The 70,607-nt window shown below is 49.2% G+C and overlaps 3 protein-coding genes across 3 annotated transcripts; 2 read left to right on the forward strand and 1 right to left on the reverse strand.

Moving 5' to 3' along the window:
• Nucleotides 1-25,902: 25,902 nt before the first annotated feature.
• Nucleotides 25,903-42,030, forward strand: LOC137815724 (uncharacterized). Its single transcript, XM_068618836.1, has 4 exons — nt 25,903-25,987; nt 26,126-26,523; nt 40,247-41,275; nt 41,473-42,030. The coding sequence occupies exons 1-4, from the start codon at nt 25,903-25,905 to the stop codon at nt 42,028-42,030; spliced, it is 2,070 nt and encodes a 689-aa protein (XP_068474937.1).
• A 7,235-nt stretch (nt 42,031-49,265) lies between these two features.
• LOC137815725 (uncharacterized) lies at nt 49,266-49,823 on the forward strand. The gene has a single exon (XM_068618837.1). The coding sequence runs from the start codon at nt 49,266-49,268 to the stop codon at nt 49,821-49,823; it is 558 nt and encodes a 185-aa protein (XP_068474938.1).
• Nucleotides 49,824-54,381: 4,558 nt separating this feature from the next.
• On the reverse strand, nt 54,382-54,984 carry LOC137815726 (uncharacterized). The gene has a single exon (XM_068618838.1). The coding sequence runs from the start codon at nt 54,982-54,984 to the stop codon at nt 54,382-54,384; it is 603 nt and encodes a 200-aa protein (XP_068474939.1).
• Nucleotides 54,985-70,607: the final 15,623 nt, after the last annotated feature.

Below are 70,607 nucleotides of genomic sequence, written 5' to 3' on the forward strand. Positions count from 1 at the left end.
ACCCTGCTGATATTTTGGTTGGCGACGCCCGCGTCGTCTCACGCTGGCGTCACCCTTTGCGTCCTTACAGGCGACACCTCGGGCGTTATCTTTACCTTGACATTGACTTTGGCCTTGGCCTTGGTCGACGCTTGAGGACAACGAAGAGCTCAAGGTTTTGCCCGTGCCATCCACGTGGCGCTTCTTGTATGGTTGATGGGACGTTCAGTCATTCGACTTGATCCACGTGGCGCTCCTTGTATGGCTGATGGGACGTTCAGTCATTCGATTTGATCCTGACTTCTACTGTGCCCCTGGTCCACTTTCGACGGCGCATCGTACCACTGGGTATTTTGTTGATACGACATTTTCTGAGTTTAACCAGCGGTGCCAGGGCCATCCTTTCATCTTCTGCCACGTGGCTCGATCGTGCGGTGCATCCATTCGCGTCGTTTGGCGCTCTAACCGCTTTATTTAACCCTTCAAACTCTGAAACCGTTCTCATCATTTCTGCACTCTTCGTTACCTACTTACACTCTCTCTTCTTGCACCCTTTCTTCGCTCACGAAGGGTTCTTCCAGCATTCACTCCCCTAGCTCGACTCTAGCATTTCTGGCGGGCCATACGCCCTTGACAATCCCTGATCTTGTTAAAGAATGTCTTCTCATGCTGCTTCCCCCAGGGTCAATCCCAAGGACTTGTACCCTTGGGCTTCGAGTGAACTTCTTGACGAATGTTCATGCTTACTCGCTACCAAGGCCATAAGGGAACACAAACGGGATTCATGTTCCTATGATCACCGGGCCTTCGCGAGGAGGCATGACGACGACATTGCTGTGCTCCCTTGCACTCTAGGGGAGCCAGTATGTGGAGACGAACGGGCCAACGAAGGGGTCCCCTTCTTTTACCTGTACCAGGTGGTTTTCAAGACCATCGGCGTGCGCCTACCATTCTCTCGGTTCGAGAAGGAACTGCTGACGGAGATCAATGTCGCTCCGGCACAGTTATACCCCAACAGCTGGGCCTTTGTCAAAGCCTTCGACATCCTCTTCGGGTTTTTGGGTTGTGCGCCCTCGGTTGACCTCTTTCTTCACTTCTTTGAGGTGAAGAGGCAGAGGCACAACCTCTGGGTAACTCTCAGTAACGTTCCTGGGAGAGTTCTCCTCACACCCTTCCAAAACTCGTTCACCGGGTGGAAAGGCCGGTTCTTCAAGATCTGCTGCACTGACCTTGTTCCCGACGCTCTGGATGGGTTTCCGTTGTACTGGGTGAGAGAGGCGAGGGCCCTCAAAACCAAACCCTTCAAGAAGCTGGCTCCAAGTGATCAAATAGCTTGCCGGATTCTTGCTGAGGCGGGAGGTTTTGACTCTGCCACTTTGATCAGCGTGGAGTTCAACGCTGGAACTCTCGAAAAAGTACATATGTAAGAGTCACTGCCCTAGAAACTTCGGCCTTTATTGCTTTCTAACTGTGCATGTCTTGCTTCATGGTGTCTCTGACACATTGATCTCCCTTGGTGCAGGTTCGAAAATAAACCAAGAGAGGAGGACACGACTTACTCGAGCTCTGCGGGCTGGGATTAGGGCTTCGTCTTCCTCCAGTGCTGACTCCGATGGCCCCTGCTGCAGCCCCCTCATTATCTCCAAGACCTGTTGCATGGATAGTTCTACTGGGGCTGCGCGTGCTGTGCCTCGTCTGGTGGGGCCATTGTCACTCCAACCTCCTCCAACGTTACTGTAACTTCGTAGATTTTCTCGAACTTGTGATGGGACTGATGTTTTATATCGGCCCCACGGTGGGCGCCAAATGTTCCGTCCAGTTGACCGGGACGTCTTCGTGCGCGACCTCAACCGTCAGCTAGGGAGTCCTTCCCACTGGTTACCTGTGGATTCCTGCAAAAAAGAGGACAAAGAGGCGCCCTAGCGGCCGTTTGCACTACGACGCTCAAGTCAACCAGCAAGAAACACCAAAACTGTGCACCTCCGTCTCTGAGCACCGCGTATGGTATTCTGAAGGTGGTAAAAAGAACTGTGTATTGTGTGTATGTTTTCTCCCTCAGGCAAAGATCTTTCCCCCAGTCCCTTGTACGTAACCTCAAGGCACCAGCAAGCAACTAGAGAGTTCTGGTAAATTTGCCAAAAGTTCGAACCCTGTTTCCAACATTCTCAGCGCTATTTAAACTACCCAAGCATTTAAAGCGCCTTAACACGCCTTGAATTACAAATGTAACGCACTCAATCAGCGTATCTAATTAGAAAACGTAGCGCATTTAAGACGTTGAAATGCTTGGGAGCCATTATAGTACCTGAATGTTCGAAATGGAAACTGTATTGAATGACTTTAATTACCTGGCACCTGACTAGAGGGTGTTTCTATTCTGACATGGCTGTCGTACACGTGGAGGGCCTCACGATGCCGTGACCCCATCTGCGGGCGTTTCTGCCCATCTGGGGACGTTTCTACGTGTGAGTCCTCCTGCTTGGGAGTGCTACTGGGCTAGGGGTGACTTTTTGGGTGCCAACTCATGCCCCCAATTATCTAGTCACTTACTTTGAGAGCGTATCTGCCTTCCTCTCGTTCCCTGCACCCGGCTACCCTGGGCGTGACCTTCCTCTTGAGTCGTATCTGTCCCAAAAGCGTCTCTGGGGCGGCAAGGGTACGAGTCAAGCTGCCCTACACTGGTGCTATCACTATGGCCTTGAAGCCACATTTTCCTTCTCTTTATCGCTGCCCCGGGTTATCGGGACCTGAGGCCTTCCCACGGTGTCGCTCCCTCCATGGTCTTTCCTACCCATGGGTATCGGGGAACCACACTGTGATTGCCTTGCTTTAGTACTGTTTGATCTGGCGACGCCCTGGTTGGGCGACGCCTTCACCTAGGCGACGCCTTGCCTTGGCGACGCCTCTTCTTGGCGACGCTGGCACTTAGCGTCTCTTCACCTAGGCAACGCCTTGTGTTGACCTTGACCCCTGGTGTTGACTTTGACCTTGACTTAGTCAACACCCGGGTACGGGACGGTACAACTACATTCTGAAACCTTGAGCAGTTCATTAGAATCAAGTGCAGATACAATGATGTTCATAGCTACACAATCAAGATGTTCTCTTTCAGAAGAGACATTTTCAGATATAGTCATGAGATAGCTATTTGTAATAACATTCCAGATTTTTCTATCTATAGATTCAATAAAGAATTTCATTCTTATGCACCACAATTCATATTTCATACCACAGAACAAAGGTGGTTTGCTTAAACATGCACCTTCCCCAAAAGAAAACTTTTCAGCCATTTAAAAAAGATTTAGGATCAAAACTTGAATAACTTTCAAGAACCAAGCTCTTGATGCCAATTGTTAGAATATATGGCCTTAAACGAGAGGGGGGGTGAATTGTTTAAGAGGGATTTTCGCAAACTTTGAAGGTTTAATGAAAATCAATGCTGAATTACAGAGAAAGAAATCAAAGAAACAAATAACCAAAACTGTTTCAAGATGATATCATAAAAACAATCGGTTGTTTCTTCGAAACAATCGGTTGTTTTTATCAGCAGTTTATAAAAACAACTTAAAAACAGAATTTAAAGAGTTAACGGTAAGAGATAAGCACGCAAGCAATTTATACTGGTTCACTCTTACACCAAGAGTTACATCCAGTCCCCAGAAACCACTAGGTGTTCCACTATGCAATCAAAACCAGATTACAAACACCACACACCAAAGTAGTGACCTTGAACCCCTCAAGAAACACACTACCTTTGGCAAACCACACCAAGAGTGTTGATCTTGAACCCCTCAAGAACACACAACACTCCTTGGCAACACAATTACAGAAATACAGTAATCAAGGAAGAAGGGAATAGAATACACCTGGGTATTACAAAGCTTAAAGATCAGAATTACAACCCAATCCTATTCCACACACTTAAGAATGATCCAAAGCTCTTTCAAATCTTGGAAAGACTGTTTTGATAAAATCTTTCTGTTACTCCTAGATTAGGAGCGTAAAACTACCTTTATATAGACCAACCAAGTGGTCAAAAGCATTTAATAAAGGAGCCAAGTTAGTTAGGATCATTTAAAACATATTAAAACCGCTTAACAGAATTCTGTTAAGGTTTTCAGGAAAACAATCAGTTGTTTTGTCGAAACAATCGATTGTTTTGGTTTGACAGCAAAGTCAACCAAGTTTTTCAAAAACAGCTAAGGTAAAACAACCTGTTGAATTTTTTACAGCTTTTTAGAAAACACATCTTTTCAAAAGGTTAAAGATTCAAATGAACTTGGATCATCTTAAGGAGTGAATTAACAAGTTTCAAACAACTAGACAACACACACACACCCAACAACAAGGTCTTCAAGATTTTCTCTTGGATTTGGAGACATCAAAGCATCTTGTTCAACAACGTCATGCTGTGCAGTTCTTCTGGTTTTCGATGGTGGAGTGGGCCGAACTCTTGGCATTTCTTGACATAGTCAGCGCTATCTCCATGGACGGTTGGCCAATAGTACCCCGCACGGATAACCTTGGCCGCCATCGTTCGGGCCCCGGAGTGGCTCCCGCACGCTCCCTCGTGGATTTCTTGTAGCACGTATTGGGATTGTTCTTTGGTGAGGCACTTTAGGAGTGGTGTCGAGTACCCTCTACGGTATAGGTCTTGGCCTATCATGGTGTATCGTGCGCACAGCCGTCGGATGCTTTTTTCTTCCCCCGGTTGGCATGTTCCTTTTTCTAGGTACTGGGTAATCGGGGTCATCCATGTGTGAGTCTCGGTGACCGTCATGCATTCGGCGTCACCTACGCTCGGTTGTGTTAGTCACATTTGGACAACCGATCGGTGATGGCCTTGATTTTTAGAGGATGCCAGGCGTGAAACTGCATCGGCACGCTCGTTTTCCTGCCGTGGTATGTGCTCGACTGCGACCGTGTCGAACTTGGCTATGACATTGCAAACCGTGTGATAGTATCGCTGGAGGAGGGGCTCCTTGACTTCGAATTCCCCTTTAATTTGGCCGACGACCAGCTGGGAGTCGCTCTTACATGTGACCTCTCGCGCGCCTAGGTCGTTCCCTAAGTTGAGGCCGGCCAGTATGGCCTCGTACTCTGCTTGATTGTTCGTTGCTTTGAAGGAGAACTGGAGGGCTTGCTCAATCAACAAGTCCCCAGGTCCCTCGAGGACGACCCCGGCGCCACAAGCTGTTTTGTTGGATGAGCCGTCCACGTAGAGGACCCACTTGGCCGAGGTTTTTGGGTTTTTGGGGAGCTCGGCGGCAAAATCCGCCAAGCATTGGGATTTGATGGCGCCTCTTGGTTCGTATCGGATGTCGAATTCTGAGAGTTCGACCGACTACCCTATCATCCGTCCTGCAAGATCGGGTTTATATAAAATTTTGTATATAGGATAGTTGGTCCTTACCCTGATTTCATGGTTCTGGAAGTTTGGGCACATCCTCCTTGCGGTCAGCACGAGGGCTAGTGCCACTTTCTCTATCATTTGGTCCCTGGTTTCGGCTGCATGGAGCGTCCGGCTGACGAAATATACCGGGTGTTCTTTGTGGTCCACTTCCTGGACAAGGGCTGCACTGACCGCTTCCTCTGATACGGCCAAGTAAACTACGATGGGTAGGTCCAGACGTGGCTTTTTGATGACGGCCGGCAATGATAGGAATGTTTTGAGCTGACTGAAGATTTGTTCGCATTCCTCGTTCCAACTGAATTTCGAAGTTTTGCGGAGCATTGTGGCTATCGGCCTGATCCGTTCAGCGAGGCGAGGAACGAATCTGGACAGCGCTGTCAGCCCGCCGAGCAGCTCCTGAATTTCTTTCAAGTTATTCGAGCTTCTCATTTCCGTTATGGCCTTGTATTTGTCAGGGTTTGCCTCGATCCCTCTGTGGGTGAGCATGAACCCGAGGAATTTGCTACCCTCTACGTCGAACGCACACTTCTCGGGGTTGAGACGCATGTTGACCCTTCTCAGGGTGTCGAAGACTTCTTGTAGGCCTTTTATGTGTTGGCCGCATGAGTCGGATTTTACCACGATGTCGTCCACGTACACCTCCACGCTTCTGCCGATCATCCCTTTGAAGATCTTGCTCATGAGCCTCTAGTAGGTGGCTCCGGCGTTCTTTAAGCCGAACGGCATTACCTTGTAGAAGTAGTTGGCGCCGTCCGTCGTAAAAGCCGTTTTGCCTCTGTCACTATGGTGCATGCTTATCTGGTTGTAGCCGGAGTAGGCGTCAAGAAAGCTCAGTACTTTGTGACCGGCCGCTCCATCCACCAGCCGGTCGATGTTGGGAACGGGGTAGGAGTCTTTGGGGCACGCTTTGTTGAGGTCTTTATAATATACACACATCCGCCATTTGCCGCTTGACTTTTTGACCATCACCACATTGGCCAGCCAGGTGGAGTATCGTGCTTCGGCGATGAAGCCGGCTTTTAGGAGTTTCTCGGCCTCGTTTCTGGCTGCCAGTCACTTGTCCTCTCCGTAGTTTCTTTTCTTTTGGGCTACCGGGCGCGCTTCTTTGTATACAGAGAGGCGATGAGTGATGATGTCCGGGTGGACACCCGGTACGTCGGCCGTTGTCCAGTCAAAGAGGTCTACGTTCTTCTTGACGGTTCGGTGAACGAAATCCGCATCAGCGGCGACCATTGCCGTGCCGATGCTCGTGTACCGGTCCTCCCCATCAAGTTCGGCTCGGCGCAGCTCGTCCTTGGCTTCAAGTCTCGGCTCGATTTCTCTTGGGTCCAGATCTGCCATGATGATGGCGTTCCTTGGTTGCGGTGAGTACCTCTGGGGGCTTCTTCCCCGGCCGGCGATCTTTCGTCTGGGTGAGCGGCTGCCGCTGGGCTTCTGTCGTGTAGGTTCAACTCGTAGGCTTTCGGCGTAGCGTTCTCGGGCGACTTTTTGGTCTACGTGGATCGTCAAGATGTCGCCAGAGAGGGAAGGGAATTTCATTGCTAAGTGGGGTGTGGAGACGATCGCTCCGAGCTTGTTGAGGGACGACCTGCCGAGGAGGATGTTATAGGACGTGTTGGCGTTTATGACCAGGTATCTGATCTTAAGGGTTTTGCTTGCCCCTTCAAGACCGAATGTTGTGTATAGTTCTATGTAACCTGATCCTGCCTGTTGACCGGAACGCTGGAAACTGCCTCGTCAAAGGATCGACGTGCGCACCGCTTCTCACCTCCGTTCCTCTTCGGGATCTACCTCAAGAACCTGCAAAGAAACAGCACGGCGCCGCTGCGGCCGATCGCACTCCAACGCTCAAGTCAGTGACGGTATCACCAAATACTAAGAGAACAAGAACCGTGCAAATCCTCTCTCACAGTTAGCTCTATCACTCGCAAGCGTAAAGTGTATAAACTGAACGTGCGTACCTCAGAAAGTTTGTTAAGAACTCTTATATACCTGGTAGCTTTCTCTCTCCTGGCAGTTACAGACTTGGACACGTGGCTCGCATCCAACTGTACACGTGCCATCATCTGGAGGCTCCCTGACTTGGCGCTGCTTCTACTTTCATTTTGGCTAAGTTACGTATGCATGGTACTGTCCAGTGCATAGCGAACTTGGGAGTGCGATCTCTACTGGAACTGGCGAGTTAGGGGCCTTCATACACCTTCCCTGTGGTCTCGCCGGCCGCCTTCATAATCCGCTTCTCCTTCATCTTTGGCGATGTGCTCACTTCGGCAATCTCCTTCATCTGGCGACTTCATCTTCAACCTGGCGATCGCCGATCCTGGTAAGCTGGAACTCGGAACACGCCAATATAACAACTGGCGACTACACGAGCCTCCCGGCTTCCTTCCCTCTTGCCAACCTGGCGCCTTGCAACACGCCCATACTGTAGCAGGGTGCCACGTCATCACACCCGACCACCAGGGCGGTACACAAGCCCCCCAGTCTTAAGCGAAGACTTGTCTAGCGAAAAGACTGAAAGAGCCTACGTCTACACCGACCTACGTGGTATTGACGCAGAATTCCAAGCGGTTGTACCTTCTGCTGCTCTGACGCTCCACCAAACCCCTCACTCATCGCTCGACACGTGGCTTCATCAACGGCTCTCTTCATTTGTCGTTTGCGCTTCCTAAACCCATTTCCAAAAACCCTTAAACCCATTTCGCTCCACTGTTCCATCACTTTCTTCGTGCTTGCAAACGCTCTAACTTCCTTCTGCGAAAACTCTCAACGCTCTTCAACGCTCTAGATCACCATCTTCCTCCATCGTCTTCCCGATCATCGAAAGGTAACTACTTTCCTTCATCTGCTGGTTTTCCTTGCATTTTCACCGATTTGCATCATCCTGTAACTGCTTGGTGCATACGCTGTGGGTTGTTTTTCCATTTCTCCTTCTGCGTAACTTAGGGCTTTGTCGATCGTCGCAACGAACCTACATTCGTTCGTTTTTTCACCTTCCTTCTATGATCGAGTCAGCCTCTGTAACCCCCTGATCATTTTTCCTTTCTTCTTCCTTTGCAGTTGCTATCATGACTCGCACAAAGATTACCCCGAACCCCCCTCCTTCAGCACGAAACCTCCCTTCACGAGCACACGACCCAACACAAGTTCGTGGCGCTTCATCTTCGCAGGCTGAGAGGCCTGCGTCTTCCCAACCTGTCCTGGCCCAGGCGACTCCATCTAACGCTGAAGGAGCCCCCGTTCCTCCGCCAGACTTCAAAACTTTATACCCCTGGGCTAACTCAACCCTTCTGAAAGAAACATCCTCTGTGAACACTGCGGGAGCGGTCCTGCGGCTGACTAAGGGGGACGAGATCTATCAGTCGTTTCACAAGGAGCACGACGAGAAGATGATGGTGCTGCCTTGCCCCGCCGACCTGCCCGTGTGCGCTGATGACAAAGTAAGCGCCGACGGGCCCTTCTGCTTTGTCTATACGACTTTGTTCAAGAAGGTCAGGCTCAGGTTCCCTTTCACCCGATTCGAGAGGGAACTTCTTACCGAGCTCAACATTGCTGCCGCCCAGCTCCACCCCAACAGCTGGGCGTTTGTTCGAGCTTTTCAAGTAATGTGCGCCCACCTGGGGTTGCCCGCGTCGGTGGACGTGTTTTTGTTCCTTTTCGAAGCCAAGCACCCAGGAGACCGCCTGTGGATCAGCTTGAACGCGATTGCTGGAAGGTCCATCTTTACCATCTTCCAGCAATCGTACAAAGACTGGAAGGGGAAGTTCGTCCAAGTACGTGCAAACGACAAGGACACCTCCCTTCTCGATGGCTTCCCCTTGTACTGGGTGGACAAGGGGAAGAAGGAATCCAAGAGTTGCTTCAGGAGGCCCAGAAGTCCTGATAGCATGGGAGCATTGGACAGAGACCTCTGTCTCTTCTGGAAGAAGGTGGCGGATGCCAATATATCATTCCTCACCACCACCTTGATATGCTTCGAATTCTATGAAGATCAGCTAGAAATTCGAATAGGTTAGGACATTAAACTCTTGTCTTGATACTGCTTCTGTTTAGCTGTTTCTGGGCGTCTTGTGCGTTATGCGCAAGACTTTGGTTTTACCTTTCCTGCATATATCATCTGCTTTGCTGTTTTATTACCTTATGCACTTATTCGTTTTCCTTGAGTTAACCCATGCATCTTTGTTCCCTGCAGACGACATGTTGCCCAGAAACATGCTCGCTGAGCTGAAGGCGCTCGCCCGAAACCACGGGTTGGCGACCGGTTCCCAAACGGTGCCCAACTCGGTGGTAGAGGCCGCCATTGTCCAAGGGCGATCACCACCGAAGGAACCCGCCCAACGCAAAAAATTGGTCCTTAAGAGACCTAAAAGGAAAGCCCCTCAAGTCATCCATGAGGAGGAAGAAGAGGACGACGAGGTCACCGAGGATGGCCTCGTTACGAAGAGGAAGAGGGTGGCACCCTCTTCACCACCTGCTCCACCCCCTCTTCCAACCTCAACACCACCCTCGACGCCTGCTCCTCCTCCATCATCGCCAACACCACAGGCTCCTTCCTCGCCAGTCCAAGCGGTTCCACTGGCCACTGCGCCACCTGCAGCTGAGGCCCAAGAGCCAAATTTCCTGGAGGACCCCCCAAGCGCCTCTACGCCATACGTGTCAGCCGGAGGGGGAACCCCTTCAAACACTTCAGCTGCAGAAAACGTTCCAATCAGGGATGAGGTTGCTCATACCTCTCCGATTTTGATTACCGAATCCCCGATTGCGTCGCCACGCCAGGAAGCAACCACTGAAGAACCTGCTAAGGAAGGTGGCGACGAGAACCCACAACAAGCCCACCTGGCGCCTCTCCAAGCAGCAAACCTTCCCCTTGAGGTCACAAGGATGTGGGAACCTCTAACTGCCAAACTGAAAACCATAGCAGAGGATATCCCGGCGATCATAACCAGGGCTGTGGAAGGCTCAACCAGGAGGCTCCAGGACGACCTCTTCAACCTCAAAACCGAAAACAGCACCATGAGGATCGAGGTGGAGAAGTTGTCCTTCAGCCTGACGCTCGCAGAAATCGAACACTCCCGAGTGGAGGATGCAATGAATACCGAGCTCAGGCTGGCGCGCAAGGAGGCTACTGACCTCCGCCGCAAAGTTCACGAACTTGCCCAAGAGAAGGTCGAGCTGGAAAGCAAGATCGTGCCTCTTCGCGCCAAGGCGATCGACCTGGAGGCTCTCATGAAAGCTGACGCCACTAAGGTGCAAAAGCTGGAGCAGAGGTCGACCGACCGAGAGAAACTACTTGGGCAAGTAGAAAAGGCGAGGGACGACGCCATGGCTGATCTCGTCGAGGCCAACAAAGAGAAGGGAAAGATGGCTGCTGAGTTGGCCCAAGCACAATCGGAATCCAAGAAGGTTACTGAAGACCTTCTCCAGGCTCGAGAGACCAACGAACAACTTAAAAAACAGGTTGAAGAGCTGGAACAGCAGAATAAAGAGCTGAAAGAGCAAACTGGAGACCTCAAGAAGCGGATTGAGGAACTTCAGGGGCAAATCGAAGAACTTAAGCTAAACTCTGCTCAGATTTTGGCTGCTGGATTCGAAGCTGCGCGGGAACAATTTGCTTGCCTATTCCCCGATCTGGATCTCAGCCTGGTGTCGCTGAACAACGAAGTAGTAGATGGAAAGGTCGTTCCTGCCGAAGACTAATCAACTCCATTTCATCTGCTACTTTTATGATTTCCCTTGTATATATCTTGTAATAAACTCATGCATATGTGCTTCTAACAGATACTTATCTCAATGACAAAGTTTGGATATTCCCTCTCCTGACCTCTTTAAGCGCTTTAACCTTCTTTGCATGTTTAACTTTGTCGGATTTATCTTAACGATTTTGCAAATACGACCTTTGACTTAACTGCTTCGAACCGCTTCAAACTTAAGCAATAATCACTTTAAACAACTTGTACTCTTAAGGCAACTAACCTTATTGTAAGAATACCTTTCGAGCAACGAACTGTAACTCAGTTATTGGCTCAAACACCGTTCCACTCGACCTGCCTCATCGAACAGGTCTTTTAACCTTCTCGCCGTTGTTTGAACTTTTCCCAATCGCCAAGAACTTTTGGTAACATCAGCTTTTCCTAGCCTCATGCTTTGGCAATTGTTTCTTTATCTGGGAGCAGAGACGCCTTTTGGGGATCTCTCTTTACCCTCCTGGACTTCAGAACAAAGACCGGCTGACTAGGCGTTCTCTTCGAACCTACCTTAGCCACCTTCCAAACTTCTTCCACCCTCTGCGCCATACCTGAACTCGTTCGAGACGAGAAGGATTTTATCTTGCCTAAACTCGCATGTAAGCGAGAAGGTCTTTAACTCGCCTGAACTCGCTCAACGGCGAGAAGGACTTTATCTGGTGCCTCAACTTGCCCAGGGTGTACATCTCCTCCCCCCTGGATGCACTGAGGACCTTTTCTCTTTCTCGCTTGCACTCGCTCGATGGCGAGGAGGTCTTTAACTTGCCTGAACTCGCTCAACGGCGAGAAGGACTTTATCTGGTGCCCCAACTTGCCCAGGGTGTACATCTCCTCCCCCCTGGATGCACTGAGGACCTTTTCTCTTTCTCGCCTGCACTCGCTCGACGGCGAGGAGGTCTTTAACTTGCCTCTACATTGCCCCAGGGGTTACATCTTCTCACCCCCAGAAACACGGAGGACTTTTTCTCTTTCTCGCCTGCACTCGCTCGACGACGAGGAGGTCTTTAACTTGCCTCTACATTGCCCCAGGGATTACATCTTCTCGCCCCCAGAAACACGGAGGACTTTTTCTCTTTCTCGCCTCCACTCGCTCAACGGCGGGGAGGTCTTTTACTTGCCTCTACATTGCCCCAAGGGTTACATCTTCTCGCCCCCAGGAACATGGAGGACTTTTTACTCTTTCTCGCCTCCACTCGCTCAACGGCGGGGAGGTCTTTTACTTGCCTCAGGACGCGCGAGGGCGTTGAGGTCTTTCATCTGGTGCCTCCGATCGCCGAAAGACGATGAGGACTTTAAAACTTAACTGGTGCCTCCAATCGCCGAAAAACGATGAGGACTTAAAACTTTTTAGAAAGCATGCGATGTATCTTTTCTTGCCTTAAATCACGTACAAGCGACAAGGTCTTTCTTCAAAACTCTTGGAAAAAAGCAAACATGCAATCTGAAAACGCCTTATACTTCAAAAACTCTTCTTTATTGGGTGGCCTCATTAAAAACCCTCCTTAGGGAAAAAAGAGTGTCCCCTTGAAACTGTTTTAACAGAGACATTGTAATATAACATTTGTGTTTGTCTTTACTTACAAAGCTCTTAACTATAGTACAACTTCAGGTGTGTGGCGTTCCAGGTGCGAGGAATCGCCCCTCCTTCCAGCGTCTCTAAGCAGTAGGCCCCGTTCCCGAGCGCCTCGGTTATTCTGAACGGTCCAGTCCACTTGGGTGACAGTTTATTCTCCATCTCGTACTGGTGGGCCTTCCTCATTACCAAGTCGCCCTCTCTAAACTGCCTTGGCATCACCTTCGAAATCTTCATCTGTGAACGTAATCGGTGGCATCCTCGGCCGGGCAGAGACGAGGTTTACCTGGTGGACGGTCCGCAGATGCTTCTTGCGTGCGTTGTTGGAACTGCCTCCGCCAGCGAACCCTCCGGCTATGGTGTTGATTACCTCTCGGCCCCTACGAGCGTCGGGATGGGGGGTCGTCTCTTCGTCACCGTCGGTCTCCGCGCCTATCACCCTCTCGTGGACCTGGGGGTGTTCGGTCTCTTCTCCTAGGCGTTTGCTCTTTGCATGGGGAGCGACGCGTTTCCCGGGTACCACTCACAAAGCGTCTGAGGTGTCCGGCCTGAATGAGCTCTTCTATTTTGTCTTTCAGAGCTTGGCATTCCTCGGTGGAGTGGCTGGTATTCTTGTGGTACCGACACCTTTTTCTCCGGTCGGCGTTTTCTAGACTCAAGGCCCTTCGGGGTGGTGGTATCAACTCGGCACTTAGGGCCTCTTGCAAAATTTTGCTCCTATCCGCGTTCAGAGGCGTGTAGCGGGAGAAGCGGGGTCCTCGGTTGTCCCTTTTTTGGTCCCGGGCAGTTCGTGGCCTTCCTTGTCATTCCCTGTCCTCCTTCTTTTCTCGACTTGCCTCGGCCCGGGTGTTGTTCCTGAATTCGCGAAGTTCTTCTAGTTGCATGAATTTCACCGCTAGGTGTCTAAGGTCATCAAGGTTAGTGGCGGGCTGCATACACAGGCTATCGGCAAACGGACCGGGTATAAGGGCGGTCAGCATGTGGTGCATTGCCACCTCAGGGCTGAGTTTGCGAATGCTCATAACGGTCTTGCTTAATCGATCGATGAACGTTCTGAGAGATTCTCCCTTCTCTTGGCGAATGCCGACTAGCGCTATGGATGTTAGATGGTGGGGGCGGCTTGTTGCGAACTGGACATCAAATTTTGCTATTAGGGTCTCAAAACAATCTATCGAGTTTGCGGGGAGTTTGGTGAACCAGCTTAGAGCGCCTCCCTTTAGGGAGGTGGGGAAGACTCGGCAAAAGACCGCGTCGTCCGTGGTGTACAGGCTCATGTGTGTTGTTATGCGTCCACGTGCTCGTCTGGGTCGGTCGTCCTATCGTACCAATCCCTGTTGATGCCTTTCCATCTGTCCGGCAGGGGGGTATCCATGACGCGGTCAGTAAAGGGATGATGACGATCCGGGCCCGCCGTGCCGGTAGTGTTGGCCGTTTTGCTAGGATGGGACTCCGCATCCATCTCCAGAGTGAAGTCATTTTTCGTCTCTTTCTCGGCCTAGAGGCCGGCACCGGTGGCATAGGACTTGCCGGCCTGGTTGGTCATGGCGAGGGACGGCACCCCTTCGACCAGCTTCTTCATTCGTTTATTTTCTTCTTGGAGGTTTTTGATTTCCTCCTCGTTCTTCTTAGCGGCCTCCTCGTGCGCCTTCTTCATCTCTGCTAACTCCTTCTGAAGGGCCATCATCATTGCCGTTTGGTCTGCCTCGGTCATGCTTACCATGCCATGGGTTGATACCATCTACTGTTGTGGTTTCTTCTGGCTCTCCTCGGCCCCACGGTGGGCGCCAATTGTTCTCGAACTGGTTTGGGGACCGGGAGAACTATTGTCTTCAGGTGTCACTCGGTCGGTCGTGTCTCACGTTCCTCCTTCTTTCTTCTTCGCCGAACGGCTCCTCAGACTGGTGAGGTACCTGCACATGGCACTCCGACGCTCAAGTCAGTGGGGTATCGTATTCGGCTGGTTAGGATACTGTAGATAATGACGTACCTTTTCCCTTGGAATGCGTGATATTTATATTACCTTGATGGGCTTTTGCTGTTGGGCCGGATTAGGGGGTTGTTTAGCGATTAGGGTTGGATTAGGTTGTTTCCTAACCAAGGGTTAGCCTTTGCTAACCGGGTCAACCTTTGACTTGAGCGCCTTATATCGGTCGGCCACATATGTCACGTGGTCGACCTCGTACCTTAAAGTAAGGTCTTGTTGCGTGGGTTGACCGGGTCCATAGACCGGTCGGTCATCCCAGTACACTAACCAATAATTTGAAGATACTGTAGAACATTATTAATTATGTGGTGTTAGTGAAAGTAAAGTAGCACACACAAAAATTGTCTGAATAGTTGAAGTGTACATTAAAATTGTAATTGTAGTAATTTATTAAATGCATGCTTGGTTGGAGCTAATTTCTTATCCTATCAAAAGTATTCTCAGAAAACTAAGATAATAATGGTTTTTTCTCCCCAAATGCTAATTCAAAACTGTACGTGAAACAGTACTAATTGCAGCAGTGGTAAAGCTTTTTTTTGTTATTGTTGTGTGAAGGTAAAACATATAGAGAGGGACATTACAGTTACCAATCCACACATCCTCCCAGAACCTAATTTTATCTCCACATCCTAATTTCCATCCAATTTCTTTATGAAACCACCCTTCACCTTCACCCTCCCTACATACTTTGTGTAAGTCTCTCCACCACCATGATTGAAGTTTGACCGGAATCTGCACTTCCGAGCCATACTTCGAATCTAGCAGTTCCTTCCATCTCCCCTTCTCCTCCGAAATGTATCTCCACCTCCATTTAGCCAGAAGAGCTGCATTGAACTTTCGAATCTCTCTCGCACCCAGACCACCCTCCTCTCTATTTTTGCACACAACTTCCCAGCTTACCCAAGAGATAGACGTCTTCTCCTTCCCCCAACCCCAGAGAAACCTCCTTTGGATTCTGGTGATACTCTTGCAAATCGACGCCGGTGCTTTATACATAGATAGGTAGTAAAGCGGGACAGAGGTGAGAACCGATTTGATTAAGCACACCCTCCCTGCCATGGATAGGAATCTACCCTTCCACACATTGAGTCGGTCTTTTAACTTGTTTAGCATAGGCTCCCAAAACTTGCTTGTCCTAGGATTCCCTCCTACTTCAAGGCCCAAATATTTGAAAGGTATCCCCATTTGAGCACAGTTGAGGGTCTTGGCATAGCAATCTAAGTTGTTTCTTTGGACATTGATGCCTGCTACTTGGGAGAGGTATGTGTGTGGGAAGAGTCGGGTTGGTGCTGGCGGTTAAAGTGGAGACGGGAAAGATTTGAGTGGGAATCCTCTCTAGTACAAGAACTTGAAGTGCTCATAACCACGACAACCATTCTTAAAGAAGAGAAGGACGTCCAGGTATGGGGGAACGAGGAGAAAGGGTGCTTCTAAGTCAATAATGCTTACGTGTGTCTATCAAAACAAGGAAGAGGGCCTCAACATGATGTCTTTAAGTCGCTGTGGGAAGCTAAGGCGTTCCCAAGTGCGGTGACTGTAGCGTGGAGGATTATGATGGATAGACTCCCTACTAGAATATGTTTGAGAAGGAGAGGGGTGTTGATGGAAACAACCTTATGTGCTCTTTGCCAGACGAAGGATGAATCGTGTCAACATCTATTTTTGGATTGTAAATATGCTAATCAAGTTTGGTCCATGTGCTTTAAGTGGATTGGAATGTTGTTTGTTCAACATAATGATATAATGACGCACTTCGAGAGTTTCAACCTGTTTCAGGTTAGTCATAATCAAAACCTGGTTTGGAAAGGGGTTTGGGCAGCGGTAGTCAGGTGTATTTGGAATCAGAGGAACTTGGTAGTGTTCCAACAAGGCGTTGTAGATGCAGAAGAAATTTTTCAGCAAGCACAAATTAAATCTTGGCAATGGCTGAAACATAAGACAAGTTCCTTTAACTACTCCTTAGTGGATTGGGTCCTGAATCCAATGTGCTGCATAAAAAGCTACAAATAACCAGATCTTGGTGACATGCTCAGTGGAGGAAAGGAGGAGATGTTGCTAGTGTGGGAATAAGGCATTGGTAGTGTGCTGGTTGCAGGGTTTAGAGGCTGCTGACTAAAGGTTTTTTAGTTTCTATTGGCTTTGTCCTGTTCTGTAGGTACCGGCTGAATTGGCCAGCTTAGTTTCTCAGACAGATCGGTGGTGAATTGCCCCTGTCATGCTCATTGGATTTGGAAGCTGTTGTCACGGCCATACTTGCGGGATGGTGCTTTTAATTCACCTATGGTAGGTTGCAATGCAGGTGAGGTGTCCAAGCCAATTGGGAGGAGGAGAATTGGCTGGTGTGGAGGCTCTACTGAGTTTCAAGTGGATGCTTCCCTTTTCACAGTTGGCTACAGTGGGCGAACCTGAGCAAAGGAGTACCTCAGTTTTCTCCTTGGAAGGGTGAGGTCTATTGTTGGTGTAAGTAGTGGAAGGTAAGGGTTCTGGCTCTGGAGCATCTGAAGGACTGTTATGTGGAAGGAGTTAAGGAGGTGTAAGTTGTACCCTAAGAAGCCATGGTTAAGTGCAAGAATCAAATTGTCTAAAGTGTAAAGTGGTATGGTGAAATCAACATGGTTGCGTGGTAGGCATGATTTGGCACGGTCAAAGGGAGCCTTATAGCAGAAAGATTAAATGGTTTTTACTGGTTTGGGGACTTTAGGCCAACCGTCCAATTGGGACGATCTTCCATCAACTGCATTACCAAAGGACTTGGACCTGGAGCAACAGTTTAGACCTATTTACATTAAAGGTGAGCAGGTGCATCTGTGACCTAGGGGTTGCAGCTGTGGTTACATGAGCTATAGAATGGGTTGGAGGTGTGTAGTTGGGCTTATACACGGTTGACATATAGTGCTCTAGGTGCATTATGGCTCTGCAGGAGCAATTCTTAATCAGGATTTATCAAGCCTAGATGGTTGGTCTTGTGGAAACCTGATACTTGTATCTGTATTTTAAGCTTGTTAAGGGTTGGGGTACTCCTTAAGTATCCCAATTTAATTTTCATTAATTCATTGCTGATAAAAAAAAAAATATAGAGAGGGACATCAATCCTTCATCTGTGAAGAAAATTTATTTTACTGGTGATAACCTTGGAAAAGGTTTCAAAATTGGCATCGTGGCAGTTATTATAGCATTGACTGTACGCAAACTTTAAACTATTATCCTCACATGCAGAATATTTTTCTATTTACTTTTGTGTTTTTTGTGTTGTTATTAACTCTTTCATTTTGGTTATCATGAAGCCACAGCAATCGGAAGAACATTTGCTTCCATGAAGGACTATCAACTGGATGGAAACAAAGAAATCATGGCATTAGGTGCTATGAATGTTGTTGGTTCATTCACTTCCTATTATGTGGCAACCGGTAAGTTCAAATACATGTCTTATAAATAAACCTAGCTACTTACTTCCATTAGGTGCTGTAACAAGCATACATGTGGTCACAGCTAATGTCAGAAATTATAATATTTCTCTTTTAGCTGCTATAATTCATAGTAAAATGAAGAAAAAGGGAGAAGATAAGTTAAATGTGAAGACCTGGATGGTCACAGCTAAACCATCTGTTTCACTAACTCACGGATCTCACCCGCTAAAATAAAATAAACTTTTTTAGAAAATCAACCACTTAGTTATTAGTTGACATTTTTCCCTTGTCTTATCACGCACCGAGTTAAGTGGAAGGACAATCACAAATTCATCCTAAGGAGTGGAAATACAAATATGACTCAATTGCTAACCACTGAAACTTCATCTATTAAGAAAACGTAGAAACACAACAGACTCAAGACTTAAGACACAACCAATTAATTGCCCTTGTACTTTTATTTAAAGAGAAGTACAAAATAATTAAAAAACTAAAGTCCCATTTAAAGAACCGTGCAGGATTTTATTCATAAAAGAATAAATTAAACCACTCCGCTACACTAAAAACTCAAAAAAAGTCATAACAATAAAATACTGATGTAAACGGGACCAACCTCAAACAAAAACACTACCTAAAAAAAGAGAAGAACAAAAATGCATAAAGTTCAATTAGACAGCGGAAAAAGAGAAGAGAAGGGAGAAAATGAATCAACTAGGCACCGACCAAATCGTGCGCGCATAGGGACAAAAGAATGCGTATATAACGAAAGATGGGTAAAGAAACAAAGGCTTGGGCAAAAGTAGAACAACACTAAATAATACATACCAACAAAACTACAAAAGAGATAAAATAAAAAAACAAGAAGATTGAAAATCGGAATTTGGTACCTCCGTAAAATTCGCTCCTATCACGATTTACTTTGATCATTAGATTTTTGGCAAGTGAAGGATCAGCCATTAACATAGGACAAGTTACCAACCAGCACAGGAGAAAGACAATAACACAATCAGCATAGTCCGACACAATAGGTCTTCACAAATTAAGAACCAAATAGATTTGACAAATTAGGAAAAATCCAACAGTAGATTTCGAACCTGAACAAACGATGGTAGAGGGGGTGGTGGTGGCAGACAGTGGCGAAGAGTGTAACGCGTGAACGCGTTACAGTTTGTGTTTCATGAGGATGAGAGTGAAGAACTAGCGCGAGAGTGAAAAGAGGTAAGGTTTCGCGAGTGTGTAGTGAATAGAGGTTCAGAGGTTCAGAGTGAAGAGAGGTTTCGTGTGAGTGTTTATGAAAAGTGTGAAGAGTTAAGAGTGTATTCAGTTTCTAAGAGTCAAAACAAGTTTTCAAAAAAAATTGGGAATAATGAGGAATGGTGTATAGAGGGAAGGAAAATGCAGGATTTCTATTCTGAAGGATAATTGTGACAGTTCAAAATGACACATTCTAAAGGATAATTGTGGCAGTTACTAAGACATCATATTATACAGAAACTTGTGGCGGTTATTAATAACAACCATATTAAAACCGCCACTTTATACAAGATTTTTTGTTGTGAATGTTGTTGTAATATGCTTCTAAGATAGAGTTTCTTGAAGTATAGGATTGTTGAAATAGTGTTTTTCAGTTTGTATCTTTGGTTCTTGAAGGGTTCAAGACCTGGTTTTATGTAATCTTGTGTAAAGGGATATTGTGAATTAGTGAAATCCAACTTAGTGTGAGATGGGACTGAATGTAGCTCAGTTTTGAGTGTATCAGTATAAATTCGTGAGTGTTTTTCTTTCCTCATAATCACTGCTCTTCAATATGAAAATCTATAATATTGGTTTAAAAAATGAATATGTTGTTTTAAGATTAAATTTGTTGTTTTACTTCAGCTCTTGACCTTTTTTTTTCTGTTAACAAAATCTTTAAATGCTTAACTGGTTTTAAAACTTCAAAATATTTTGATATTTGAATCTTTCATATTGTGAATCAAATAACTAGTAAGGCATCAAAGGTTAAAGAAAGATTCCTAATAATTTTGTCTTAAATCTGAAATTAAAAGAACTTGATCAAAATTGATTTCTGTCTTAGATTTCAAATATTGTTGGGCATTGTATCTTAAAAATGATCAAGATCTTTTTGAAAAAAAAATGTTTACAATTCTTAAATCGTGTAGCTTTCTGGAAACTGCATGTGAATCTGTTATGAATCATCTTCTAAATTTCTAGAGTTTTAAAACTGATTCTATGTAAAGCTGTTGTGAAAATTACAATCAGTTGTTCTAAATTCCAATTTGTTGTTTTTGAACTCTGATTGGGAAATTCAATTTGTTTTTCTTCAAACAAATATGTTCTTTTACTATCAGGATTTCTTAAAGATTGCATTTGCAAAAATTATCATAAGTACAATTCATTTCCTCTTAAACTTAGACTCTCATAAACTCAACAGTTGGTATCTAGAGCTAGAACTTGTATTTTAATCAATTTTTTTCAATATGGTTGAGTTTAAGTTGCCTTTTTTTAGGGTGCGTCTATTAATAGACCTCCTATGTTTGGTGGTGTGAATTATGCTTTTTCGAAAATAAGAATGAAAATCTTTATGGAATCAAATGATATGGGAATTTGGGATGCTATTGTGATTGGACCATTTATACCTATGTATGTTGTTAAGGAAGAAACTATTAAAAAACCTTGGTCTGAATGGAATGATAATGAAAAGAAAAAAGCCCAATATGATTCTTTGGCAAAAATCATCATCACCTCTGCTTTAAATATGGATGAGTTTTTCAGGGTATTGCAATGCAACTTTGCCAAAGAAATGTGGGAGATTCTAGAAGTAACCCATGAAGGCACAAATGATGTAAAAAGGGCAAGAAAGCATGATCTCATTCAAGAATATGAGCTCTCTAGAATGCAGCCAAAAGATACAGTATTATTGTTGATGTACAAAAAAGATTTACACACATTGTAAATCATCTAACAGATCTTGGAAAGTTATTTGATAAAGAAGAATTAAATATCAGGATTTTAAAGTGTCTTGGTAGAAGTTGGCAGCCCAATGTGACTGCAATTTCTGAGTCTAGAGACCTATCAAAACTCTCCACTACTGCACTTTTTGGGAAACTCAAAGAGCATGAGTTGGAGCTCAACAGATTGAAGGAGCAAGAATCATTGGAAAGGAAAGCATTGTTCTAAAGACTAGTGTGCAGAAAGAACTGAATGAAGAAGAAAACAATTCAGACCAAGATGAAACTTTAAATCTTCTCACCAAGAAGTTCAACAGGTTCTTAAAGAAAAAGAATCAAGAAAGATCACAACCAAAGAGAATGCATTCTAAACGAAATGAATCAAATTCTATTAATCACACTTATTTTAGTTGTGGTAAGCTAGGGCACATAAAAGTTGATTGTTCGAACAATCAAATTAAAGAGAAATATGTGAGCAAGAAAAATGAAAGAAATAAAGGCAAGGAAACCTATATCTCTTGGGAGGATAATGATATGTCTTCATCAAGTGACACATCAATCAAGAATAAAAGCAAACTTACCCTTTACGGTCAATAACGAAGAACCAGGCTATGATTCGGTAAGTAGTCGGTCAACTAATTCTGAAAGTTGTGATCAATTGTTATTTGCTTTTAAATAAATGCATGATGAAACACATACTAGTTGTTATATGTAATAAGATAATAAGTGTTGTTACTAGACACCGTGTACAATAGCAATCTTACTGGAGATGTTGTGCACACTGTAAAAGAATGAGAACAATGAGAAAAAAGATGGAAACTGAAGATTAAAAGATGGAAATTCCCTTTTCGAAAAAAAAAATAAAATCCATTTAGTGATATAAAGTCACTCGGTCGCTGAAAAATAAATATATTTTTATCGTTAATTCGAAGGCAAAACTTAGTAATATTATTTATCGAGCAAAAGTCAATCGGTCATTGAAAAATAAACATGTTTCGGTTGTTAATTCGGTGACAAAACTTAACAATTTCATTCAGCAACCAAAAGTCAAACGATTGCTAAACAATAAACATATTTTGGTCGCTAATTCGGTGGTATTACTTAGCAATTTCATTTAGCGATTGAACGAAAATCGGTTGCTAACAATTAAACAATTCTGGTCACTAATTCGGTCACATACATAATTATGTTTTAATTTATTGAAAACAACCACCACTTTAGTGACCGATTCTTTTGCTACTTTAGTTTTCGGTCGTTGTTTAAGTCGTAAAATTAACTAACATCATTAATGCTTAATTCAGTCGTTATTTCAGTCATAGATTTGACAATGAGAGTGATTAGTGGCTATTTCGATTCCAAAATGCAACCACTTTTGTTCAGTTGCTAAATTCGGTAACTAAATCATTATTTTCTTGTATTTATTCCCTTTGAGTTCTTCTGTTAGTTTGGTAGTTTGTAAAATTTCATTTGATATACATTTTGTCTGCATACCCTTTCCCCTAGAAATTTTCATATTGAGCCAGGTTTTTTTTTAATACTTATTATGGTTGTTGTATACTGATTTGATCACATGTTCATCACAGTTTAGTTATGAACCCACCGATTTTGATATTTTAAGCAAAAAGGAAGGAATAAGTAATATGCACAAACCCACTCTGATATTAGTGTTTCTATTCTACATTTCATAGCATTGACACTTTCCATTTGTACTTGCATCATTACCCTTATGTCTCGTTATGAGCCCAGTATTTCAATCAAATGTCTTAATTTTTTTATTATTACTTGGTAAATCTGCACAAAGAAGTCATAGTTAATTATCATTTGTCATGGTTGATATCAGGAGATTGAAAATTACTCAAGATACCAGGGTAGTGTTTGGTTGCGACAATACTTTTGGATCATCTTTTCATATCATATAACGATGGAAAGAGTGGAGATCCCAAATCTATGCTAAAATCTAATTGAAAATGAATTTGATCTAAAGTTTTGTAACTGCTGGAGTTTTAAATTCCTTGTTATTTTTACTTTTCCCATTTTGTTTTGTTTGCTCTTATGAATAATTACGAAGGATAGTCTCTGATGGAAGAGTGCCTTCATTCTTGGAGAATTGTTGGTGAAGTTTGCAGAAGCTTAATGGATGTGCACGGACAAGGCTCTCCTAGGAGATGATGGTTGCCTTAGAGGTGAAGGTTAGGTATGAAGTGTGAGTGGTGAGGCCATCTCACTTTGGTAGAATGAAAGTTTGAAGATCAATTGTCTATCCTAGAGAGGTAGGAGACAAGTAGTGAGATTGGCACAATATTGACAACAATTCACTATTAGATTAATCTTCTAATTACATGAGTCAAACCCTCTTATTTATAGTGTTTAGAGGGCTGAAACTTCAAATAAAAGTGGAGGAAAATTCAAATGAGAAGCATTTGAATTTGGAGCCAATTCCTTGTCACAAGGGAAGTGTGACTTGGTTTCTTTCTTTGGCACCTCCTAAATCTACACCTACACCTTCTTTTTATGTCACATGGAAGGTGTGACTTATCTTTATACATTTGCACTTCTTATATCTATATCTACACCTCCCTTTATGTTCTACTAAAAAAAACTACTCAAAAGTAATTACAAAAAAACACATCGAATGATGCTTAGTTGGCCCAAATCTTCTATTTGTTGGGCTTCAGTTTAAGCTTGAACTTGTATTTGGGAATGGGCTAGGGCTTCTTCTATCATGGGTTTGGGCCTCTTCAATCAGTCTCAATTTTTTTTAGGATCTTGTCACCTAAATTCTCTCAAACACATGTATCTATAGGGTATAACCAATTTTCATTTTATAATTCTTCTATAGTCAATCATAATGGGTTAAGTACCATGTTGGTTCTTGTAATTTGCGTATTTCATACTCAGCTCATAAAGATCTAAATATCAAATTTCAATCAAATCGCAACAGGTAATGATTGAAGTAAAGACAACTATCATATATTATTCTTTAGTTGTTTTAACATTGTCTTCTACTAAAAAACTCGTGCAAATTGTGAAAGATATTGCATGTTGTACTGTCCCGTCCCCGGGTGTTGACCAAAGTCAAAGTCAAAGTCAAAGCCAAAGTCAAACATATGGTGGGACCCATCCAGGGGGCCCATGGAGGAAAGTCAATAGGTTGACCGTTTAAGGCGTCGCCAGGATAAGGCATCGCGAGGATAAGGCGTCGCCAGGTTAAGGCGTCGCCAGGTTAAGGCGTCGCCAGGTTAAGGCGTCGCCAGGTTAAGGCGTCGCCAGGTTAAGGCGTCGCCAGGTTAAGGCGTCGCCAGGTTAAGGCGTCGCCAGGTTAAGGCGTCGCCAGGTTAAGGCGTTGCCAGGTTAGGACATCGACGGTGTCACCCCTCGATATCCACGGGTAGGAAAGACCGTGGAGGGGGAGACACCACGAGGGACCTAAGTACTTCAAAGCAGTAAGAGAAAGGTGGCTCCATGGCCATAGTTTAGTACTAGTAGGGAGTAACCTGACTCGTGAAGTACCCACGCCACCTCTGGGAGACCCCCGGGATAGATACGACCCATGAGAGGGCCACGCCCGGGGGTCGAACCATGTGCGTAGTACGAGAGAAGGGTAGGTACGCTCCCAGGGCGAGTGACTAGAGGCTGGGGCGCATGAGTTGGCACCCAGAAAGTCACTCCTTGCACCGGATGCACTTCGAGGAAGGAGGACTTACACGATGGAATATCACTAAACTGGGTTACGGTGCTGTAAGGCCTTCCACGTAGAATAGCGATCAAGTAATAAGAACACATGGCAGTAAGTACTGAAACATCAAGGTGTATATCCTTAGAAGTTTGCTAAGGTACGTTTTTATTTTAGTATACGTTTTGAACGCTTTAAAGCACTTTAAACGCTTTAAATGCTTTGAACGATTTAAATGCGTTGAACGTTTTTAAACGCTTTAAATGCCCTTTAAGACGCTTTAAATGATGAAAACGTTTAAAAAGGGCTTTAGACGTTTGAGACAGGGATCGAGACTCAGTTTTACACAGACACACTCTAGTTGCTTGTTCGCGGACCCACTGTTCACATAGACAATTAGAGAGAAATTAGTTACTCAATTATTTCACCACCTTCAGAGCATCCATTCACGGTTCTCCGATACGGAGGTGTGTTCTGTTGATGTTTCTCGCTTGCTGACTTGATCGTCGGAGTGCAAACGGCCGCGAGAGCGCCCTTTGTTCTCTCTGTTTGAGGTACTCACGTCGGCTAAAGGTGGGAATTTGGAACAAAGACGAAGGAGTCCTTGATACGCGAGTCTTAGCTACGCACGAAGCACAATCTGGTCAACCGGAGGGAACATTTGGCGCCCACCGTGGGGCCCGATTTAAAACATCAGTCCCACCACAAGTGTTCAGTTTTCCAGTTGCAGTTTCCGATTCAGTTCCTTCGAGATTTTACCAAGAGCCACCGTTCGTTGTAAAATTGGTGCATTTTCACTAATTGCCTTCGGTTCAGTTCGCTATTTGATCTTGTTCGTTTGAGTTCGAGTTTCCAACGTTTTATTCGTCCCTTGGGGTTGCACGACAGCCAGAAGAAGTTCCTGAAACCGCAGAAGATGAGGTCTACGAGGCAAGGTTCGACGCGTGCTGAGAGCGAAGAGATGACCATGTAGTAGGTCATGGGTATGATGTGTCGCACCCGCACGCCCAAGAGCGCAGTCGCGTGCACAACTCGCCAGGGTCAATGAGGCCACGACAGGGAGGAAGAACCAAGACAGGAAGCGCCCATACGAGGCGAAGAGGCCTCAAGCAAGGGGGGCAGCAGAGGAGAACAGGCAGGTGAGGAAAGGAAATAGGTCGTTAAGGCACAATTTCGTGATGGAGCTGAAGGATCTTATTGTTGTGCCCAACATAGCTGATAGGTTGAGGCTACCAGTGAAGTCTGACAAGGTGTTGGGACCTCGTAAAGACTCGTGATGTGAGTTCCATGAGGCGTTTGGGCACCATATCAACAATTTCTTAGCGCTGGGCCATCAACTGGATGAGCTCGTGAAGAATGGCTTTCTAAAGGATTATCTTGTTGGGCCTGCTACGACCACAGCCCTAGCAGTGCCGGAGGAGGATCAAGCGCATGAGATGCCAATCCATGGAGAAGTGTGCACCATCTCTGGTGGCTTTTCTAGAGGAGGACCCACTGCCTCTCAGCGCAAGAGGTATGTGAGGGCAGTGAACTCAGTTGCTGAGGAGGGTTCGGATGATCAGTGGGAATCAGACCTTGTGTTCACAAGGGCTGACCTACGAGATGTTGTCCCACATGACAATGACCCCGTTGTCATTTCGGTTGTCACAGTTGGGAGAAAGGTGCATAGGGTTCTCGTCGACCAGGGCAGTTCTGCAGATGTCATGTTTTGGTCGACGTTCAATAAGTTGCAGTTGTCCCCTGACTTGCTGAGGCCCTACACTGGAAGCTTGTATGGGTTCACAGGGGACCAAGTTGAGGTGCGTGGCTAGCTGGAGCTGAGGACGACATTTACTGATGGAACGACGTCGCGTACCGAGAGCATCCGGTATCTAGTCGTGAATGCTAATTCAGCTTACAACATTCTGTTGGGAAGGCTAACGCTGAATAGACTAAGGGCGGTGGCCTCCACGCGCCACATGAAGATGAAGTTGCTAGATCTTAGTGGTAGGGTCATTGTGGTCAAATCTGATCAAGAGGAGGCCCAAAAATGCTATGAAAATAGCTTAAAGACAAAGAGAGGCGTGTTCATGGTGCTTGAACGATCGCCCATCTCAGCTACGCCGATGGAGGTGGAGTCCGCAGAAGAGGCGACACCTGCGAAGGCGACGCCTGTCGAGGCCTCACCCGCAGGGGCGACGTCAAGGGAAGATGCGCGCTTAGAAAAAACACTAGGGGAGGCATCGCCCATGGAGGAGGTACCCGCGGGGGCCTTACCCATGGGAGAAATCGATGAGGCGACGCCTATAGAAGAAGATCGCAGAAACAAGACTCGTGTAGAGAGCGTACGTGATAGGTGATCTTGCCAGTTGACCTGAGTGCAAAAGCCTTGCCACGTCAAAGGTTTCTCCTTCTCGATCAGCTTCGCACCACGTTAGCTTCTGTCCTTCGCGTCTCGATTCTTCGCAAGAACCTGCAGAAAACAAAGTGGCGCCGCTGCGGCCGATCACGCTCCGACGCTCAAGTCAGTGACGGAATCACCAAATACTGTACCGCCCTGGTGGTCGGGAGTGATGACGTGGCACCCTGCTACAGTATAGGCGTGTTGGCAAGGCGCCAGGTTGGCAAAAGGGAAGGAAGTCGGGGGGCTCGTGTAGTCGCCAGTTGTTAAATTGGCGTGTTCCGATCTCCATCTTACCAGAATCGGCGATCACCAGGTTAAAGATGAAGTTGCCAAATGTAGTTTCAGGAGATCGCCAGAGCAAGCACATCGCCAGAGATGAAGGAGAAGAAGATTATGAAGGCGGCCGGCGAGACCACAGGGAAGGTGTATGAAGGCCCCTAACTCGCTAGTTCCAGTAGAGGTCGCACTCCCAAGTTAGCTATGCACTGGGCAGTACCATGCATAAGTAACTTAGCCAAAATGAGAGTAGAAGCAGCGCCAAGTCAAGGAGGCTCCAGAGGATGGCACGTGTACGACTGGATGCGAGCCACGTGTCCAGGTCTGTAACTGCCAGGAGAGAGAAAACAACCAGGTATATAAGAGTTCTCAACGAACTTTCTGAGGTACGCATGTTCAGATTATACTCTTTACGCTTGCGAGTTATAGAGCTTACTGTGAGAGAGGATTTGCACGGTTCTTGCTCTCTTAGTATTTGGTGATACCGTCACTAACTTGGGCGTTGGAGTGCGATCGGCCGCAGCGGCGCCGCTGTGTTTCTTTGCAGGTTCTTTAGGTGGATCTCGAAGAGGAACGGAGGTTCGAAGCGGTGCACACGTCGATCCTTTGACGAGGCAGTTTCCAGCGTTCTGGTCAACAGGCAGGATCATCAGGCGCCCACCGTGGGGCCGTGTAAAACTTGCTCCCATCCACAGTGTGAGTTCTTGGAAGTTTTCGAAGTTTTCTGCGTGGTTGTGTGCTGGTGCAACCATCGTTCGCTGTTTGCTTGAGTTTCGTTCGGTAAATTCGCGCGTTATACCGTTCGTTCGGCTTTTCGATCGGTGGAGTGAGGTTTCCTGCTGTTTACACGTAATTTGTTTGGTGGAAGTTCGAGTTCTTTCGCTCGTTTGGTTGTCCGTGGGGAAGCGGTGGTTTCTGGTGAAGTTGTGGTTCTCTTTGAAGGTTTACGGTGTTCTTGAGTTTTCTTGCGCAGTTTCGCACTGTTTTCTCCGATTGATCGCTGATTCGATCGTGGTTGAAGTGTTGTTCGCTGCATCCTGTGATTCGCTGAAGTTCATGAGAAAAATGAGAAGCAATCGTTCAAGCCCCGTGGCGCCTGTCGCTGCTGAAGGCGACGCCGCCATGACCATGGCGCAGATGGCAGAGATGATGCGTTCGTTGCAGGCAACTGTGGAAGCCTCACGCGTAGAGCAGGCGAGAATACATGAGGACCTGGTCGCCTCTCGCGCCAGGAACGAGGAGCTTAGCAAGGTGACTGAAGAGCTGCGTCAAGCTCTTCGGGAGCAGCAAGGGCGTTCTTCTGCTGAAGAGGTGGCGCCGTCATCGCCACCTTGTGTTTTCCCTATGCCTTTTGTTCAGGCGATTACTGACACGCCTATTCCCACGAGCATGGTTCCGGTTAAGGCTGTCTTTACCGGCGTGGAGGATCCAGAGGCTCATCTAACCACGTTCCATACGCAGATGATGCTGTCGGGAGGGTCAGACGCCATCTACTGCAAGATGTTCGTGAGTACGCTCCAGGGAACGGCGATGGAGTGGTTTGTGAGCCTGCCTAACGGCCACATAACCAATTTTCAACAGTTCTCGAAGATTTTTGTCGAGCAGTACATCGTGAATAAGGCACCGCCTAGGGTGTCTTATGATCTGTTCGATATAAGGCAGTACCAGGGAGAGTCCCTCAGAGACTACCTGAATCGCTTTGGGGCGCAGATGGTCAGATCGCCGGCCAAGGATGAAGAAATGCTGGTCTATGCCTTCAAGAAGGGCGTGCTGCCAGGACCATTCTGCGAGGCCTTGATCAGGGCTCACCCCGCGACGTTTGCTGAAGTCAGGCGACTTGTGGTGGCTCACATCGCCGATGAAAGTGAGGTCGCTGAGAAGAGAGGGAGCCTGGCTCCCGCTAGGCCACGCGCCCAGACCAGAATCCAGCCGCAAAGGGTGCTGGAAACAGCGGCGGCGGCCAGGAAGGACCAGAGGACTCGCCATCCTTACGATAGGAGAAACAAGGGAAGGAGCCAAGCACGCCAGCAACCAGCACGCCGGGAATACAATCGCCCGCCTAAGCACAAGTTTGTCATGGGACTAGCGGATCTGATTGCCATTCCTAACATATCTGCTAGGTTGAAAGCGCCTGAGAAGGTGGGCGACAAGGTGCTGGGGTCAAAGCTAGATGCCTGGTGTGAGTTTCACCAAGGCTTTGGCCACGCTTTGGACTCGTGTTTGTCTTTGGGATATCAGCTCGACGATCTGGTTAAGAGCGGGTTCCTAAATGACTATCTGCTGGACAGGAGGACGGGGGGAGCGTCGAGTTCCCAGCCAGCAGGTGGAGAAGCCCAGCAACACGAGATGCCTATCCACGGGGAGATCCACACCATTGCAGGGGGCTTCTCGGGTGGTGGATGCACCGCATCGCAGAGGAAGAAGTACGCGCGATCGGTGATGACAGTGGATATGTTTGAAGATCACTCGCCGGAAGTGGACATTACGTTCACCAAACAGGATCTTCGGGACGTTGTGCCCCATGATAACGACCCCATAGTTATTTCGTTGGTTACAGCGGGAAGGAAGGTCCACAGAGTTCTGGTGGACCAAGGAAGCTCGGCAGACGTAATGTTCTGGCCGACTTTCACGCAGCTGGAGTTGCCCCTTGACCAGCTAAGGCCCTATGGAGGGTGCCTATATGGGTTCGCTGGTGACCAGGTGGAGGTCAGGGGGTACATTGAGCTGAGAACCACGTTTACAGATGAGGCTGGGTCGAGGACGGAGAAAATCAAGTACCTCATCGTAAACGCCCCTTCAACATACAACATCCTGTTAGGAAGGCCCACGCTTAACAGGATAGGCGCCATCCCGTCGACTCGGCACATGAAGGTAAAGTTGTCGTCCATGGAAGGGGTGGTGATCACGATCAAGTCTGATCAGAAAGAAGTGAAAAAGTGCTATGAGAATAGCCTGAAAAATAAGAGATCGGTGAGTTATGTAACAACCACCCCACCTCCCGGTGTGAAGCCCAGATCGACGGTGACAGAGGAGGCCGCCGGAAGAGATGTGGAGATGGTGGACGCTGAGCTGGGGGAGAGGAATGCTGGTCTGGAGGAAGAAGAGGCGCGGAATTGCCCTGAGGAAGCGAGGGAACAGGGAATCGCCAGGGCGGTGATCGCCAGAGAATCCAGGCCAAAACCTGTCGAGCAGTGGCTCGAAAAGGAGATCGGAGGGAAGATCTTCAAGCTGGGAAGATCTCTGGAGGTCGAGCTCCAGGACCAGATCGCCAAGGTGATTGAGCGGCATCTGGACGCGTTTGCATGGTCCGCTTCGGACATGCCCGGGATTGATCCCGACTTCTTGTGCCATCATCTGGCGATGGACAATTTGGTGAGACCGGTGCGACAAAGGAGAAGAAAGTTCAACGAGGAGAGGAGGCAGGCGATCAGGGACGAAACACAGAAACTCCTCGCTGCAGGCCACATCAGGGAAGTCCAGTACCCTGAATGGTTGGCAAATGTCATGCTGGTGAAGAAGAGTAACGGGAAATGGCGCATGTGCGTCGACTTCACCGACCTGAACAAAGCTTGCCCAAAGGATTCGTATCCTTTACCAAGCATAGATGCCCTGGTCGATAGTGCTGCAGGGTGTAAGTTGCTGAGTTTCCTGGATGCCTTCTCAGGATATAATCAGATCAAGATGCATCCCATGGATGAAGAGAAGACAGCCTTCATGACGGAGAGGTCGTGCTATTGCTATAAGGTGATGCCGTTTGGGCTAAAGAACGCGGGGGCCACATACCAGAGGCTGATGGATCGAGTACTTGCACCAATGCTGGGAAGGAACGTGCAAGCGTACGTCGATGACAAGGTCGTGACCTCGCAGGAAAAAAACAAGCACGTTGCAGACTTGGAAGAATTGTTCACGACGATCGCCAAGTACAAGTTAAAGCTCAATCCGGAGAAATGCATTTTCGGCGTGGAGGCTGGAAAGTTTTTGGGTTTCCTCTTGACTGAAAGAGGAATAGAAGCCAACCCAGACAAGTGTGCCGCCATCTTGGCGATGAGGAGCCCAGCTACGGTGAAAGAAGTCCAGCAGCTAACAGGTCGGATGGCAGCCCTATCTCGCTTCGTGTCAGCTAGCGGAGAAAAGGGGCATCCCTATTTTCAATGTCTGCGGCGCAATAATAAGTTTGTTTGGACGAAAGAGTGCGAGGAAGCTTTCGTCAAACTGAAGGAGTATCTGGCGAGCCCGCCGGTTCTGTGCAAACCGCTGGTGGGAATCCCTCTCAGGTTGTATTTTGCTGTAACTGAGAGGGCGGTGAGTGCGGTGCTCGCCCAGGATCAAGATCAGGCTCAGAAGCCTATCTATTTTATGAGCAAGGTGTTGCAGGGCCCCGAAACGAGATATCAGGCCCTGGAGAAGGCTGCGCTGGCTGTGGTGTTTTCGGCGAGAAGGTTGCGCCACTACTTCCATAGTTTCACAATACTGGTGATGACTAACCTGCCCATCCAGAAGGTCTTGAAGAAACCCGACGTTGCGGGAAGGATGGTGAAGTGGGCAGTAGAGTTGTCAGAGTTTGATATTAAATATGAGCCCCGAGGCCCGATCAAGGGGCAAATCTTTGCAGATTTCGTGGTTGAGCTCTCGTCAGAGGCGACGCGGGTTGAAGGAGACGATTTCCGTTGGGTACTTTCAGTGGATGGATCGTCGAACCAGCAGGGCAGCGGTGCTGGAGTCATATTGGAAGGACCCAACGGCGTGCTGATCGAGCAATCTCTGAGGTTCGCCTTCAAAGCCAGCAACAATCAAGCAGAGTATGAGGCGCTGATCGCCGGGATTCTGCTGGCCAAGGAGATGGGAGCTAGGGTGCTGATGGCTAAGAGTGACTCACTGCTAGTCACGGGGCAAGTAACAGGCGAATTCCAGGCTAAAGATCCACAAATGGCGGCTTACTTGGCGTACGTGCAGGAGTTGAAGAGTTCCTTTGCCTCCTTTGAAGTAGTACATGTGCCCAGAGAGCAGAATGCCCGAGCTGACTTGCTTGCTAAGCTCGCCAGCTCAGGCAAGGGGGGTAGGCAGAGGACGGTGATTCAAGAAACTCTGAAGACGCCAAGGGCATTTGTAGCAGATCACCTGGTCCTTCAGATAAGCAAGTCGACGAAGAAAGCAGCGAGAAGCCATAAGTCCTTAACGCAAGAAACTCTGAGATCGCCGAGAATTAGAGCATGCCGAGAAGAGAAGGTGAATGTGATGCAGGTCTGCGCTACCCATGAGCCGGACACTTGGATAACACAGTACAGGCGGTGCCTGGCAGATGGCCTTCTCCCGCTGGATCCGACTGAGGCTAGGAAGGTAAAGAAGAATTCCAGCAAGTACACATTGATTGATGGCGATCTGTACAGGTTTGGGTTCACTCACCCACTCCTGGAATGCGTACACGGCGAGAAGTGCACGAGGATCATGGCAGAGCTCCACGAGGGTATATGCGGAAGCCACGTTGGGGGTCGAGCTCTGGCCGCGAGGACTCTCCGTGCAGGCTACTACTGGCCATCGATGAGAGAAGATTGCAAGAAGTATGCCCAGTGTTGCAAACAATGCCAACAGCACACCGATTGGCACAAGGCACCTCCCGAGGAGTTAAAGTCGATCTATAGCCCTTGGCCGTTTCATACTTGGGGAATCGACATCCTGGGACCTTTCCCGCTGGCGATCAGGCAGATGAAGTACTTGGTGGTGGCGATTGAGTATTTCACCAAGTGGATTGAAGCAGAACCAGTGGCCCAGATCACCGCACACAAGATCGAAGGTTTCGTGTGGAAGAACATCGTGTGCCGGTTTGGAGTGCCTAAACGCCTGGTGTCGGATAATGGGACGCAGTTTGCAAGCCACCTGTTGAAGAAGCTTTGCGAAGGGGTGGGAATTCAACAAGTGTTTGCATCCGTCGAGCACCCTCAGACAAATGGCCAGGTGGAGTCAGCTAATCGGGTGTTGTTGAGAGGTTTGAAGAGAAGGCTTGAGAAAGCCAAGGGAAGTTGGGCTGAGGAGGTGCCCCGTATAGTCTGGGCGTACCACACCACCGAGCAGTGAGGAACCCATGAGACCCCATTCAGCTTGGTCTATGGGTGTGATGCCATGATTCCGGTGGAGATCCAGGAGAGCTCGCCGAGATTCCAGAACTTCGTAGAGGAAGACTCGAATGAAGAGAGAAGGCTGAACCTGGATCTACTGGATGAGGTCAGGGAAGAGGCGAGGTTGAAGGCTGAAGCCGTGAAGAGAAGGGTTGAACGAAGATACAACTCGAAGGTGATGCCAAGGCAGTTTAGAGAAGGCGACTTGGTGATGAGGAAGGCCCACCAGTACGAGATGGAGAATAAACTGTCACCCAAGTGGACTGGACCGTTCAGAATAACCGAGGCGCTCGGGAACGGCACACACCTGAAGTTGTACTATAGTTAAGAGCTTTGTAAGTAAAGACAAACACAAAGTCATATTACAATGTCTCTGATGAAACAGTCTGAAGGGGGCACTCTTTTTTCCCTAAGGAGGGTTTTTAACGAGGCCACCCAATAAAAGAAAAGTTTTCGAAGTACAAGGCGTTTTCAGATTGCATGTGTGCTATTTTCCAAAAGTTTTGAAGAAAGACCTTGTCACTTGTACGTGATTTAAGGCGAGTAAAGATATATTGATTGCTTTCTAAAAAGTTTTTAAGTCCTCATCGTTTTTCGGTGATTGGAGGCACCAGTTAAAGTTTTTAAGTCCTCATCGTTTTTCGGCGATTGGAGGCACCAGTAAAAGTTTTTAAGTCCTCATCGTTTTTCGGCGATTGGAGGCATCAGTTAAAGTTTTTAAGTCCTCATCGTTTTTCGGCGATTGGAGGCACCAGTTAAAGTTTTTAAGTCCTCATCGTTTTTCGGCGATTGGAGGCACCAGTTAAAGTTTTCAAGTCCTCATCGTTTTTCGGCGATTGGAGGCACCAGTTAAAGTTTTAAAGTCCTCATCGTCTTTCGGCGATCGGAGGCACCAGATGAAAGACCTCAACGCCCTCGCGTGTTCTGAGGCAAGATAAAGACCTCCTCGCCGTCGAGCGAGTGCAGGCGAGGAAGAGCAAAAAGTCCTCAGTGTTTCTGGGGGCGAGAAGATGTAACCCCTGGGGCAATGTAGAGGCACCAGTAAAAAGTCCTCAGTGTTTCTGGGGGCGAGAAGATTTAACCCCTGGGGCAATGTAGAGGCACCAGTAAAAAGTCCTCAGTGTTTCTGGGGCGAGAAGATGTAACCCCTGGGGCAATGTAGAGGCACCAGTAAAAAGTCCTCCGTGTTTCTGGGGGCGAGAAGATGTAACCCCTGGGGCAATGTAGAGGCACCAGTAAAAAGTCCTCCGTGTTTCTGGGGGCGAGAAGATGTAACCCCTGGGGCAATGTAGAGGCGAGTTAAAGACCTTCTCGCCGATGAGCGAGTTCAGGCGAGTTAAAGACCTTCTCGCCGATGAGCGAGTTCAGGCGAGTTAAAGACCTTCTCGCCTACATGCGAGCTTAGGCAAGATAAAATCCTTCTCGTCTCAAACGAGTTCAGGTATGGTGCAGAGGGTGGAAGAAGTTTGGAAGGTGGCTAAGGTAGGTTCGAAGAGAACGCCTAGTCACCCGGTCTTTCGTTCTGAAGTTCAGGGAGGCAAAGAAGGATCCCAAAAGGCGTTTCTACCCCCAGACAAAGAAACAATGGCTAAAGCATGAGGCTAGAAAGAAGCTGATATCACCAACAGTCTTTGGCGATCAGGAAGAGCTCGAACAGCGGCGGGAAGGTTAAAAGACCTGTTTGATGAAGCAGGTCGAGTGGAGCGGTGTTTAAGCCAGCAACTGAGTTACCGTTCATTGCTTGAAGGATATTTTTACGGTAAGGTTAATTGCCTTAAGGTTACGAATTGTTAAGTGTTTGTTGCTTAGGGCTGAAGTGATCCGAAGCAGTTAAGTCAAAGGTTGTACCTACAGTTTTCCTAAGTCTTTTCTTTGAAATTAAACAAGCAAGGAAAGTTGAAGCGAGTGAAGAAGTTATAAAAGGAAAAACGTAAACCTTTGTCATTAACAGATAGCAGTGAATAACAGTTCGGAACATATATGCGAGGGGACATAAAAGTTTATTACAAGTTATAATATAAGGGAAAGCACAAAGGTAGCAGATGAAGAAGAGTTGATTAGTCTTCAGCAGGAACGACTTTTCCATCCACCACTTCATTGTTCAGCGACACCATGCTGAGATCCAGGTCGGGGAATAGGCAAGCAAATTGTTCCCACGCAGCTTCGAATCCAGCAGCCAGAATTTGAGCAGAGTTTAGCTTGAGTTCTTCAATTTGCCTCTGAAGTTCCTCAATCCGCTTCTTGAGGTCTTCAGTTTGCTCTTTCAGCTCTTTATTCTGTTGCTCCAGCTCTTCAACCTGTTTTTTGAGTTGTTCGTTGGTCTCTTGAGCCTGGAGAAGGTCTTCAGTAACCTTTTTGGATTCCGCTTGTGCTTGGGCCAATTCAGCAGCCACCTTTCCCTTCTCTTTGTTGGCCTCGGCAAGATCAGCTATGGCGTCGTCCCTCGCCTTTTCCACTTGCCCAAGGAATTTCTCTCGGTCGACTGACCTCTGCTCCAATTTTTGCACCTTAGCGGCGTCAGCTTTCATGAGAGCCTCCAGGTCAACCACCCTGACGCGAAGAGGCACAATCTTGCTCTCCAGTTCGACCTTCTCTTGAGCAAGTTGATGCACCTTGTGGCTAAGGTCAGTGGCCTCCTTGCGCGCCAGCCTGAGCTCGGTGTTCATTGCATCCTCCACTCGGGAGTGTTCGATTTCTGCGAGCGTCAGGCTGAAAGACAACTTCTCCACCTCGACCCTCATGGTGCTGTTTTCGGTTTTGAGGTTGAAGAGGTCGTCTTGGAGCCTCCTGGTTGAGCTCTCCACAACTCTGGTTATGATCGCCGGGATATCCTCTGCTATGGTCTTCAGCTTGGCAGTTAGAGGCTCCCACATCCTTGTGACCTCCAAAGGGAGGTTTGCTGCTTGGAGAGGCACCAGGTGGGCCTGTTGTGGGTTCTCGTCGCCACCTTCCTTATCAGGTTCTTCAGTAGTTGCTTCCTGGCGTGGCGACGGGATCGGGGATCCGGTGATCAGAATCAGAGAGGTATGAGCAACCTCATCCCCGATTGGAGCATCTTCTGCAGCTGAGGCGTTTGAAGGGGGACCCCCTCCAGCTGACACATATGGTGTAGAGGCGCTTGGGGGGTCCTCCAGGAAGTTTGGCTCTTGGGCCTCAGCTGCAGGTGGCGTAGTGGCCAGTGGGACCGCTTGGACTGGTGAGGCAGGAGCCTGTGGGGGTGGCGATGATGGAGGAGGAGCAGGCGTCGATGGAGGTGTGGAGGTTGGAAGAGGAGGTGGAGCAGGCGGTGAAGAAGGTGCCACCCTCTTCCTCTTTGAGACCAAACCGTCTTCGGTGGCCTCGTCATCTTCTTCCTCTTCCTCGTGGATCACCTGAGGGGCTTTCCTTTTAGGTCTCTTGAGGACCAATTTCTTGCGTTGGGCAGGTTCCTTGGGTGGTGATCGCCCTTGGACGATGGCTGTCTCCACCACCGAGTTGGGCACCGTTTGAGAACCCGTCGCCAACCCATGGTTTCGGGCGAGCGCCTTCAGTTCAGCGAGCATGCCTTTGCCCAACATGTTGTCTACATGGAACGAAAATGCATGGGTCAACTCAAAGAAAAAATAAGTGCATAAGGTAGTACACAAGCAGATGATATGTGCAGGAAAGATAAAACCAAAGTCTTGCGCATAACGCGCAAGACGCCCAGAAACAGTTAAACAGAAGCAGTATTTAAACAATAGTTTTTAATGTTCTAACCTATTCGAATTTCTAGCTGGTCTTCGTAGAATTCGAAGCAGATCAAGGTGGTGGTAAGGAAAGTGATATTGGCGTCCGCCACCCTTTTCCAGAAGAGACAGAGATCTCTGTCCAATGCTCCCATGCTGTCAGGACTTCTCGGTCTCCTGAAGCAGCTCTTGGACTCTTTCTTCCCCTTGTCCACCCAGTACAAGGGGAAGCCGTCGAGAAGGGAGGCGTCCTTGTCATTCGCGCGCACTTGGACGAACTTCCCCTTCCAGTCCTTGTAGGATTGCTGGAAGATAGCAAAGATGGACCTCCCAGCAATCGCGTTCAAGCTAACCCACAGGCGGTCTCCTAGGTGCTTGGCTTCGAAGAGGAATAGGAACACGTCCACCGATGCGGGCAACCCCAGGGGGTCGCACATCACTTGAAAAGCTCGAACAAACGCCCAGCTGTTGGGGTGAAGCTGGGCGGCGGCAATGTTGAGCTCGGTAAGAAGTTCCCTCTCGAATCGGGTGAAAGGGAACTTGAGCTTCACCTTCTTGAATAAGGTCGTGTAGACGAAGCAGAAGGGCCCATCGGCGCTTACTTTGTCATCGGCACAAACAGGCAGATCGGGGGGGCAAGGCAGCACCATCATCTTCTCGTCGTGCTCCTTGTGAAATGATTGATGAAGCTCGTGCCCCTTAGTCAGCCGCAAAACTGCTCCCGCAGTGTTCACAGAGGATGTCTCCCTCAGAAGGGTCGAGTTGGCCCAGGGATACAAGGTTTTGAAGTCTGGCAGGGGAACGGGGGCTCCTCCAGCGATAGGTGGAGTCGCCTGGGCCAGGACAGGACGGGAAGACGCAGGCCTCTCAGCCTGCGAAGATGAAGCGCCACGAACTCGTGGTGGGTCGTGTGCTTGTGAAGGGAGGTTTCGTGATGAAGGAGGAGGATTCGGGGTGATCTTTGTGCGAGTCATGGTAGCAGCTGCAAAGGAAGAAGAAAGGAAAAATGATCAGGGGTTACAGAGGCTGACTCGATCATAGAAGGAAGGTGAAAAACGAACGAATGTAGGTTCGTTGCGACGATTGAAGAAGCCCTAAGTTACGCAGAAGGAGAAATGGAAAAACAACCCACAGCGTATGCACCAGGCAGTTACAGGATGATGCGAATCGGTTAAAATACAAGGAAAACCAGCAGAAGAAGGAAAGTAGGTACCTTTTGATGATCAGGAAGACGATGAAGGTTGATGGTGATTCAGAATGCTGGAGAGCGCTGAGAGTTTTTCGCAGAAGGAAGTTAGAGCGTTCGTGAATGCGAGGGAAAGTGATGGAACAGTGTTGAGTGAAAATGGGTTTAAGGGTTTTTTCGAAATGGGTTTAGGAAGCGCAAACGGCAACTGAAGAGAGCCGTTGATGAAGCCACGCGTCGAGCGATGAGTGAGGGGTTTGGTGGAGCGTCAGAGTAGCAGAAGGTACAACCGCTTGGAATTCTGCGTCAGTGCCACGTAGATCGGTGTTGACGTGGCTCTTTCAGTCTTTTCGCTAGACAAGTCTTCGCTTAAGACTGGGGGGCTTGTGTACCGCCCTGGTGGTCGGGAGTGATGACGTGGCACCCTGCTACAGTATAGGCGTGTTGGCAAGGCGCCAGGTTGGCAAAAGGGAAGGAAGTCGGGGGGCTCGTGTAGTCGCCAGTTGTTAAATTGGCGTGTTCCGATCTCCAGCTTACCAGAATCGGCGATCACCAGGTTAAAGATGAAGTCGCCAGATGTAGTTTCAGGAGATCGCCAGAGCAAGCACATCGCCAGAGATGAAGGAGAAGCAGATTATGAAGGCGGCCGGCGAGACCACAGGGAAGGTGTATGAAGGCCCCTAACTCGCCAGTTCCAGTAGAGATCGCACTCCCAAGTTAGCTATGCACTGGGCAGTACCATGCATAAGTAACTTAGCCAAAATGAGAGTAGAAGCAACGCCAAGTCAAGGAGGCTCCAGAGGATGGCACGTGTACGACTGGATGCGAGCCACGTGTCCAGGTCTATAACTGCCAGGAGAGAGAAAACAACTAGGTATATAAGAGTTCTCAACGAACTTTCTGAGGTACGCATGTTCAGATTATACTCTTTACGCTTGCGAGTTATAGAGCTTACTGTGAGAGAGGATTTGCACGGTTCTTGTTCTCTTAGTATTTGGTGATACTGTCACTGACTTGGGCGTTGGAGTGCGATCGGCCGCAGCGGCGCCGCTCTGTTTCTTTGCAGGTTCTTGAGGTGGATCTCGAAGAGGAACGGAGGTTCGAAGCGGTGCACACGTCGATCCTTTGACGAGGCAGTTTCCAGCGTTCTGGTCAACAGGCAGGATCAAATACTAAGAGAGAAAATCTAAACTCATGGAACCGTGCGCAGTGAATCTCAGTGTACTCAAGAGTATTCTCAAAGCGTACTCAAGTGTTCTGAAAAACGTACCTCAAAGTCTATTAAGAGTTCCTTATATACCTGAGCACTTTCTCTCTCCTGACGGTTATACCTCTGGACACGTGGCTCGCATCTAGCTGTACACGTGTCGCCATCTGGAGCCCTCTTCTACTTGAGCGTCACCTCTACTCTTCAAGCTATTTGACTAAGTTACCCATGCAAGGAGTAACTTGGTGCATAGCTTCCTTGGAGCGCGACCCCTTAAGCGACGAGTACGGGGTGTCACCATGCACACCTTCTCTGTGGTCTCGCCTGCCGCTATCACGATCTGCTTCACTTGCACATCGTGCATGTTCTGGAAACTGTTCCCTTGCCTCGACCTCTGGCTAGGGAATGATCACCTGATAACCTCGTCCTTCGTACTTGTACCCCTTGAAAGCCTTAAGCAAACCTTCCTGATCTTTCGGCGATGTGCCCCTTTCGGCGGTCTCTAACCACTTTATCGCCTAAAACTCACATACGGCGACCATGACGCAAACCTGGTGACCGCCGGTTATACATACTAGAGATCGGAGAACACCAAGCTAACAATTGGCGACTACACAAACTTCCCGATGTGCTTCCCTTCTGTCAGCCAGGTGTCCCGTTCAACACGCCTATATTATCGCTTGCTGCCACGTCATCACTTCCGATTACCTGATTGGTACAATAGGCGACACCAACCAGTGGACAACGTGGTGGAGAGGCAGATTGGTGGCAAGATATTCAAGCTGGGGCGTTTGTTGAGCCAGGAAGAACAAGACGAAGTGGCAGCAGTGATCTCGCGCCACTTAGATGCATTCGCATTGACCGCCTCAAACATGCCAGGCATCGACCCAAATTTTTTGTGCCACCACCTCACCATGGACGCCAAGGTTCGCCCTGTGCGACAGAGGAGGAGGAAGTTCAACGAAGAGAGGTGCCTCGTCGTGAAGGAAGAAACGCAGAAATTGCTAAGTGCTGGATACATCAGGGAGATACAATACCCTGAGTGGCTGGCCAACGTCGTCTTGGTGAAGAAGGCAAATAGAAAGTGGAGAATGTGCGTCGACTTCACAGACTTAAACAAGGCGTGCCCTAAAGATTCGTACCCCTTACCTAGCATCGACGCATTGGTGGATAGCGCCTCAGGGTGCAAGAAGCTGAGCTTCTTAGACGCATTTTCGGGGTACAATCAGATAAAAATGCATCCAAGGGATGAGATGAAAACGGCGTTCATGACGAAAACGTGCAGTTACTGTTACAAGGTGATGCCGTTTGGGCTGAAGAACGCAGGCGCCACCTACCAGAGACTAATGGACAAGGTCCTTGCACCCATGCTAGGAAGGAACGTGCAAGCCTACGTAGACGACATGGTGGTGACTTCGCAGGAGAGGGGGCGGCACACAACGGATCTGGAAGAGCTGTTTGCCACCATATCAAAGTACTGCCTCAAGCTGAACCCCGAGAAATGCGTTTTCGGGGTTGAGGCGGGTAAGTTCTTAGGCTTTATGCTCACAGAAAGGAGAATAGAGGCGAACCCTGATAAGTGCGCAACCATCATTGCCATGAGGAGCCCAACTTCAGTGAAAGAAGTGCAGCAACTGACTGGGCGGATGGCAACTTTGTCAAGGTTCGTATTGCCGGAGGTGAGAAGGGCAACCCCTACTTTCAGTGCCTCAAGAGGAATAGCCATTTTGTGTGGACAGATGAGTGCGAAGCAGCATTTCTCAAGTTAAAGGAGTACTTGGCGACGCCGCCTGTGCTTTGCAAGCCACGGGCAGGCGTCCCCCTTCGTTTGTACTTCGCTGTGACTGAGTGGGCTATCAGTTCTGTGCTGGTCCAGGAGCAGGATCAAGTGCAGAGGCCCATCTACTTTGTAAGCAAGGCTTTGCAAGGCCCAGAGTCGAGATACCAGTCGTTGGAGAAGGCGGCGTTGGCAGTAGTGTTCTCGACCAGGAGGCTCCGCCATTATTTTCACAGCTTCACAGTGGTGGTGATGACGAACCTCCCCATTCAGAAAGTACTTCAAAAGCCAGATGTAGCTGGAAGGATGGTTCGCTGGGCGGTGAAGCTGTCAGAGTTTGATATCCAGTACAAACCAAGAGGATCCATCAAAGGGCAAGTCTACGCAGATTTCGTTGCAGAGCTCTCACCAGGAGGAGGCCCTCAAGAGGTGGAGTTAGGATCACAGTGGATGCTCTCAGTGGATGGGTCCTCCAATCAACAGGGGAGTGGCGCGGGAATAGTCTTGGAGGGGCCTAACGGGGTGTTGATCGAGCAAGCCCTATGCTTCGCCTTCAAAGCAAGCAATAACCAAGTTGAGTACGAGGCGCTGATTGTTGGAATGCTCTTGGCCAAGGAAATGGGCGCACAAAGCCTCTTGGTGAAGAGTGATTCATAGTTGGTCACAGGGCAGGTGACTGGGGAGTATCAGGCAAAGGACCCGCAGATGGCAGCGTATCTAAAGTATGTCCAAGTGTTGAAGGGAGCTTTCGCTACATTTGAGCTGGTGCATGTCCCTAGAGAGCAAAATGCCAGAGCTGACCTGCTCGCCAAGCTGGCCAGCTCAGGCAAGGGGGGAAGGCAGGGGACAATCATCCAAGAGACGCTCAAAACGCCGCGAATGTTTGTGGCAGACAACAGGGTGGACGTTCTTCACATCAGCATGACGAGAGGAAAGCCAAGGATCCATCGCTCTTTGATTCAAGATACGGCGAGGACACCCCGCATAAGCACCTACGCGGCCTCGCCCGAGGGAGAGAAGTGTCTGCAAATATGCGTTTTGGAGGAAGGCGACACGTGGATGACGCCTTATAGGCGATACATTGCAGATGGGATTCTCCCAGCAGAGCCTGGAGAGGGAAAGAGGATAAAGAAGAACTCTGCAAGGTATACTCTCGTGGATGGAGTGTTGTTTAGGCATGGGTTCACGCACCCAATTCTGACGTGTGTGAGTTGCGATGAGTGTACGAGGATCATGTGGGAACTTCACGAGGGGATTTGTGGAAGCCACGTAGGGGGAAGATCACTAGCTTCCAAGGTGATTCTCGCAGGGTTTTATTGGCCATCGGTGAGAGAAGACTGTGTGAGATACGCCCAGCCCAGCGATGCAAGCAGTGTCAGATACACGCCGACTGGCACAAGGCGCCCCCAGAAGAACTGATGTCGATTTATAGCCCGTGGCCTTTCCACACAAGGTTCCCCTCCTTCCAGCGGTGTCACCCCAGGGAGAGGATTCTTTTAGGGACAACCCTCCAAGCGCTACTTCCCTTCCCCCTACAATCGTCCAAGAGGATGTAGGCGAAGGCGCCGAGTCTGCTCCACCTCCGCCACCGGCAGAGGTCTCTGCTTCTCCTGCCCCCGTCGCTGCCGCCCCCGATCTTATCGCCATCCCTCCTCCAATTATGCATCTGATGAGGGGCTTCAGTGGTGAAACAATGCCAGAGGGCTCTGAGAGGAAGGAGGGCATGCCTTTCTACTTGGGGTCCTTCTTGGGGGTGGCCCTTGAATGGCGGTGACCCTTGAATGGCGCGCCCAGGCCAGAAACGCTGCTTTGCACACCCAAACCCTCCGGGCCTTGGAAACAAGGGTAGCTGCCCTGGAGGAGGAAAGGAAGATTCTGGGATGCCAAAACGAAACTTACCAAACCGCCCTGAACCAGGCGCAAGAGTCCAAAGCAGAGGCTGAAAAACAACTGGCAGAGGCGGTGGAAATCCAGGCCGACACGCTTGGGAAGTCGCCCTCACAGTTCAGGTAACGAGCCTTCAAGACATAATTGAAGCTTACGAAGAAGTTCAAAAGGACTTGAAGGAGCGCTGCTGTGAGCAAGCTGACGAAATGGAGCGGCTGGAGAGGGAAATGGCTACCCAGGCCAAAGTTATGGGCCTTGTCCAGGTTGACTACGACAAACTGCAAGTCGAGGTCAGCCGACTCCGTGTGGAGAAGGAGGCTTTGGAGAAGCAGGTAGCTTCTGGGGATGCCACCATTGAGGAACTAGAGAAGGACAAAAAGACCCTCATCCAGGACATGGCGGGAACTTTCGAGGAGGGATTCCAAGAGGCTCTGGCCCAAGCTGTCTGCATGAATCCGGGGATCGACATTTCCAACTGCGATTCCACTCACCACATTGCTGATGGAAAAGTCGTGCCCCTGGAACTGGACGATTGAACCGCCACCCTCGACCATCGCTTTATTCCTTTACGCTTGTTTTTAACCTTCTTTGATAAACATGTAATTCTTTGAATTGTTTGCACTTTCGTTACAACTTTGGGTTTTTGCATGATTACTTTCGTGCCATTGAGATATAAAATTCCGCCTGTGTGATTTTACTTTCGTTCTTTGCCTTCACGTGCTTCGGTTGTTTTGCCTGTACTATACCCGTTTCTTTCACTGCGTTGGGCAGCCTTGTATGTCCGGGGAAGATCACGCGTCGATGCCCACGCCCATGGAGAGGCTTGCCTAATGGGGTCGTATCGTCCACGGGGTGTCTCTAACACCAAAGCGATCCGTCCCTTGATTCTTAGTGCCCGGCGCCCACGCCTAAGGAGAGGCCTGCTACAGCAGCGCCGTATCGTCCCCGGGTGTCTAAAAACGCCGAGTGCTCTGGGGGGGGGGGGTCGTTCCCTCCATGGTCTTTCCTTCCCATAGGTATCGGGGAACAACCCTGCCATACTTCCATTTGCGTCGTTTGGCGCTCTAACCGCAATATTTAATTCTTCAAAACTTTGAAACTGTCCTCATCATTTATGTGCTTTTCGTAACCTACTTGCACCCTTTCTCTTCTCGCGAAGAGTTCTTCCAGTGTTCGTTCCCACCAGCGTTTTACCCTTGCCAAAACTTCAAACCTCCCTGATTCTGTTCAAGAATGTCTTCTCGTGCTAATCCCCCAGGGTCAACCCCAAGGACCTGTATACTTGGGCTTTGAGGGAGCTTCTTGACGAATGCTCCTGCTTACTCTCCACCAGGGCCATAAGGGAACACAAAGGGGATCCCTGCTCCTACAATCACCGTGCCTTCGCGAGGAGGCATGACGACGACATTGTTGTGCTCCCTTGCACTCTAGGGGAGCCAGTATGTGGAGATGAACGGGCCAACGACGGGGTCCCCTTCTGTACCGACCAGGTCATCGGGTGTGATGATGTGGACAAGAGAAAGGTAGGTAGTCAAGAAGTCAACGTAGTCGTCGAATGTAAAAGCGGCATTCTGCAGCGTAAATAAGCGGTTATCGCCGAGATGTGTCACTGCCAAGATGGATCATCACCCATCGCCTAAGTAAGACATCGCCTGAGTAAGACATCGCCCGAAGAGTCAACCCGCATGACGTAAGCATTTCACAGAGAGGGGGCCCACACGATGGGATAACCCTAAGTTGGGTGGCGGCACTGTGGGTCCCTATGCATAGAATAAATGATCAAGTCGAAAGGGCACGTGGTAATGCCCACGTGCTCACTAAAGGTATCCAGGGAAGGCTGCATGCATGACACGTGTTTAATTAGGGCACTCGAACAGTATGATGGCGCGATAAATACAACGCTCAAGTTAGAGCCCAAGGGGCCATAAGGTTATACATTGCACTCCAGATAAGGGAAGTCCATGGGCCAGATACGCTAAGATCCTAAAGATAGCGGCACAAGGACCTTCTCCAAGGAACCCTAGATAATAGCAGGCAACGCAGAGGTAAACCCTAGTTTTCACCTATATATAGGGCACAAATAAGCCCTAGAGAGGTACGTTTTCTCACAGTTACACGAGTTTTAACCTAGTTCCCAGATAGACATACAGGGCACAAACCCTAATTGTTCTTGACGGCGCATCCGCTGAGAGTAGAAGACAATTAGGGCAACACAGTTTTAGCCATACAGTTTTCAGTCATTGAGATTATTATATAGTTTCTAGTTACTTTCGTGTTTCTCGCTAGCTGACTTGATCGTCGGAGTGCAAACGGCCGCGACGTTGCCCCTTTGTTCTTCTTTTTCAGGTACTGACAGACGAAGCAAAACAAAGGTGCCCTAGCTCGTTAGGACAAGCCGCGCATAAAGACGACCCAGGTCAACCGGCCGGAACATCTGGCGCCCACCGTGGGGCCGATATAAACATCGGTTCCACCACACAAGCTTTCAGTTCCAGATTCCAACACTTAGATAAGTCGAGAGGATCCCCAGAGAGCCATGGCCACCCGACCAGCACGCGCTAGGAGTGAAGAGATGACCCTACAACAGCTCATTGGCATGGTGCACGGGCTACAAGACGCAGTGGCAGCCTCGAAAGTAGAACAGGAACGCATGCAGGCGGACCTCACAGCTTCTCAAGTAAGAAGTGAGGAACTCCACCGCACCAACGAGAAGTTACGTCATAGATGGCGTGGCAGAGACGAATCGGAGGCTGCATCCCCACCCAGGGAATTCACAACACCATTTTCACAGGCAATCTTGGAGACGACAATTCCCAATACGTTCACAGGACCCAAAGCGACCTTCACGGGAATGGAGGATCCCGAAGCGCACCTCACGGCGTTCCATACACAGATGTTGCTGGTAGGTGGTTCGGACGCTGTTAGGTGCAAGCTTTTCATGAGCACCCTGACAGGGATGGCCATGGACTGGTTCATCAGCCTCCCAGAGGGCCACGTCACGTCCTTCGCCCAACTTTCACAATTATATAGAGAACAGTACCTAGCCAACAGAACTCCCGCCCCGGTCTCGTACGATCTTTTCGATGTCAAGCAGTTCCAAGGTGAAACCCTAAAGGAGTAAATAAGCCGCTTTGGGGCACAGGTGGTGAAAGTAGGTACCAAGGAGGAACCCATGATTGTGTACGTGTTCAAGAAGGGAGTGCGTCCCGGATCTTTCAGTAAAACGCTTAACCGCAGTCGCCCCAAAACCTTCGCTGAGATAAGGCGACAAGCGGTAGAACATATTTCCTCGGAAGGTGAAACGTATGAGAAATGTACAACCACTATGCCAGCGCGCCCCAAGGCACAGATACGCACGCAACCTGTTCGGGTTCACCAAGCTGTCACAGAAAGGAAACACTTTGAAAGGAAACGCGCTTACGAGCCACGAAGGACTCAACCTAAGAGTCGAGTAGAGGAAGGGAGAGAAGCAAGCAAGCCGCCAAGACACAACTTCGTGATGGAACTCAAAGATCTGATTGCGATACCCAGCATAGCCGACAGGTTGAGGCCGCCGATTAAAAAGGTGCTAGGGCCTCGTAAGGAGTCGTGGTGCGAATTCCACGAGGCATTCGGGTACCATATCAACAACTGTCTGGCATTTGGCTATCAGTTGGATGAGCTCGTGAAGAATGGCTTCCTGAAGGATTACTTGATGGAGAAACAGGCGGGATGACCACCAGGCTCGCAACCAGGGGGCAGTGAGGGGCAGCAGCACGAGGCGCCCGTCCTCGGTGAAATCCACACCATAGCTGGTGGGTTCTCGGGTGGCAGGTGTACGGCGTCGCAGCGTAAGAAGTATGCGAGGTCCGTAATGTCAGTGGAAGTTTTCGAGGACCATTCGCCCGATGTGGACATCACGTTCACTAAGGAAGACCTTAGGGATGTTGTGCCGCATGACAACGATCCCATTGTGATCTCGCTCGTCACGACAGGAAGAACGGTTCATCGGGTCTTGGTCGATCAAGGGAGCTCGGCAGACGTGATGTTCTGGCCGACCTTCGAAAGGCTACAACTATCCACAGACCAGTTGAGGCCATATGGGGGCTGCTTATACGGTTTTGCGGGTGATCAAGTCGAAGTCAGGGGATACATTGAGTTAAGAACAACGTTCACAGATGGGACCGCCTCGCGCACAGAGAAAATCAAATACCTTGTTGTGAACGCCCCTTCAGCATATAACATCTTATTTGGAAGGCCAACACTCAATAGGATAGGAGCTGTACCCTCCATGAGACACATGAAGGTCAAATTACCTTCAATGGAAGGGGTGATCGTCACCATCCAATCTGACCAAGAGGAGGCAAAGAGATGTTACGAAAACAGCCTCAAGAATAGGCGATCAGTGTGCCATGTGACCACAACACCGCTTCTTGGTACGAAGAATGCGCAGGAAAGCCGACGGGCCATGGATGCGGCGACAGAGGGGACCGCCGAAGGCGACGTGGGTATGGACGTGACAGTGGAAGCAGCCACCAAGGGCGACGTAACAATGGGAGATGTCGAGCCGAAGCCTGAAAACAACGCTGGAGTAGAGGAAGAGGAAAGCTGCCCGGAAGCCGCCAGGGAATCAAGCATTGTGAGAGCATTGCTCGCTAGTGAGAGGAGGCCTCGCCCAGTTGGAGATTGGCTCGAGAGGGAGATCGGCGGTAAAACTTTCTAAGTTGGGGAAAACTTTAGACGACGAGACACAGGAACAGATCGCCAAGGTGATAGGCAGGCATCTGGACGCGTTCGCATGGTCTGCCTCGGATATGCCAGGAATCGACCCCGATTTTTTATGTCATCGTCTAGCAATGGACCCTCAAGTCAGACCAGTCCGACAAAGAAGAAGAAAATTCAATGAAGAAAGGAGACAGGCGATCAGAGATGAAACGCAAAAACTCCTCGAGGCAGGCCACATCAAGGAGATACAGTATCCGGAATGGCTCGCCAATGTTGTATTGGTAAAGAAGAGAAATGGGAAATGGCGAATGTGTGTCGACTTCACAGATCTAAACAAAGCCTGTCCGAAGGATTCCTATCCTTTGCCAAGTATAGACGCCTTAGTGGACAGCGCAGCAGGGTGCAAGTTGTTGAGTTTCTTAGACGCGTTCTCGGGGTACAACCAAATTAAGATGCACCCCATGGACGAGGAAAAAACTGCCTTCATGACAGAGAAGTCGTGCTATTGCTACAAGGTGATGCCTTTTGGACTGAAGAACGCGGGAGCCACGTACCAGAGATTGATGGATAAAGTGCTTGCACCTATGCTTGGGAGGAACGTGCAAGCTTACGTTGACGATATGGTCGTAACATCCCTGGAAAAAAACCAGCATATAGCCAACTTAGAGGAGCTGTTCGTTACGATAGCCAAATACAAACTAAAGTTGAACCCTGAGAAATGCATTTTCGGCGTGGAAGCGGGAAAGTTCTTGGGTTTCCTTTTGACCGAAAGAGGGATCGAAGCAAACCCTGACAAGTGTGCGGCCATTTTGGCAATGAGGAGCCCTGCTACGGTGAAGGAGGTGCAGCAGCTCACGGGTCGGATGGCCGCCCTGTCGCGATTTGTGTCTGCCAGTGGAGAGAGGGGTCACCCATATTTCCAGTGCTTGAAAAGGAACAATAGGTTTTTCTGGACGAAGGAGTGCGAAGAGGCTTTCGTAAAACTCAAAGAGTACTTGGCAAGCCCGCCGGTTCTGTGCAAACCCCAAGTGGGAGCGCCCCTCAGGTTATACTTCGCCGTAACCGAGAAGGCGCTGAGTGCGGTGCTCGTCCAGGACCAAGATCAAATTCAAAAACCCGTTTGTTTTGTCAGCAAGGTGTTGCAGGGCCCAGAAGTGAGATATCAGGCTTTGGAGAAAGCAGCACTGGCAGTAGTGTTTTCAGCGAGGAGGTTGCGCCATTACTTCCAGAGTTTTACAGTGTTGGTGATGACCGACTTACCTATCCAGAAGGTTCTGAAGAAACCAGATGTGGCTGGAAGAATGGTAAAATGGGCGGTAGAGTTGTTGGAGTTCGACATCAAGTATGAGCCCCGGGGACCGATCAAGGGACAAATCTTCGCTGACTTTGTGGTCGAATTATCTTCTGAAACAGTGCAAAGCGCCAGAGATGGTTTTCGTTGGGTGCTCTCAGTGGATGGATCCTCTAACCAGTTAGGCAGTGGGGCCGGGATAATTCTGGAAGGACCCAACGGCGTGTTGATAGAACAGTCCCTAAAGTTCGCCTTTAAAGCCAGCAACAACCAGGCGGAATACGAAGCTTTGATCGCTGGTGTTTTGTTGGCAAAGGAGATGGGAGCAAGAGTGCTGTTGGCCAAGAGCGATTCATTGCTAATCACAGGCCAAGTGACCGGCGAGTTCCAGGCTGAAGATCCGCAGATGGCAGCTTATCTGGAGTATGTGCAGGAGTTGAGGAAGTCTTTTGTTTCGTTCGAAGTAGTGCATGTGCCAAGAGAGCAGAACGCCCGAGCCGACTTGCTAGCAAAGCTCGCCAGTTCGGGCAAGGGGGCAGGCAGAGGACCGTCATACAAGAAACCCTGAAGACACCTCGAGCGTTCGTGGAGGACCACCAAGTTCTCCAAATCTACAAGTTGAAGGAAGGGATGGCAAGGGGTCATAAGTCTCTATCTCAGGAGACCTTGAGGACGCCGAGGGTTAGAGCACATCCAGTGGGAGAGATAAAGATGACACAAGTTTGCGCCGTCCACGAGTCGGACACATGGATAACGCCATACCAGCGCTACATGGCAGATGGCGTACTCCCAATGGACCCGACGGAAGCTAGGAAGGTAAAAAAGAACTCCAGCAAGTTCACCCTCATCGATGGCGAGTTGTACAGGTTTGGGTTCACACACCCCCTCTTAGTATGTGTGCATGGAGAGAGGTGCACGAGAATTATGGCCGAGCTCCATGAAGGGATCTGCGGGAGTCACATCGGAGGTCGAGCCTTGGCAACAAGAACCATCCGTGCAGGTTATTATTGCCCAACAATGAGGGAAGACTGCAAGAGATATGCCCAACGTTGCAAGCAGTGCCAGGAGCACGCCGATTAGCACAAGGCGCCTCCGGAAGAGTTAAAATCAATCTACAGTCCCTGGCCTTTCCACACATGGGGAATCGATATCCTGGGACCCTTCCCATTGGCGATTAGGCAGATGAAGTATTTGGTTGAAGCAGAACCAGTAGCCCAGATCACAGCGCACAAAATTCAGAATTTCATATGGAAGAATATTGTGTATCGTTTCGGTGTGCCCAAGCGTTTGGTATCAGATAACAGGACTCAGTTCGCAAGTCACCTGCTGAAGAAGCTGTGCGAGGACGTTGGAACTCAACAGGTGTTCGCTTCTGTGGAGCATCCACAAACGAATGGGCAGGCGGAGTCGGCTAATCGGGTTTTACTAAGAGGTTTGAAGAGGAGATTGGAGAAGGCCAAAGGATCTTGGGCTGAGGAAGTTCCCCGTATAATATGGGCATACCACACCACTGAACAGTCAGGAACCCACGAAACCCCGTTTAGCTTGGTGTACGGGTGCGATGCGATGATCCCAATTGAAATCCAGGAAAGCTCGCCGAGATTCCAAAACTTCGTGGCAGAAGACTCGAATGCAGAAAGAAGGATGAACTTAGATTTGTTGGATGAGGTCAGGGAGGAGGCAAGGGTAAAGGCTGAAGCAATAAAGAGAAGAGTCGAGCGCAAGTACAATTCTAGGACAAGGCCAAGGCAGTTCAGAGATGGCGACCTGGTAATGAGGAAGGCCCACCTATACGAGATGCAGAATAAATTGTCACCCAAATGGACGGGACCGTTTAGAATAACTGAAGCACTCGGGAACGGCGCCTATCGTTTGGAAACGCTGGAGGGAGGGGCGATTCCTCGCACTTGGAACGCTACCCATCTCAAGTTTTATTACAGTTGAAGTATTGTAAGTAGCAGTTAACTCGAACAGTTGAGTGAAAACAGTTTTTTAAGGTGGCGCTCTTTTTCCCTGAGAAGGGTTTTTTAATGAGGCCACCCAATAAAGAAAAGTTCGAGTCTATCAAGTTTTCCCAGTTATTAAGTTTGCATGATTATCATTTTAAATAGTCTATCAAGTTTTCCTAGTTATTGAGTTTGCCTGATTATGATTTTAAATTTTTTAAACAAAAGACTTAGTCGCCCTTGTGTAATTTAGGGCAGATTCAGATCGCATGCATTCAGTATAAAGTTTTTTAAAGTCCTCATCGCCGCTGGGCGATCAGAGACACAAGTTAAGTTGCAAACCCTCATCGCCAGTTGGCGATCGGAGGTGAAAGTTAAGTTTTAAGTCCTACTCGCCTAAAACGAGCATAGGGGAGAACAGAATGAAAAGTCCTACTCGCCTAGAGCGAGAATAGGCGAGAACAGATTAAGAAGTCCTACTCGCCAAGAATGAGTATAGGCGAGAGTTCAGAGCAAGATGACAGGTATGAGTTAAAATCCGGGCGCCTAGTCCTTGAGCAGGGGTTAAGGGATTCCTTCGGGACGCCCCCTCCTCAAGTATGAATAGCTAGCCCCGGTACCAGATGAGTTAAAATCCGGGCGCCTAGTCCTTGAGCAAGGGTTAAGGGATTCCTTTGGAACGCCCCCTCCTCAAGTATGAATAGCTAGCCCCGGTACCAGATGAGTTAAAATCCGGGCGCCTAGTCCTTGAGCAGGGGTTAAGGGATTTTGTTCCGTCCGGTTAACCGGGACGTCTTCGTGCACGACCTCAACCGTCAGCTAGGGACTCCTTCCCACTGGTTCTCTGTGGATTCCTGCAAAAAAGAGGACAAAGAGGCGCCCTAGCGGCCGTTTGCACTCCGACGCTCAAGTCAGCCAGCAAGAAACACCAAAACTGTTCACCTACGTCTCTGAGCACCGCGTATGGCACTCTGAAGGTGGTAAAAAATAACTGTGTATTGTCTCCTTCAGGCAAAAATATTCCCCAGTCACTTGTACGTAACCTTGAAGCACGAGCAAGCAACCAGAGAGTTCTCGTAAATTTGCCAAAAGTTCCAACCCCGTTTCCAACATTCCCCGCGCTATTTAAACCTCCCAAGCATTTAAAGCGCCTTAAAGCGCTTTTAATCACAAACGTAACGCACTCATTAAAGCGTTTAATTAGAAAACGTAGCGCATTTAAGACGTTGAAACGCTTGGGAGCCATCATAGTACCTGAACGCTCGAAACGGAAACTGTATTGAATGACTTTAATTACCTGGCACCTGACTAGAGGGTGTTTCTATTCTGACATGGCTGTCGTACACGTGGAGGGCCTCACGACGGCATGACCCCATCTGGGGGCGTTTCTGCCCACCTGGGGACATTTCTACGTGTGAGTCCTCCTGCTTGGGAGTGCTACTGCGCTAGGGGTGACTTTTTGGGTGCCAACTCATGCCCCCAATTATCTAGTCACTTACTTTGAGAGCGTATCTGCCTTCCTCTCATACCCTGCACCCGGTTACCCTGGGCGTGACCTTCCTCTTGGGTCGTATCTGTCCTGAAGGCGTCTCTGGGCGGCAGGGGTACCTCACGAGTCAGGCTGCCCTACACTGATGCTTTCACTATGGCCTTGAAGCCACCTTTTCCTTCTCTTTATCGCTGCCCCGTGCTATCGGGACCTGAGGCCTTCCCACGGCGTCGCTCCCTCCATGGTCTTTCCTACCCATGGGTATCGGGGAACCACATTGTGATTGCCTTGTTTCAGCACTATTTGATCTGGCGACGCCCTGGTTGGGCGACGCCTTCACCTAGGCGACGCCTTGCCTTGGCGACGCTTCCTCTTGGCGTCTCTCCACCTAGGCGACGCCTTGCGTTGACTTTGACTCTCCAGCCGTTGACTTTGACCTTGACTTAGTCAATGCCCGGATACGGGACGGTACAGATTCCTTCGGGACGCCCCCTCCTCAAGTATGAATAGCTAGCCCCGGTACCAGATGAGTTAAAATCCGGGCGCCTAGTCCTTGAGCAGGGGTTAAGGGATTCCTTCGGGACGCCCCCTCCTCAAGTATGAATAGCTAGCCCCGGTACCAAATGAGTTAAAATCTGGGCGCCTAGTCCTTGAGCAGGGGTTAAGGGATTCCTTCGGGACGCCCCCTCCTCAAGTATGAATAGCTAGCCCCGGTACCAGATGAGTTAAAATCCGGGCGCCTAGTCCTTGAGCAGGGGTTAAGGGATTCCTTCGGGAGGCCCCCTCCTCAAGTATGAATAGCTAGCCCCGGTACCAGATGAGTTAAAATCCGGGCGCTTAGTCCTTGAGCAGGGGTTAAGGGATTCCTTCGGGAAGCCCCCTCCTCAAGTATGAATAGCTAGCCCCGGTACCAGATGAGTTAAAATCCGGGCGCTTAGTCCTTGGGCAGGTGTTAAAGGATTCCTTCGGGACGCCCCCTCCTCATGTATGAATAGCTAGCCCCGGTACCAGAGAAAGTCCTCCTCACCCTCGAGTGAGTTCAGGCAAGATGAGATTAAAAGTCCTCAGTGCATCCAGGGAAAAGGTAGCCCCTGGGCAAGTTGAGACACCAGATAAAGTCCTTCTCGCCGTCGAGCGAGTTCAGGCCAGATAAAGTCCTTCTCACCTCAGAGTGAGTTCAGGCAAGAACAGAATAACGAGACCTCTTTGCATAAGCAAATTGAGGAAAGTTCGAAAGTCCTCAGTGCAGAATCAGGCCAGCCCAGTTTAGGCGATGACCTGGAAATGCACATGTCACTTGGCAGATCGGGCAAGCGAGATTTCAGATACTAAAAATGACTCTCGCCTACTGGTCAGTAAGTAATTTCGTGTCAAATGTTATTGCTATAGACTAACCGTTTGTTTAAAATAAGTTGATCGCCAGAAAATTAAACATCAGTTTGTGCTAAGTTAATTGGGTTGAGTGAGAGCCCACCAAATTATCAGGCGATCGCACAACAGGTAAAAGATAAACCATGAGCATAAGTTAACACGGTCCGAAGAAAAGAAGTCATTACAAACAGATTCGTTGCACATAGACAGAGGTCGAATATGTAAGTCTTTCAGAATGTTTCTAAAGAAAACGTCAAATGAAAAAAAATGAAAACGTTCATCTGAGGGTACAATTTTGCCGTCTACCACTTCATGGCAAATCAAGAACTGGAGAGGTCCAAGTCGGGGTAAGCACAAGCGAACTGCTCCAAGGCTGCGCCAAACCCGGAAGTCAGAACGTTTGCGGCATTGAGGTTGAGTTCTTCACTTTGTTTCTTTAGCTTTTCGTTCTCCTCAAGCGCCTGGGCAAGTTTTGCTGCAGATTCGTTCAGCTCCTTATCTTTCTCGCTCAGTTCCTTGGCTTTTTGGTCCATGTCAGCTTTGATGTTACCCAGCAGATCCTCCCTCTCAATCGACTTGGCCTCGAGCTCGTCCGCGTAGGCCCCTTTAGCCTTGAGAGTCTCCTCAAGGCCCGCTATCTTCTCCTGTTGATGCACGAGTCTACCCTCGAGTTCAGTGACCTCTAAGAGTTTGGCGTCGAGCTTTTGGCCTAGTTCAGCACTATTTTTGCGTTCGCTCCGCAACTCCTCCTTCAGAGCATTCTCTAACCGCGAAAACTCCAATCCCCGCATCGTAAGGTCACGCTTAAGTTGTTGAACTTGGTCTTTCGCAACACCGGCTTCGGATTCATACTGGCTCAAGGAGTCCCTTAAAGCCTCGCCCATCATCTGGTAAAGGCGTTTCTCTACGTACTCGGTAGTCATAGCGCTAAGGTAAGCGGCGTGGGCTTTCAAGACCTCCTCGACAGGGGCTGGAAGAGCAGGGATTGGAAGAGGAGTCGGGGGTTGGTTCTCGCCGCCGCCTTCATAAGTATGGACAACCAGGGGAACATCAGGACATTACAGGTTGGGGAGACCACTGAATGTCCGCAACTTGCTCCAGAACGCCCCCAACAGCTGAGGTGTTTGATGGTAGAGCATCCCCAGCACTCTCAAAGGGTGTAGAGACGCTGGGGGGATTTTCCGCATAATTTGGGCCCGTACTCTCGTTTGCGGGTAGCTCGGTGACGGTTGCCCTGTTCCTTTTGCAGATAAGTCCATCTTCAGTGCTCTCGTCATCCTCCTCATCCGACACCATTATGGGATTCTTCCTCTTGGCCCTCTTCGGCTGCAGCTTCTTTCTCGAAGGGACAGGAGGGGCTATAAGGGAAGATGAGCCCACGGGAGGAAGCTCGCCTCGGGCAACAGCAGCTTCCGCTACAGAATTCGGGACGGTTTGAGAACCCGCAGCGAGTTTGTGGCGTTTGACTATAGAACGCAGTCTGGCCATATGATCCTTTCCCAGCATTGTGTCTGCACGAAGTAATAAATGTTCACAAATCAATACAATTACAGATACAGATAATTAGCAGTGCAAGGGTAAGCACAGGACATGTAATGCGAACAAACTTGGTAAAGAAGTAAAACAGATTTGGCACAGGAAGAAAAATCCAGGTGGAGTGGAGGGACAGACCTATGTAAAAGTCTAGTTGATCCTCATAGAATTCGAACTTGATGATTAAGGAGGTAGGTAAGGTGGTATTGGTGGAGGCAACTTCCTTCCAGAAGTGACACAAGTCTCTATCGAGCTCCCCCATCTTCTCTGGACACCTAGCTTTCCGAAAATGATCCTGAGAATCCTTTTTTCCCTTGTCAACCCAGTACAAGGGGAACCCATCGAGAAGTGCGGGACTCTGATCATTACAGCAAACACGAACGAACTTACCCTTCCAATCCTTATAGGATTGTTGGAAGATGGAAAGGATGGATCTCCCAACAATCCCATTAAAACTTACCCATAGGCGGTCCCCTGGGTTTTTGGCCTCAAACAAAAATAAGAACACGTCTACAGAGGCTGGATGGCCTAAATGTGCACAAACAATTTGGTATGCCCTGACAAACGCCCAGCCGTTGGGATGCAGCTGAGCAGGGGCAATATCAAGCTCGGTAAGGAGCTCCCTCTCAAAGCGAGTAAAGGGGAACCTGAGTTTAACCTTCTTAAACACGGTTGCGTAAACAAAGCAGAAAGGGTGGCCATCGTTGCCATCGCTATCAGTACAAACAGATTCCCCGGGAGGACAAGGACGAATAACAACCTTATCATCATGCTCCTTATGGAATGTGAGGTGGGTCTTATCTCTCAAGTGAAGAATGTCGGCCTCAGAGTTAATCAAGGAAGTCTCGTTCAGCAAAGCTGGAGGAGCCCATGAGTACAACAGTTTGTAATCAGGAATGGGGCGGGCAGTGGCGCTAGTTTGTGGGGGAGTTGATTGCGATTGGTTGGGACGAGAGGGCGCAGGCCTCTGAGCCCGATTTGAAAGGATGCCAGGATCTCTAGGTGGGTTACGAGACGTGGAGGGGTTTCCTGACGAAGGTTGTTTGCGAGATTTTGAAGGAGGGTTTCGAGAGGGGGCAGGGGTGGCACCTGTACGAGCCATCGAGAACTGCAGGAAAGACGAAAGGAAAGTAAGAAAAGGAAAGCGGAGGGTCGCTAAAAGGAATGATTCGATTTGAAAAATAGGAAGGGAAAGCAGCATGAACAACAGGGGTCGTAGGAAGGGAAAGAAAACCTAAAAACGCAGGGAAAAAAGCGACACAGAGAACAAACAGCCCACAACGTATGCGTCAAACAGTTAAGGGATGATGCAAGTTGATCAAAATGCGGTGAGCACCAACGAAGTGATAAAGGGCTTACCTTTTTTATGATCGAGGGACCGTACGAGGAAATGATGATTGGGGAGATGAAGCGTTCACCAGAGCGTATCGAAAGTTTGAAGGTGAAGCAGGAAGATAATGTAACAGTGGGGTGGCGCGAGAAGTTTAGAGTTTCGAAGGTTATGGGACGCGCAAACGACACGAAATAACAACCATCGATGAATCCACGTGTCATTTGATGGGAGGGGGTTGGTGAAGTGTCAAATCAGTAACCGGCGTGCGCATTAGCGCGCGGAGCCACGTAGATCGCCGAAGTTTAAACTCACCCTCCCCGAGTCGCCAAGGGCGATGATGTGATCAGGAAGTGCGAAGGGGGCGGTCTGCAAAATGTACACGACCGCCGACGGAGTCGTCGTCAAACCAAAGACTAGGCGGTCTGACATCACTACGAGCAGTACGTCGCCAACCATCCCAATGAGGTCGGGCGCGATAATGCTGAAGGTTCGAATAAGAAAGCTCAAACGAAAAGGCATCCATCACAAAGCGAAGGCCGAGCAGAGCCATAAACAAGGCAACCAGAAACAGGATGTTTAAGGAATGGGAAACAAACAAAATCTAAGAAATTCACGCCGAGCGTAAAGGCAATATCGGAGTGACGTGCGCGGCATGACAAAGAACGCAAGCATGCGAGATAATTTAAACAGCATTCAGCATAAAGGAAAGTGCAGAACCAATGTTAGGGTTACAGACGAAGTTTGTAACATTTGCAAAATGGAATTGTAGTCCTATACACGTCCTAAATATCTGCACAAAAAGCAAGAACACATCACTCATCGGTGGCCCCAGGCTGCGAGCAATGCGACGAAAAGGCCCGTCTCCGAACCGCAAAGCCCGAGTCAGAAGCGTCCTCTGATGATCGTTTACCTTTGAACCTACGTGAAAGAGAGGAGTAAAGTATAGTGAGAGACATACGGGAAACAAAGTATTTCTAAGCGAAATCATAACAAGAAGTGGGAAAGTCATGAGAAAAGCCTCACACACATATATATCTTTCCAGAAGCTCGACATTATACTCCAAGCTTATTAAAGAAGCCGCATCAAATCCTCCAACACCCACCAGGATCTTGCAAGCTTCCTGATCCCTTGAAGACAGTTTCTTAAGGGGTTTAGATTTCAGGGCTCTGGCGTCCTTTGTCCAGTACAAAGGAAAGCCGTCCAGGGCAGAAGGCACCAAGCTGGAACAACATACCTTAAAAAACCTGCCTTTCCACCCTGTGAAGGCTTGCTGAAAAGGAGTCAAAAGAATCCTACCAGGGGCATTGCTAAGAGTTACCCAAAGATTGTTTCTCTGCCTCTTCACCTCAAAGAAGTGAAGAAAAATGTCCACAGAAGGTGCACATCCAAGGAAGCCAAACAAAATGTCAAAGGCCTTCACAAAGGCCCAACTGTTAGGGTACAGTTGGGCTGGAGCGGTGTTCATCTCCGTTAACAGCTCCCTCTCGAACCTGGAAAAGGGAAGGCGTACGCCGACGCACTTAAAAACTACTTGGTAAAAATAGAAAAAGGGGACCCCGTTATTGGATCGTTCATCCCCGCACACCGGCTCCCCCATGGAACAAGGAAGCACGACGATGTCATCATCGTGCCTCTTTGCGAAGGCACGATGATCATATGAGCACGCTTCCCCCACGTGTTCCCTCAGGGCCCTAGTAGAAAGTAAGCAAGAGTACTCGTCGAGTAGTTCATTTGAAGCCCAGGGATAAAGGTCCTTATGACTCACTCGGGAGGAAGATGGGTTTGTGGACATCTTAGTGTGTACTGGCAGTAAGGAAACTGGGGGTCAAGGGGTCAGTAACGCAACAAAGGGAAAGGTCGCAAAGAAAGAACGTGGGGCAAGAAGTTCTTGGGAAGAAGATGAATAGTGCAAGAAAGATACGAAAGAAACAGAGACAGTAAGTTGAGGTGCGGGGTTTTCAAGATTCGAGCCTCGTGATTGAAGCGGTAAAGCAAGCGCCTTGTGAGTGGGCCACGTGTCGCGAGGTAAAGGTACGGATTAAAATGTCATTTGTCTCACTCAGAGAATGTCACATCGTCAGAGCCCTTGAGGGTACGTTGCACCGGCGATACAGAAATGTCACGTCAATCGATCGGAAGGTGGCATGTCATCAAAACGCCGCAAGGGCAGTAGGGGGCAAGCTTTAGTCTTTTCGCCGAAAGCAAGTTATCAGCTCAAGACTGGGGGGCTTGTGTACCGACTAGGTCATCGGGTGTAATGCCGTGGACAAGAGAAAGGTAGGTAGTCAAGAAGTCAACGTAGTCGTCGAATGTAAAAGCGGCGTTCTGCAGCGTAAATTAGCGGTTATCGCCGAGATATGTCACCGCCAAGATGGATCATCGCCCATCGCCTAAGTAAGACATCGCCTGAGTAAGACATCGCCTGAAGAGTCAACCCGCATGACGTAAGCATTTCACAGAGAGGGGGCCCACACGATGGGATAACCCTAAGTTGGGTGGCGGCACTGTGGGTCCCTATGCACAGAATAAATGATCAAGTCGAAAGGGCACGTGGTAATGCCCACGTGCTCACTAAAGGTATCTAGGGAAGGCTGCATGCATGACACGTGTTTAATTAGGGCACTCGAACGGTATGATGGCGCGATTAATACAGCGCTCAAGTTAGAGCCCAAGGGGCCATAAGGTTATACATTGCACTCCAGATAAAGGAAGTCCATGGGCCAGATACGCTAAGATCCTAAAGATAGCGGCGCAAGGACCTTCTCCAAGGAACCCTAGATAATAGCAGGCAACACAGAGATAAACCCTAGTTTTCACCTATATATAGGGCACAAATAAGCCCTAGAGAGGTACGTTTTCTCACAATTACACGAGTTTTAACCTAGTTCCCAGATAGACATACAGGGCGCAAACCCTAATTGTTCTTGACGGCGCATCCGCTGAGAGTACAAGACAATTAGGGCAACACAGTTTTAGCCATACAGTTTTCAGTCATTGAGATTATTATATAGTTTCTAGTTACTTTGGTGTTTCTCGCTAGCTGACTTGATCGTCGGAGTGCAAACGGCCGCGAGGGCGCCCCTTTGTTCTTCTTTTTCAGGTACTGACAGACGAAGCAAAACGAAGGTGCCCTAGCTCGTTAGGACAAGCCGCGCATAAAGACGACCCAGGTCAACCGGCCGGAACACCTTCTTTTACTTCTATCAGGTGGTTTTCAAAACCATCGGCGTGCGCCTGCCCTTCTCCAGGATTGAGAAGGAACTGCTGACGGAGATCAATGCCGCTCCGGCCCAGTTATATCCCAACAGTTGGGCTTTTGTCAAGGCCTTTGACATCCTTTTCGGGTTTCTGGGTTGTGCACCCTCGGTCGACATCTTTCTTCACTTCTTCGAGGTGAAGAGGCAAAGGAACAACCTCTGGGTAACTCTCAGTAACGTTCCTGGCAGAGTTCTCCTGACCCCCTTCCAAAACTCATTCACTGGGTGGAAAGGTTGGTTCTTCAAGATCTGTTGCTCTGACCTCGTTCCCTCCGCCCTGGATGGTTTTCCACTGTACTGGGTGAGGGAAATGAGGGCCCTCAAATCCAAACCCTTCAAGAAGCTGGCCCCAAATGACCAGGTGGTTTGCCGGATTCTTGCTGAGGCGGGAGGTTTTGACTCCGCCACCTTGATCAGTTTGGAGTTCAACGCTGGAACTCTCGAAAAGTATATAGGTATGAGTCACTGCCCTAGAAACTTCCGCCTTTATCGTTCTCTATCTGGGTGTGTTTTGCTTCATGGTGTCTCTGACACGTTCATCTTCCTTGGTGCAGGTTCGAAAATAAATCAAGAGCGGAGGACACGACTTACCCGAGCTCTGCGGACTGAGAGCGGGGCTTCGTCTTCTTCCCGTGCTGACACCGATGGCCACTGAAAAGTTGTTAATTTGTGTTTTTGTATGAGTTGTAATGTTTGCCCTGTTCGCATTACTCCCATTTGCATCGAGCACTGCTTGTAACATCAACTTTACTATACTGTACCGCCCTGGTGGTCGGGTGCGATGACGTGGCATCCTGCTACGGTATAGGCGTGGTGACAAGGCGCCAGGTTGACAGTTGGGAAGGAAGTCGGGAGGCACGTGTAGTCGCCGATAGTTAGGTTGGCGTGTTCCGATCTCCAGCTTACCAGAACAGGCGATCGCCAGGTTGGGGATGAAGTCGCCAGATGCAGACTCGGGCGACCAGGCAGTCGGAGATCGCCAGAACGAGCACATCGCCGAAGATGAAGGAGAAGCAGATTATGAAGGCGGCCGGCGAGACCACAGGGAAGGTGTATGAAGGCCCTACCTCGCCAGTTTCAGTAGAGATCGCACTCCTGAGTTAGCTATGCACTGGGCAGTACCATGCATAGGTAACTTAGCCAAAATGAGAGAAGAAGGAGCGCCAAGTCAGGGAACCCCAGATGATGGCACGTGTACAGTTGGATACGAGCCACGTGTCCAAGTCTGTAACTGCCAGGAGAGAGAAAACCATCAGGTATATAAGAGTTCCTAACAGATTTTCTAAGGTACGCACGTTCAGTTCATACACTTTACGCTTGCGAGTGACAGAGCTGTTTGTGAGAGAGATTTGCACGGTTCCAGTTCTTAGTATTTGGTGATACCGTCACTGACTTGAGCGTCGGAGTGCGATCGGCCGCAGCGGCGCCGTATCGTTTCTTTGCAGGTTCTTGAGATAGATCCAGAGGAGGAACGGAGGTGAGAAGCGGCGCGCACGTCGATCCTTTGACGAGGCATTCTCCAGCGCTCCGGTCAACAGGCAGGATCATCAGGCGCCCACCGTGGGGCCGTGTAAAACGTGCTCCCATCCACAGCGTGAGTTCGTGGAGGTTTTCGAGGTTTTCTGCGCGGTTGTGTGCTGGTGCAACCGTCGTTCTTGGTTTCTTTGAGTTTCGTTCGGTGAAGTTTGTGTTTTAAACCGTTCGCTTGGCTTTTCGATCGGTGGATTCGAGTTCTTTCGTTTGGTTGTTTGGTTCGCGGGGAAACGGTGGTTTTTGGTGAAGCTGCGATTTTCTTCGAAGGTTTGCGGTGTTCTTGAAGTTCTCGCGCGTCGAGCAGGCAAGGATACATGAAGACCTGGTCACCTCTCGCGCCAGGAACGAGGAGCTCAGCAAGGTAGCTGAGGAGCTACGTCGAGCTCTCCAAGAGCAGCAGGTTCGTTCTTCCGCTGAAGAGGTGGCACCGTCGACGCCGCCTCGTGTTTTCCCAATGCCTTTCATTCAGGCGATTACCGACACGCCAATTCCCACGAGCGTGGTCCCGGTTAAAGCTGTTTTTACTGGCGTGGAGGATCCAGAGGCTCATCTGACCACGTTCCACACACAGATGATGCTGTCAGGAGGGTCGGACGCCGTCTATTGTAAGATGTTCGTGAGCACGCTCCAGGGAACGGCGATGGAGTGGTTTGTGAGCCTGCCTAATGGCCACATAACTAATTTTCAACAATTCTCAAAGATCTTTGTCGAGCAGTATATTGTGAACAAGGCACCGCCCAGAGTGTCCTATGATCTGTTTGATATAAGGCAGTACCATGGGGAGTCCCTCAGAGACTACCTCAATCGCTTCGGAGCACAGATGGTCAGATCGCTGGCCAAGGATGAAGAAATGCTGGTTTATGCCTTCAAGAAGGGCGTGCAGCCAGGGCCATTCTGCGAAGCCTTGATCAGGGCTCATCCAGCGACGTTTGCTGAAGTCAGGCGACTTGCGGTGGCCCACATCGCCGACGAGAGTGAGGTCGCCGAGAAGAGAGGCAGCGTGGCTCCCGCCAGGCCACGCGCCCAGACCAGGATCCAGCCACAGAGGGTGCTGGAAACGGCAGCGGCGGCCAGAAAGGACCAAAGGACTCGCTATCCTTACGATAGGAGAAATAAGGGAAGAAGCCAAGCGCGCCAACCGCCAGCACGCCAACAACCAGCACGCCGGGAATACAATCGCCCGCCTAAGCACAAATTCGTCATGGGACTAGCGGACCTGATTGCTATCCCTAACATATCTGCTAGATTGAAGGCGCCCGAGAAGGTGGGCGACAAGGTGCTAGGGTCGAAGCCGGACGTCTGGTGCGAGTTTCACCAGTGCTTTGGCCACAACCTGGACTCGTGTTTGTCTCTAGGGTACCAGCTCGACGATCTGGTTAAGAGCGGGTTCCTAAACGACTATCTGCTGGACAGAAGAACCGGAGGAGCGTCGAGTTCCCAGCCGGCAGGTGGAGAAGCCCAGCAACACGAGATGCCTATCCATGGGGAGATCCACACCATTGCAGGGGGTTTCTCAGGTGGGGGATGCACCGCATCGCAGAGGAAAAAGTACGCGCGATCGGTGATGTCAGTGGACATGTTTGAAGATCACTCGCCCGAAGTGGACATTACGTTCACCAAGCAGGATCTTCGGGACGTTGTGCCTCATGACAACGATCCCATTGTTATTTCGTTGATCACGGCGGGGAGGAAGGTTCACCGAGTTCTGGTGGACCAAGGAAGTTCGGCAGAGGTGATGTTCTGGCCGACTTTCACGCAGCTAGAATTGCCCCTTGACCAGCTAAGGCCCTATGGAGGGTGCTTGTATGGGTTCGCTGGCGACCAGGTGGAAGTCAGGGGGTACATTGAGCTGAGAACCACGTTTACCGATGAGGCTGGGTCGAGGACGGAGAAAATCAAGTACCTCATCGTAAACGCCCCTTCAGCATATAACATCCTGCTGGGAAGGCCCACCCTTAACAGGATAGGCGCAATTCCATCGACTCGGCACATGAAGGTGAAGCTGCCGTCCATGGAAGGGGTGGTAATCACGATAAAGTCTGATCAGAAGGAAGCGAAAAGGTGCTATGAAAACAGCCTGAAAAATAAAAGATCAGTGAGTTATGTTACAACCACCCCACCTCCCGGTGTGAAGCCCAGACCGCCGATAATGGAGGAGGCCGCCGGAAGGGACGTAGAGATGGTAGATGCTGAGCTGGGGGAGAGGAATGCTGGCCTGGAGGAAGAAGAGGCGCGGAATCGCCCGGAGGAAGCAAGGGAGCTCAGAATCGCCAAGGCGGTGATCGCCAGGGAATCAAGGCCCAAGCCCGTCGAGCAGTGGCTCGAGAAGGAGATCGGGGGGAAAGTTTTCAAGCTCGGAAGATCTCTGGAGGTCGATCTCCAGGACCAGATCGCCAAGGTGATTGAACGGCATCTGGACGCGTTTGCCTGGTCCGCTTCGGACATGCCCGGGATCGATCCCGACTTCTTGTGCCATCATCTGGCGATGGACAGCATGGTGAGACCGGTGCGGCAAAGAAGGAGGAAATTTAATGAAGAGAGGAGGCAGGCGATCAAGGATGAGACCCAGAAACTCCTCGCTGCAGGCCACATCAGGGAAGTCCAGTACCCTGAGTGGTTGGCAAATGTCGTGCTGGTGAAGAAGAGCAACGGGAAATGGCGCATGTGCGTCGATTTCACCGATCTGAATAAGGCTTGCCCAAAGGATTCGTATCCTTTACCAAGCATTGATGCCCTGGTTGATAGTGCTGCAGGGTGCAAGCTGCTGAGTTTCCTGGATGCCTTCTCGGGCTATAATCAGATCAAGATGCATCCCATGGATGAAGAAAAGACAGCCTTCATGACGGAGAGGTCGTGCTACTGCTATAAGGTGATGCCGTTTGGGCTGAAGAATGCGGGGGCCACGTACCAGAGGCTGATGGACCGAGTACTTGCACCAATGCTGGGAAGGAACGTGCAAGCTTACGTCGATGACATGGTCGTGACCTCGCAGGAGAAAAGCAAGCACGTTGCAGACTTGGAAGAATTGTTCACGACGATCGCCAAGTTCAAGTTGAAGCTCAACCCGGAGAAATGCATTTTCGGCGTGGAGGCTGGAAAATTTTTGGGTTTTCTCTTGACTGAAAGAGGAATAGAAGCCAATCCGGACAAGTGTGCCGCCATCTTGGCGATGAGAAGCCCGGCTACAGTGAAAGAGGTCCAGCAGCTGACAGGTCGGATGGCAGCCCTATCCCGCTTCGTGTCAGCAAGCGGAGAAAAGGGACATCCCTATTTCCAGTGTCTGCGGCGCAATAACAAGTTCGCTTGGACGAAAGAGTGCGAGGAAGCTTTCGTCAAGCTGAAGGAATATTTGGCGAGCCCGCCGGTTCTGTGCAAACCACTGGCGGGAATCCCTCTCAGATTGTATTTTGCTGTGACTGAGAGGGCGGTGAGTGCGGTGCTCGCCCAGGACCAAGATCAGGCTCAGAAGCCTATCTATTTTGTGAGCAAGGTGTTGCAGGGCCCAGAAATGAGATATCAGGCCCTGGAGAAGGCGGCGCTGGCTGTGGTGTTTTCGACGAGGAGGTTGCGCCACTACTTCCACAGCTTCACAATACTGGTGATGACTGACCTGCCCATCCAGAAGGTCTTGAAGAAGCCTGACGTTGCAGGAAGAATGGTGAAGTGGGCAGTGGAGTTGTCAGAGTTTGACATTAAATATGTGCCTCGAGGCCCGATCAAAGGGCAAATCTTTGCAGATTTTGTAGTCGAGCTCTCTTCAGAGGCGACGCGGGTTGAAGGAGACGATTTCCGTTGGGTACTCTCGGTGGATGGATCGTCAAACCAGCAGAGTAGCGGTGCTGGAGTCATATTGGAAGGACCCAACGGCGTGCTGATCGAACAATCGTTGAGATTCGCCTTCAAAGCCAGCAACAATCAAGCAGAGTATGAGGCGCTGATCGCCGGGATTCTGCTGGCTAAGGAAATGGGAGCCAGAGTGCTGATGGCTAAGAGTGACTCGCTGCTAGTCACAGGGCAAGTAACAGGCGAGTTCCAGGCTAAAGATCCACAAATGGCGGCTTACTTGGCGTATGTGCAGGAATTGAAGAGTTCCTTTGCCTCTTTTGAAGTGGTGCATGTGCCCCGAGAACAGAATGCCCGAGCTGACTTGCTTGCTAAGCTCGCCAGCTCAGGCAAGGGGGGTAGGCAGAGGACAGTGATTCAAGAAACTTTGAAGACGCCGAGGGCATTTGTAGCAGATCACCTGGTCCTTCAGATAAGCAGGTCGACGGAGAGAGCAGCGAGAAGCCATAAGTCTTTGACGCAAGAAACTCTGAGATCGCCGAGAATTAGAGCATGTCGAGGAGAGAAAGTGGACGTGATGCAGGTCTGTGCCACCCATGAGCCAGACACTTGGATAACACAGTACAAGCGGTGCCTGGCGGATGGTCTCCTCCCGCTAGATCCAACAGAAGCTAGGAAGGTAAAGAAAAATTCCAGCAAGTATACATTGATTGATGGCGATCTGTACAGGTTTGGATTCACTCACCCACTCCTGGAATGTATACACGGCGAAAAGTGCACGAGAATTATGGCAGAGCTCCACGAAGGAATATGTGGAAGTCACGTCGGGGGTCGAGCTCTGGCCGCGAGGACTCTCCGTGCAGGCTACTATTGGCCATCCATGAGAGAAGATTGCAAGAAGTTTTCCCAGTGCTGCAAACAATGCCAGCAGCACGCCGATTGGCACAAGGCACCTCCCGAGGAGTTGAAGTCGATCTATAGCCCTTGGCCGTTTCATACTTGGGGAATCGACATCCTGGGACCTTTTCCACTGGCGATCAGGCAGATGAAGTACTTGGTGGTGGCGATTGAGTATTTCACCAAATGGATTGAAGCAGAACCAGTGGCCCAGATCACCGCGCACAAGATCGAAGGCTTTGTATGGAAGAACATTGTGTGCCGGTTTGGAGTGCCTAAGCGCCTGGTATCGGATAATGGGACTCAGTTTGCAAGCCACCTGTTGAAGAAGCTTTGCGAAGGGGTTGGAATACAGCAAGTGTTTGCATCCGTCGAGCACCCTCAAACTAATGGCCAGGTGGAATCAGCTAATCGGGTGTTGCTGAGAGGTTTGAAGAGAAGGCTCGAGAAAGCCAAGGGAAGTTGGGCTGAGGAGGTGCCCCGTATAGTCTGGGCGTACCACACCACCGAGCAGTCCGGGACCCATGAGACCCCGTTTAGCTTGGTCTATGGGTGTGACGCCATGATTCCAGTGGAGATCCAGGAAAGCTCGCCGAGATTCCAGAACTTCGTAGAGGAAGACTCGAATGAAGAGAGAAGGCTGAACCTGGATCTGCTGGATGAAGTCAGGGAGGAGGCAAGGCTGAAGGCTGAGGCGGTGAAGAGAAGGGTCGAGCGAAGGTACAACTCCAAGGTGATGCCAAGGCAGTTTAGAGAAGGCGATCTGGTGATGAGGAAGGCCCACCAGTACGAGATGGAGAATAAACTGTCACCCAAGTGGACTGGACCGTTCAGAATAACCGAGGCGCTCGGGAACGGGGCCTACCGCTTAGAGACGCTGGAAGGAGGAGCGATCCCTCGTACCTGGAACGCCACACACCTGAAGTTGTACTATAGCTAAGAGCTTTGTAAGTAAAGACAAACACAAATGTTATATTGCAATGTTTCTGTTAAAAGAGTTTCAAGGGGGCACTCTTTTTTCCCTAAGGAGGGTTTTTAATGAGGCCACCCAATAAAAGAAGAGTTTTCGAAGTATAAGGTGTTTTCAGATTGCATATGTGTTATTTCCAAAAGTTTCGAAGAAAGACCTTGTCATTCGTACATGATTTAAGGCACGAAAAGATATGTCGCGTGTTTTCTAAAGTTTTAAAGTCCTCATCGTTTTTCGGCGATTAGAGGCACCAGCTAAGTTTTTAAAGTCCTCATCGTTTTTCGGCGATTAGAGGTATCAGTTAAGTTTTTAAAGTCCTCATCGTTTTTCGGCGATTAGAGGCACCAGTTAAGTTTTTAAGTCCTCATCGTTTATCGGCGATCGGAGGCACCAGATGAAAGACCTCCTCGCCGTCGAGCGAGTGCAGGCGAGAAAGGTCCTCAGTGCATCCAGGGGGGAGGAGATGTACGCCCTGGGCAAGTTGAGGCACCGGATAAAGTCCTTATCGCCGTTGTGCGAACTAAGGCCCATCAAAGACCTCCTCGCCGTCGAGCGAGTGCAGGCGTGAGGAAGAAAAGGTCCTCAGTGCATCCAGGGGGGAGGAGATGTACGCCCTGGGCAAGTTGAGGCACCAGACAAAGTCCTTCTCGCCGTCGAGCGAGTTAAGGCCGTTTAAAGTCCTTCTCGCCGATGAGCGAGTTCAGGCGAGTAAAAGTCCTTCTCGCCGATGAGCGAGTTCAGGCGAGTTAAAAGACCTTCTCGCTTATGTGCGAGTATAGGCAAGATAAAATCCTTCTCGTCTTGAATGAGTTCAGGTATGGCGAAGAGGGTGGAAGAAGCTTGAAAGGTGGCTAAGGTAGGTTCGAAGAGAACGCCTAGCCAGCCAGTCTCTAGCTCTGAAGTTCAGGGAGGTAAAGGAAGATCCCAAAGGGCATTTCTGCCTCAGATAAGGAAATGACTGCCAAAGCTTGAGGCTGGAAAAAGCTGGTGTTACCAAGAGGTTTTGGCGATCGGGAAAAGTTCAAGCGACGGTGAGAAGGTTGAAAGACTTGTTTGATAAAGCAGGTCAAGTGGGACGTTGTTTGAACCGATAATTGGGTCACAGTTCGTTGCTTGGACACTTTTCTTATGATCAGGTTAGTGCCTCAAGGGTACAAGTTGCTTAAAGCGATCATTGCTTAAGTTTGAATCGGCTCGAAGCAGTTACGCCAAAGGTCATGTTTGCAAAATCGCTAAGTTAAACGCAGCAGAGTTAAACATACAAAGAAGGTAAAAGCGCTCAAAAGAAGTCGGAAGAATATCCAAGTTTCGCTATTGAAATGAGTAACTGTTCAAAACACGTGTGCAAGAGTTTTTACAAGGTAAATACAAGTGAATTTATAAAGAAGCAGATGGGGTGGAATTGGTTGAGCCTTCGGCGGGAACGACCTTTCCATCTACTACTTCATTGTTTAATGACACCATGCTGAGGTCGAGATCAGGGAATAGGCATGCGAATTGCTCCCGAGCGGCTTCGAATCCAGCAGTCAGAATCTGGGCAGAATTTAGCTTAAGTTCTTCAAATTGTCCTTGAAGCTCTTCAACTTGTTTCTTGAGCTCCTCGTTCTGCTGTCCCAGCTCTTCGGCTTGTTTCTTGAGCTCCTTGTTCTGCTGCTCCTGCTCTTCAATCTGTTTTTGGAGTTGTTTGTTGGTCTCTTGAGCATGGAGAAGGTCGTCAGTAACCTTCTTGGGTTCTGTTCGAGCTTGGGTCAACTCGGCAGCCATCTTCTCCCTTTCCTTGTTCGCCTCGGTGAGATCAGCCATGGCGTCATCCCTTGCTTTTTCTACTTGCCCAAGCAGCTTCTCGCGGTCGATTGACCTTTGCTCCAGTTTTTGTACCTTATCGGCATTAGCTTGAATGTGAGCCTCCAGGTCACTCGCCTTGGTGCGCAGAGGCACGATTCTGCTTTCAAGTTCAACTTTTTCTTGGGCAAGTTCATGGACTTTGCGGCGAAGGTCAGCAGCTTCCTTGCGCGCAAGCCTAAGCTCGGTGCTGAGGGCATCCTCTACTCGGGAATGTTCCATTTCCGCGAGCGTCAGGCTGAATGCCACCTTCTCTACCTCAACCTTCATTGTGCTGTTTTCGGTCTTGAGGTGGTAGACATCGTCTTGAAGCCGCCTGGTGGAGCTCTCCACAGCCCTCGTTATGATCGATGGGATATCCTCTGCTATGGTTTTGAGTTTGGCGGTCAGAGGTTCCCACATCCTTGTAACCTCGAGGGAAAGGTTCGCGGCTTGGAGAGGCGCCACCTTCCTTAGCAACATTTTCAGTGGTTGTTTCCTGGCGTGGCGACGCAATCGGGGACTCAGTGATTAGGATTGGAGAGGTGTGAGCGACCTCATCCCCGATTGGAACGATTCCTGCAGCTGAAGTGTTGGAAGGAGGGCCCCCTCCTGCTGATATATGTGGTGTGGAGGCGCTCGGGGGGTCCTCCAAGAAATTTGGCTCTGGGGCCTCAGTTGCAGGTGGCGCAGTGGCCAATGGAACTGCTTGGACTGGTGGTGAAGGGGCTTGTGGTGCTGGTGATGAGGGAGGAGGAGCGGGTGTTGATGGTGGTGTTGAAGCTGGAAGAGGGGGCGGGGCAGGTGGAGAAGATGGTGCCACCCTCTTCCTTTTCGTGACAAGGCCATCCTCTGTGACCTCGTCGTCCTCTTCCTCATCCTCTTGGACAACTTGGGGGGCTTTCCGCTTTGGCCTTTTAAGGACCAGTTTCTTTCGTTGGGTGGGCGCCTTAGGCGGTGATCGCCCCTGGATGATGGCCTTCTCGACCGCCGAGTTGGGAACCGTCTGGGAGCCAGTCGCCAACCCGTGGTTGCGGGCGAGCGCCTTCAAATCGGCGAGCATGTTCTTACCCAACATGGTGTCTGCATGAAATGAAAGTGCATAAGTTAGCTCAAAGGAGAAAGGGGTAAGTGTACAAGACAATGAGACAGCAAAAGCAGGCATATGCAGAAAAGATAGAACCAAAGTCTTGTGTGTGTCGCACAAGACGCCCAGAAACAATATCAGAAGCAATGTCAAGACAAAGATGTAGCGTCCTAACCTATTTGGAATTCCAACTGGTCCTCAAAGAACTCGAAGGAAATCAGGGTGGGGGTCAAGAATGTTATATGGGCATCTGCCACCCTCTTCCAAAAGAGACAAAGGTCTCTGTCCAAAGCTCCCATGCTATCAGGACTTCTGGGCCTCCTGAAGCAGC

The sequence above is a fragment of the Phaseolus vulgaris genome, chromosome 1, assembly GCF_000499845.2.
Source record: "Phaseolus vulgaris cultivar G19833 chromosome 1, P. vulgaris v2.0, whole genome shotgun sequence".
Lineage (NCBI taxonomy): Eukaryota > Viridiplantae > Streptophyta > Magnoliopsida > Fabales > Fabaceae > Phaseolus > Phaseolus vulgaris.

What these genes read in the sequence shown, in the direction of transcription:
- LOC137815724 (XM_068618836.1), top strand. Translation starts at nt 25,903, where the DNA reads ATGGAGCTGAAGGATCTTATTGTTGTGCCCAACATAGCTGATAGGTTG. An exon ending in TGACAAGGTGTTGGGACCTC is followed by an intron (nt 25,988 to 26,125) that starts GTAAAGACTCGT and finishes CTACGACCACAG; the next exon opens with CCCTAGCAGTGCCGGAGGAG. An exon ending in CAAGGTTCGTATTGCCGGAG is followed by an intron (nt 41,276 to 41,472) that starts GTGAGAAGGGCA and finishes GTGCTGGTCCAG; the next exon opens with GAGCAGGATCAAGTGCAGAG.
- LOC137815725 (XM_068618837.1), top strand. Translation starts at nt 49,266, where the DNA reads ATGGTAAAATGGGCGGTAGAGTTGTTGGAGTTCGACATCAAGTATGAG.
- LOC137815726 (XM_068618838.1), bottom strand. Translation starts at nt 54,984, where the DNA reads ATGACTACCGAGTACGTAGAGAAACGCCTTTACCAGATGATGGGCGAG.